This window comes from Lipophrys pholis, assembly GCF_963383615.2.
Source record: "Lipophrys pholis genome assembly, chromosome: 12".
Taxonomy (NCBI): domain Eukaryota; kingdom Metazoa; phylum Chordata; class Actinopteri; order Blenniiformes; family Blenniidae; genus Lipophrys; species Lipophrys pholis.
Window position 1 is genome coordinate 20,013,787 of NC_137641.1, and position 69,406 is coordinate 20,083,192.

Below are 69,406 nucleotides of genomic sequence, written 5' to 3' on the forward strand. Positions count from 1 at the left end.
TCCATAAAAAAAAAAGATATACCATAGAGTATCCTCACAGTGCCCTACATGAGCTCAACACATTCTTTCAAGATGTGGCAGGATAACAATAAAACGGTACCAAGCAGTCAGTTTGTGCAGTCAGCAGTGTACCTTTGATATGATCTGTCAAGCATCTGCTGAAAGTAAGGCCTTATGAAGTGCACCACCAAGCCAGCATTCGTTTTGTAGGATTTTTTTGCAGTGCTGACTGAGTGAGTGAGAGAGACAGCTGAGAAGGCTACAAAGTTTGATCTGTGTCATCATTAACCACCTGCTGCTGTTATGGGCGGCTCTTTTCTTCAACAGCAAAAAGCCTGCAGGAGGATTTTTGCTATTGTAACAGTTTTTTTAAGCACTTCAGCCGGCTTGAGGGGAACATTTGTAATCCATTGTAATCCACATTTTCACACTTAAGGCAGGCTCAGGGGAACTCTTATTTCCTGCAAATGTACAAGCAAGCTGTGGATTGGTGGGAAACACTTATAGACGGGAATGCATAAGTGCTGGCATTATTGTATGTCTTGTCAGTGCTCACAATCCCCTGAGTAGCTGTCTTTACTTTATTTGTTCTCTTTAATGACAGAAACAGTTGTTGAGCCGTCTTTTTTAGAGGATAAAACGATTAGATCCACTAGTTATATTACTTTTGGATTGTTGTTGGATTTACGAGCAGAGTCAAAGCCTGTGGTAAAAAATACTCATGTTAACTGAGTTTTTGTGTACACTGACATCACAGGGTGGCTAGAAATGAAAGGAAATCAGAAAAAACAGCTTGAGGTAGAGGATGAACGTAAAAGTATGCATTTCGTCCCTCTTTGGTAATTTCAGTCTCAATAATTGTGAAAGGACACTATGAATTCAGAAAACACAACATGAAGTACACAACAACCCCAAATAATGAACCTAACTGAGCATTCTTGTGTTTACAAAAGCATTAACAGGAGAAAAAAACTTCTATGAAGTCTCGAGTTCAGATGACTGTTTTCTTGTTGGAAAAAATTGGCTTCTGCACTGCAAAAACATTGCTTTCTTTGCTTTTACTAAGTTCATTCACTGCAGTTTTCGACAGACAGAAAAATCACACAAACAATAATAGAATGCATTTGCGTGTCAAAAAAAATAAAATCTCAGGAAAAAAAAACCCATTATTGGATCCGTCAGTCATTTTCATGCTGAGTCTAAAACAAACACACATGATTCAATGACTACTCAACCCTGTACTAGTGGGGATTACAGTGCCCGGTCCCAGTGGGTTGCTGGTTTGAAACCTCATTATATCGTGTCTGGTTGTGGATTTAATGTTGGGCCTGACATTGACTTGTCCACTGGACCGAAAGAAGACATCCGCTCACTCAACAGGAGGGACCTGGATAACAGTCCACCGAAACTCACTGTTCTCAAATACAGACGTCTTTTAGCAATGTGCCTAATTTACTACCTTAACACATCTTTACAAGCATGCACGCACTCTTTTCCATATGTCAAGATGTGTTGCTGCTTGTTATCTTCTCTGCTACGATTCACCAAAATGTGGAACTTATTAACTTATGTATCTGTCTTGGTTGCTTTATGTTTGTATTCATATATGGTAAGTGCTGCTCAAGATAGTCTGGTTGTTTTCATGCGTATGATATTGTAGCTGCCCAACAGGACAAGGGGAAAACTAAAGTCTTGCAATAGCCAACGACTGTAGGTGTGTCTTTTGAACATCCTGCTGCTTTGAGTAAAATCACCTCACATAACGTACTATACATTGTGTTAGTGTGGACCTCTTGTCTCTATTGCACTTAAGTCACCATCAGCAGGTTCTGTCCCGGGATGTTCTGTCAGGTCCAATGTTTAATGTTTGGCCGTTCCACCCAAATAGTGTTCACTTTCTGCTGTTGCACTTTGTTCACTGATTGCATTTACAAATTAAAACCTTCCTCTTAAGAATGTACTGCAATAATACTCTTTTGTAACTCTAATAATCATGTTATACTTTCTTTTATACAGACACATGCACACATGCACACACGCACGCACGCACGCACGCACAACAAAACAAGAGAGCAGACATGTAAACGTGGGTGTCAGTAACATGTGGACACGAAGAGTCAGAGTGATAACTGACAATCCTGCAGACATCTTTAGATGTTGACATGGATCATTTTAGGAAAAGCAAGGCTCATATTTCTAATCAGCTGCAACACTGTCTCCAAACACCCTATAATTGGATTAGTAAAAGCATTTTGTTTGGCCTGTGTGGAACCCATTAAAGCCGTCTAACAGCAGCTGTCAGTCCAGCAGGTAAGAGCCAGTCGGTCTTGCCAGATAACATAGCAGGAATGCATGACCCACATTCTTTCTTTGACCATCACTTTTATATATTATATATTGTCTCATGCATACTCATGCTTTTCACATCACCGGCATTTCATCAAATTGTTTTCTGCTGTCCAAGCATAAACATAAACCATGACAGAACTCCATTTCCCCAACGTGCAGATCTGTTCCACTGCTGACTCAACACAAGCAACGATGAGGTGGTAAATCTGTCACTGCGTCTGACGTTATAAACGTCTGTCTCACACATCTACCATGTCCAGCCACTGGCATGAAATCAAGAGGAGTCCCCTTGATGTTGGGAGGTGAAAAAACACTGCCAAGGTGTTTCGGCCCAGTAATTGCTGCTTGCACCTAAAGTTTTATTTCATTACTAACCTCTTGAAGCACATTTGAATACTTATCTGAATGTTATTTGTAAAGGTCTATTTAGCCAACAAGGAGGTTTAAGTGGTTTTAGCCTGTGAGCAAACCTTGTTTGTATTATATTTTCCCCATCAGATTCCAGTTTGTTAATCCTAATACTGTGGCGGCTTGTGGCTCAAATGGTGGATCAGTATGTCTTTCAGCTCCTCATATTGTCTCGTCCGTCACCAAGGAGCACCTTGTGTGTGTGCAAAGGGGTGACTGCGACTAAGATTTAAAAGCCCCTTTAAACGGCTTGAAGCAGCGATATGCGTTACATAAGATTTACATTTATGACTGGACAAATTAAAACCTCCCAAAATGGGCTCATTGTATGTGTACATAAGTTGATATTTTGTTAAAATCCTAAACTTGGAATTGATGTCGGCTCTCGGTGTGTAGAAAGAGGGAGCGTGGGGATGTTTGGGTGGGATGTGATATATGAAATACCTAATGATGTCATGACAACTTTTTGTCATGGTGATAAAGACAAGGGCTCAACTTGGAAAGAAAGAAAGAGAGCGAGAAAGAGAAAGAAAGAGAGAGAGAGAGAGAGAGAGAATCTATATAACAAATGCTTTATTTGTCTTTTTCAAATGAGACAGAAAATCGAGAGCTGAAATTAAACAATGTCTCTCTCTAGCATTTGATGGATTATGTATTATTTTCTCTGTGCTTTCCAAAAGTTTCTCGACTGTTGCAACACCACAGCACTCTTGAATTTCTCCGTTTGTCATTCCCTTGTAAAAGTCCAGCTGTGAAGACAAATTCCAAAGCTTCCAGGAAAAATGCTATCAGACAGCTTAAGCCCAAATAACATTGCTGATTAATCATTTACTAACAGGCTCTGACGTCGCTTCATCTGAGAGACATCCAAAGGCTAAGGCATTACTCACACCGCCTGGTGATTTTGGTCACACACCGACACACACTCATGAGGCGCGCAGAGCCATACGCATGCAGCAGAGGCAGGATTTACACAGGCACCAGCAGAGCAGCAAAAACAACAAAAAAAAAACAAAACACCACTGCGATCTTGTGCACATGTGCTTGCCACTCTCAGGCTCTTTTGGCCTGGTACCTGCCTGTAGATCACACACCAAGTTTAGTTTGTAACCCAACCCTCGCTCTGCAAAGGAACATTTGACAAGCAAAGCTCCAACAGGTGACAGAGACGGAGAGCACAGTGTGGACACAAAGCCAGTCTTAGGTGGAGTTTTTCTTTCTCTGTGAGAATTTAACCTTAGCGAGATAAACGGTAATTAATTTAACTGATCAGAAACACATGGTTTAACTCCTGAAAGGCTGTGAGGAGACTCCGAGGGCCAGATACACTAGATCTAACTCATTAGTGATTCATTGCCTCGTCGACGTCAGTAGATCAAAGCAATGCTACATCAGTAGATAGTGTTACCAAACTTACAGTAATGATGATTGCCTTTCACAACACGACTGAGAATTTGATATTGTGGTTTCGGTAATCCTTTGTGCTGCGACAACATTATTTTCCTGCTTGTGTCTCCCCCATTACAATAAACCAGAACACATGTACGTGGTGTCGTTTGTTTGCGCTTGTAATTAAAGACCCGTCACTTAGTGACACTTAGGTCTCCCCGGGCCAAGGAGAGAACTGTCTGTTCTGCGATAAAACTAAATGAATCAGTGTAATTATTGTCAGAGGGTTGCTGGGAAGCAGTACCTCCGACGCCAACACTATAAAGTCATGTCAGCATGGGCATTGCTTGAGTTTCAGAGGTAACTCTGTGTCCACGGAGAAACAAAAACACATCAAGTCAATGGTAATGAAGTGGTCTCGTTGCAGGTGTCAAAGAAATAGAAGAAAAAAATATTATGAAATCATGAGCACAGTAAGTATTGTGGATAGGACAGTCAGTGCGCCAAGAGAATCTGCTAATATGATTATCTGTGACAAATGTGTTGAACAGCAGTAAAAAGATGAAAAAAGACGCATAAGAGCAGTGGGCCATGTTGATTCAGCTAAGAATGATATTTTGTTGTTTTTTTTGGTTGGACAAAATCCCTTCATGCAAATGCTGTAAAACCATCTGTCCAACAGGAAAATAATCAGTTTCTGGTGAAATAACATGAACAGACTATGAATCACTGGAAAAATCCAAAAGTAGATTGAAAATCTGTATTGGGAATTTCAGCCAAGTCTTTGGACGGTTCCTCTGGAGTGTTCTGTTTTGTTTTTATGGATTTCACCATCACGTTCTTCTCTCTGGTGTTACTCCGCCTATTCCCCACCTGTCACCATGTGCCATTTTCTGCAGGGCATGACAGTTCAAACACCTGGAGTTACTTGAGCCCACGTTTTCGACCTCAGCGCGCTTTCAATTTATGACGAGCACCAAGTCGCAAAGGTTTTCGTATTTATCCACGGACATAAATCTCACCTTTCATTGTCAAACTGTAAATTATAAACTGTGGCTATATGCACTTTCATACGGTATGCATTGCTTGTGCGATTTTAAAGTAACTTTAAGCACACAGAATAGGGTTAGAAAGTTACACAGAAAGTTGTTTGCTTATATTTCTGTAATTGTTTTGGGTTACATTAGTGTTTTGTTTTTAGTGAAGGCAGTAATGTGCAGCACTTGTTTCTGTGGACACTTGTGGAGTTGAGTAAAAATGGATTGCTTCACTTGAACTGAACAACAGCAGCTGAAATCAGTAATTGTCACGTAAACATGGCAAGATATTCAAGACAGAAACTTCAGAACTATTAGTTTATATGAATTCCAAGTCTAATCATCAGGTGGGACGTTTGCTAATTACACGGGCTACAATTTGAAAAACCACAAAACCTTCTACCTCCTCTACTCCCCCAATCAAATATAGGCATGGTTTTCATCTTATCAATGGAGTCAGTGCTTCATCAGTTATCCACCCTAGTTGAAATCACAAATGGTATCCACCCTCCAAAAAATGAATAAACCAGAGAGTTGCACAAGTCGTTACGGCGTCTGCACAGCCAATAAAGATAAATCCCAAAAAAACAGGACGTCAATGCTTTTGGAATATGTCGAGTTCACGGTAACAGACACACCAAAAAAAGTAGCTCTGCTAGACTTGTTGTGAAGTTGTTGCGAGGTATTTGGGTGGACCGATTTGAGTTGTAACCAAAACTAAAGTCTCCTTGACGAGGTGGTCTTGGAGTGATTGCAGTCCCAGTCATACAGGCTGAACCTGGTGTGAAAGCAATCGCGTTTGACAGTGGATCAAACGCCCCGTGCTGAGAAGGCTCCCCATACTCCAATGAGCAAAGATGAATGAGAATGAGTGTGAGGAGAGGAGCTTCAGTCGCTCAATGATCAAACAATGATCATAATGCTCCCCATGTTGCCATGCTCCATCCTGTTAGACCCCTCACTGTTAATTTAATGTGCAGAGTATTTATTGGTGTCTTTGAGTGTTTTTTATTTGTCAGATGTCTAATTAGAGCAATAATAAAGTTCAATTATGTATGTTCTTACACCAAACTATCAGAAAGTGCAAACTCTTCCCACTCAATCCAATTGAGTGGTGTCTTTAGTTAAGACTTGCAGCACAACGTGGTTTTCATAAATTGGCCTGTAGGCGGCAATGAAAAGATGTATGCTGTTTTTTTGTTTTGTCTTGTCTTTTTATGTTTTTGGTTATGGAATTACTGTTTATGGATTTAAGCACATTTTGCCAGAAGAAGAAGAATGCTTATTTTCTTGACACACATCAGCTATCTGGAAGTCATTCTGCTTTCAGTACAGTTGCCAATAGTCACATTTTTCATCTGTTATCACTATAAAATAACATGGATAAACCAGCGTCATCATTAGAAATGACCCAGGTCAGGATTCAGCTTGTATCGTACTTTTGAGTCAAAAACTAAATTCAGTCAATATAAAACACAAATAATTTCATTTGCATTTTGAAACAGAATCAAGAAGTAATGACCTTCAACCATTATCGATGTAAATTGTTCATTCTTGAATTGGTTAACTTTCGCAACTTCAGCTGCTTTGGTTCCTTCACTGTAACTTTGAATCTTCACCCATAAAGTCTGAAACAGGTAATGGGTCAGTGTATATAATATAAGTAGTAGAAAACAGATTTTGGTGGACAAATATGGGGAGTGACAAAAACTCAATTACAGAAGAAAGAGTTGAGCTGCTCAATCTGAAACAGAATATTGGAAAATATGTGCAGAACCACGTGTGCCACATTATCCTTTAACCATATCAGACAAGACGTTGGCTGTTGCAAGACTTTAGTATGATCAGAACTTTGTGTGGGGAGGCCAACAGTAACGCACCCAGCACCCCACCCAACTGAATCAGCCTGGAGAAAACCACACCCCCAGCCCAGCATTCACCCTCCACTCCCCCACCTCTACCGCACCCTTGACCAGGAAGACCAGAGGCCCAGTCGGAAAACAGCCATCTCCCAGCCCCAAGTCAGCCTGCACCCCTACCGCTTGCCCCCACCCCACCTACCACCACTGACCCCCATATGCACACACGCCCACATTTGCACACATCTGCACACACCGTGTCACTCCCATTCTCCGTGGGAGAGGAGAGGAAGTCATTCTGCCACCCAGGCTATTGCAAGATTAACACAGTGACAATCGCTCCCACACACTCAGCTACATTCGATTGAGCCACCGGCTAAGTGAGCATGCCTTGGACTGAGAGGAAGACAAAACCCACACCAACACAGAACAACATGCAAACTTTTGAGAAAGTCAAAGTGTTATTTGACTGAATTTCTTCAAAATGTAACTTCTTTGCAGCTTTTCAAGAGCCCTTATTCAATAGATTTAAAAAAAAATAAAAATTATTATTTAATTTACCTTATTGATTCTATTTGTTTTTTTCTTGCATTTGGCCTTTTTAGTTTATTTTGTCATTGGTTCTGTTTGTTGAAGATGTCTTTCTGAAGTGGCTACTGAGTGACATACTTTGTCTTTGTTTTAAAAAACAAACAAACATGTTTGATATAGTTCCAGGAAAACACAAACAAAGTTCTTAAGATTAAGAAGGAAATAAGTAGAACAGGGAGGTTTGCATTTTACAACTATGACTTAGAATTTCAAAATTGTCTTCTATAAATTGTATTTTAAACTCACATTTCTGATCCAGAAATGTTGCCAATGTGCAAAGATCTTTTTTATTTTTTTCCCCTCAGTCCATATCAGAGTGATTCCTATGAGGAGCACCATCTCCTAAGTCTTTCCTTTCCTATGCGTGCACCCAACATCAGTTACAGTGTCTTATTTTCCTCCTCCTCCTCCTCTTCATCCTCTCTCGCTCCCATGCCCCTCAGTCCTGACACCGGTCTCTCTTTGAAGTCCTCTTTTAAGAGCACAATTAACCCCGTCCTCCAGACACTGCACTCACTTCTCACCTTTTTAATAAGGCACTCATAGACAAGTGTCAGGCCTTTTTTTTTTTTTTCTTTCATTCTCTGTCGTGGTCTCTCTCTCACACACACACACACACACACACACACACACACACACACACACACACACACACACACACACACACACACACACACACACACACACACACACACACACACACACACACACGTTCAGATCTGCAGGGTCCCTACAACACGCCTGTAAATACTTTGTCACTTGGCTGCAAACTTGAAGACCCCCTTCCTGTGTATATGCTGTGGTACTGTAAGTGTGTGTGTGTGTGTGTGTGTGCGTGTGTTTGTGTGTGTGCATGTGAGCGTGACAGCAAATGAAAGAGAGACCGAGGTGGTTTCTGCTGCTTTGACTCAGTGTTAATGTGGCTTCCGGTGCTTTGGTACAAAGTGAATCAGTGGTGACTGGGGGTGAAAGAATCCATTAAACCAGTAGACCACCTAATTGCCGCTCGGCATTGGGGGGCGCCGTATCTGCCCACTTCTGAAATGTCTTTATAAAAAATGTATACAGAAAAGTATGTGGATACCTAAACCTTCCTTTAAATCCATGTTCATTAATGTGCTGCAGTAACAACCTCCGCTTGTCTGTGGCGGCTTTGCACAACCTCAACATTTCATTTTGAAAAGGAACGGGTCGCACACACTCTCCTGTGATTTGCCCCCATACCACACCAACCCTTACATGCTCAGTGCTTCCTGCGCGGGCAGGATACAAGGCTGGGTAATTCGGTGCAGGTGAATCTGGCCTTTGTGACTCAGCCTGCAGTACAAGCTTGTTTCCTTAGCAATCTGGCATCAGAACACAGATGTGATGCACAGCACATCTTTCCACACCAGCTCAGCCGTGTCTGATCTGTAAGGGTTTTTCTGTAATTACTGAACTATTGAAAGCCTTATTTTTCAAAGCAGGAGTGTCAAACATGCAGCCAGCTGAAGAGCAGAGTGTAAAAATGGCCAAGTGAAGATCATGTTCTTATAGCACGGTGAGCAGACGTACAACCAGATGCAGCAAACGAAGCTAAGGTGGATTTTTGCTCACATGTTTACCTTGTGTCAGAAATGTGATCATTTTTAATAATAAAAATGCTCTTTTACATGTTTCAGTCTGTCGTCTGGACTTCTTTCAGAGAAACTCCCATTAACTCTAGAGTCAAACTTGAATTCAGTTTCAAATCATCTGGGTTGTTTTGTTTAACATGGCAACGCCTGTGGTCACAGTGTTCGCTGGTTGGTCTCATTTTCACCCCAAAAGTAAAGAGGAGAAGGATTTTGTCTCTTGCTCCTGTTGTGATGATTTCTTTTTTCCTAATTTTCCCATGTACGTATGTAGGCCAACAGACATTGGAGCATTGAGGAAATAAGTTGTTGATCCTTTTTTTCATAATCAGATATTCAGCATTATGGTCTTTAGATGATCACTCTAATAAACTGATAACTCCAGAAATCAGATGATAATCACATTAATCGAGCATATTTAAGTTAGCAGACTCATTCGAGCAAAGACAAATTTCAGTTTGCAATTTTAAAAAGAAACTTGAGATAGTTGCTGTTTCTTATAGATTATTTATTACATTTCGATTGGTTTGGGTTGCAGGAGATCAAACGTGTCTCTAAAGTAGTCTCATTTTACTTGTGTCGGATGTTGTTGCGCTTCTTCGTCTAGTTATAGTTTTTCTTTTTTTTTTTGCACTAAATGAATTAGATATTCTGTCAGTGGTTGCTTGTCGCAAATGAAACTGGAGACTGTTCACACCATAGAGCTGTCACTAAAGCGTGACCTTAACTGGTGCTTTTCTTCAGGTACAGATAAGCCTCTCCCCATTTGGTGAGTCACACACACTTAAAGCCTTTTTTCACTGGTACTCCATCAGTCGCACATTCATCCATCTTTAAATCCTCCTAATTCTCCGTCTTCTCCTCTTATTAGCGGGTGCTGTTTGAATGACTTGTCGTAATTATACTCTCGAGCTAATCCTTTACATATTACCACCTGCGATACTGGGTGGAAAATTTAACATATCTAATTGGGGCAAATGTGTCGTATTGGGTTAAAATACAACATTCATGGCGAGACCTTTCAGTAAGAGGACATTTGAAATGAAGCAAATGATGAACTCTGAAACTTTAGTTTGTGTTTGTAAGGTGTTTGATGGATGTTCGACTTTATGTCGAGTTGACAGCGACTATTCATTAATTCATTAATTAACTTTGGTAAGCATTTTCATTTATAACAGTGAACCGAATACAGAGGTGACCCCGAACAATTTTCCTCCAGATGCATTTTTTGGGACTGTTAGGAAACCAGAGACTATAGACAAAAAAAAAACAACCCACACACACAGGGAGAACATGCAAACCCAACACAGAGAGTCTCTCATCCAGGGATGTTCTGTAAGGCAGAAACACTAACCACCATGCTGCCAGCACCAAAGAAGCGACTGAGCAAAGTGAACATAGGCCAATAGTGTATTCCAAGTAAAGTCCACTGAAAGTTTACACAGCAGAGACTGCTGCTGTTTGCTTACTTTACCACATCAGCTCGAGGTCCTGCAAATACAGATGACGTCACATGCTGTATTATGATTGGCTGGCGAGATGCTGGAAATTATTTATTATGGTTGGCTGAGTGGAAAATCCCAAAACAAATAAAGGTATGTGTTTAGTTTAGATGTGTCTTATAAATGTTTTTACACTTACCAATATAAACAGCTAATCACCTGAAATATAATCGCCCTGTTTCCATTATGTAACCCCAAACTGCGAGAATTTTCTTTGGCGAATGCATCTGAAATATGAAAAGTGTTTATTCATTTATTTCTAAAGATGAAGGTGAAGAAGATGCGAATCCAATTATAATATGTGATATAAACTGTAATCATATACAACATTGAAAAAAGATGTCAACTCTGGAATGGCGGTGTGGAAGATACTCAGTGACATGACCAATTTTAAAGTGTTGTGCCGTCACCTACATTGCAACGCACTGGTTCCAGACAAGAAGGCACTAAAGTCCTTGTTCGCAACACTCAAGTGTTTCCACCCGTCCAGCGTGTGCAGAGGGGTCCAGAGTTCAGCAGCTTTCAGACGAGTGACATGAGGCTAATCCTCCCGCGTACTGAGTTAGATGGAGAGGATATTCCATATGCAAACACAGACGTGCTGTTTTCCTTTAATAACTTCCTCAGAAGCAACAGCAGCTCAGTGCTGAGCTATTTAAGACCAGCAATCCTTTGAGGAGGGAGGATTTTCCTTCACCCCCACCCTTCCACCCCCGTCCTCTCTCTTTCTGTCATTAATAATATGATATTGTCCCATCTGTCGGGGGAGCCAGCGTGGAGCACGTGTTTCCAGTTAGGCTCATCAGAACCTGATGTGGGGAGGCCGGAGCGAACGAAAGGGACCGAAACTGGGAAGCCTGTTCCTCGAGTAGGAATGGCAGCACAGGGCAGTGTAATTAAATCACAAGGTCCCCTTATTTTTGGTGCACAGGTATACACTTCAGTGGAAATTTACCAAGTCTGTTTGAAATATAAAGGACCTGTGGGAAAGATAGTGTGAGCTGAACAATAAGATTCAACAAAAAGGTTGGTTTTTTTGTTGTTGTTGTTATATATACATTAACATGATTTAATATCAACATATGGTACAAAACGGTTTTTTTCAGATTGTCCCTCTCAGATGTTTACTGGGGTACACACACAATATACAAATGATCACATAACAACATTGTCTTTTATGATTGGTTCAATCTGAATAATCAGGTGCCCTGCAGGGAAAAGTAAGTTGACAGCACCATTAACATATTTGTAAGATGCTTTAATGTAAAACATTAACAGGAAAATAGCCTGATCAAAGGCCTTGTTCTGCCCACTGCTATTACTCCACCTCCAGACTGTATTGGAGCAATCATTCTGTGCTAAATCAGATGCAGAAATAAACATCTCTAGGGTTTGAATCTGGAGCCAAAACTCTCTGAGATCAGGGATCTCCTCCAACTATCCCACATCTATTACTGAGCAAAACAACATGTTTGATGTATGAGGCAGCATATTAACTGTGAGCTGAATGTTACCAACATTTTCATGTCCCACATTCAAAAGCTGCTGTTTAAAGAGTTGCGGCGTCTTGATTCCCACGTAGTTCCTATTGGACATCAGCACAGGCAGACACATTATTACCAATTATAAGTTATATGAACATAACCATGACTTTTATGGCCGCTCCCCATCCACTGCCTACAGTATTTCAGTGGAGGACTTTGCCGCTCTCTGTGGTCTGCGGTCTTCCTGAGCCGTGAGTGTAACTGTAGCTCAGTGACCTGGGTTACCGCCGCAGCCAGTGCTATGATGTCAGGCAATATCATCAGCGTGCCCAGAGGTGGTGTAGTGGTTTTAGTGGAATACCACTCAATTTAAGAATTTACATCTGCTATCATCACAGCATAGCGTCGGATCTTTAATGGTAGTTGTTATTCCAAAATGAGAGACTAGAGAGCTGACGTATGTGATGTCATGTTTGAGTTCTGCCTCAAGTGACACTCAAAATAAGGCCAAAGTTTGTGAATTTAGAAGTAAAAAAAAAAGTCATAAATGCACACTTTCCCACAGGAAATAATCCAGGATGCTGCTGCTCCAAGTTGTCCAATTGATTCTCGATGAAGCTGCTCCCCGCTCAGAAATGCTTATGACTGTGAGGGATGCTAGTCAACAGTTATATACTGTATATGGATTCAGCAGTGCCGAGAATTGTATAGTTTAATGGTGTAATTCAGAAGAGCTGCCTGTGGTTTTCAGGATATTTCTCATAATAGAGATTGATTCCGACTCTGCCAGCCCTCTCGTGATTTCTCCTTGACAATGCTTCACAGGCTTTGACCTCAAGCCAATTGGAAATTACTCAAAAGAATCTTTGCATTAATTTAATCTGTAATCCATTAAAACTTTGTTCAAAGGCCATTGTGGGATGCCTTGTGGAAAGACGGCATGTAGATTTTGAATCAGTTTGATTCCATTTGGTTTGCTTCCGAGAGAAGCACATTGACTGTCCTCCATCAAAGGACAGCCAGAGGAATTAAAACCTTGTTTTTCAACATTCAAACAACCAAAAAAATGCATTTTGGAAAGAAAACTAAAACTCTAGTAAAACATGTAGTAATTTAGCAACACACTTAGAAAGGTTTTTGTTTTCTTTACTGTGTATACCATGTCTATAGTGTGTATTTGTGTGTGTGCGAGTGTGTTTGTGGGCCACAGTAGGCTGCAGGCAAGGTTACATCTTGCAGCAATTAAGCTGCATGCGTCTCTTACGCCCCTCCATTCGTCTGCTGCGGGGTCTTATTTCAAGGACAGCATTAGACAAGCTGAGAACATTTGATGGCTTGGTGGCTGAGGCTCAATGACTAACGCAACATGCTGGTCACATCAGTTAATTACCCAACAGTAAAATGTGGTCGTATTAGATTGGAACGTGAGCGTGTTAACAATGTCGACAAACCAGAGCGATGTGCAGCGGCAGGGAGGATGACAGAAGGAGAAAAAAAGAACAGAGCATGGAGTGAATGCGAAGACAGCTGCTGAGAAATAAGATCTGAGAACACAAAGATGAATCGTTAAACTAAAATCCTTATGAAACTCCCTTATAGTCTCTGCACCAAAAAGACAGGAACTGTATCTCTACCGAGTTTACTGACAACAACAAGACTGGGAAACATGGGAGTTGTTATCACCGCAGAGATTACTGACATACCGAAACCTTTAACTGTTGACAGAAGCCTGGGCGCTAAAAGCAAAGTGGCTCCAGTATTGTTGAAGCCCTGAACACAACTAAATGTCTCAACAGATTTACTTTCAACTGAACTCAAGAGGAGGAGGCTGAATAGTAGTGTTTTGGTTAGAGAATGTGCCCTCTTGAATGCTTGGGTGGAGCTTGCAAGATTTGCTCTGTCCAAAAAACATGAATTTGTGATTAATTGGTGTTTTTCAATAGCGTCTATAGGTATGGTTGGAGTGTGTGTGGTGGTGGTGGTGGTGGTGGTGGTGGGGGGGGGGGGTCTATCCTGCCTTCGATCAGTCAGCTAGTAAGTGGTTTAGAAAATAGATGAATTCTCCAGAGGTGGCATGAAGAAGCAGTGGTTAGCATTTTATCCTCACTGAAAGTTATCGATTTCACCCGGCTGTCAACTCATTTCACTGATCTTTCTGTGTAGAGTTTGCATATTCTCTTTTAACTGGATTGTAGGGGGAAGCCAAGCTGCATAAAAATAAACAAAGAAATGTGGTTCTATGTGGCCCTTGATTTTACTTTAGGGGCCACATAGAGCCCAAATAAATCTCAAAATTGAAGCGTGATAGCCTTGCAGAAAAGACAACTAATTGCTTTTTCTTAATTCTTTGTTTCAGTGGAATGAAATTAAAAAAAAAAAAAAACAACCCTGTAATGGACATGCTGAAATTTCTTTACAACAAAAAAGACAAATTCAAATGATATTTGGCACACATCTTTCTAATATGATCCCACAGTGGACATATAAGGAATATCAGGTACTTTTGTTGGATAAGTGCATATAATATCTTAGTAATTTTTGTACTCTTAATGTGTTAGATTGGATCCTCCAGTGGGCTGGCTTTGGCTCCTGGGCAGTAAATGATATCCTTCCTCTAAGTTGTATGTAGGTGTTAGTAAATGTGTTTGGGGGGTGTCCCAGATGTACTGTGCTTTTGGTTTGTGCTGGCTTGTAAAGGCTCCAGTCTTCCGGGTCCCTATTCTGGATAAAGCAGGTATAAAAGATGGATAAATAGACGATGCCAGCAGATAATCAAATCAGTCCTCTGTTGTTAAAAGAGTTGTTTTGTTATTATTTGACCTGCTGAAAATAATCCTCGTTTTGTTTTTACTTCGAAGTGGAGACGAGTTTGTATCCAGCGCAACGATATGGTATCATTTCTACAGTAGATTTATGAGGCCCGCAGGCTGATGTTAGTGTTTAATACATGTTCAGGTAGGGAGCCCATCATCTTCAGTCCTGAGTCTGGTGTTACAATAAATCTCCAGAGGAGTTGTGAAAAGGAAACTGTGTTCTGCATCTTTCGCCCGATTGTATAGCATTGGGCTAAAGATGCACATAATGTTAACATAATATGACAGTACATTGTTAATATCTTGTTTTAGCACGTCAGCTGCTGTCTGTGGGAAAGAGTTTGAATGTTGGGCAGTGATGCAAATCCCTTTGGGCTGCTCCCCCAATGTATTTATTTTTTTATTTTTTGGTTATTGTCATTACTCATGATTGTGTTTGTAAAATTTGCAATTAAAAACATAAATATCCAGGACATATTTAGGCAAAGGAATGAAAGCGGTCTCCTGAAACAGATCACTCTGAGGATGCAACTTGATTAAAAACCAAAGACATGTCAAGGGTTCAAACACCATGTGACAGATGTCCCATCTGTCCTCTCCGTAAAGCCGTGTGTGCAATAGAAAAAGGGTTGGCTGTTTTAAGAGGCAAACCCTCCAGCAGTAGTGGTATATTTAGTTAAATGGCAGCTATGCTAACGTTTTGCTTTTTACCATTATATGATATCATTTTTCAATACTTGGAATTCATAGGCAATAAAAAGCAAAGCTAAGAGGACTTGTTAGTTGCTTCAAATCTAATCTTCATCTTATTTTTCTGCATTGGTCATAAACATTAACTTGAGGTTTTGTTTGTAAACTTATTTTATAGCGCTAACTAGTCTCCATTCGACTGATTCCATTGATTCAGTTCTCAAAACTCTGTTTGAATAAAAGGCTTTTAAACTTTTTCATCGAAGTTCTTCAAAAATAGAAGAAAGTTATGCTGAGAAAAAGACATTTCACCTCAACTCCTCGATATTTTCTGGTGCAGGGCCTCTTCCTGAAGTTCTCTGGCTCCCCTCACCAAAGGGACGTCCTTCACTCACTTTGACACCGCTACTAAAATAAGCTCCTAAATGTTTTAGAGTTTTCGTAGCCATTCTTTAAAGAGAGCTTCACCTCTGCTGCCCTATACGCCTGCACTCGAGCCCAGAGTCTCACTTCATCCCAGTTGAAATGTTTGTATTTAAAATCACTTTTCCTGTGGTGTACAAAAAGGAACTCCCCATGTCAGGTTGTCTTCATGGATGCAGGTGCGACGACACAAACCCAATGGAGGCAGTAACAAAACAGAGAAACCAGACAGGAAGTTTACTGCAGGTCACACATGTGGCTTACAGTTGAGATTATTTGACCTCTGAAAAGATGTGTGATGGAGTTGAGGTGGTTTTTTATTTAGTTTTTTATCTTCCACCCAAAAACCAGAAATGCGCAAACAACATGCAGTTGTATTCCTCATGCTTTTTACCAGACTGGAGGAATCAGATTAATTGGATCCAACAGTGTAATTTAATCAATGCAAGATTTTTTTCCTTCATGCTACAAACACTATCCCCCTTTTGATCAATGAGTGGAACCAAGAAGCTGTGAGTTGTCGTCACGTATTTTCTAACGTGGCATAAGGTGATTAATCTTCACTTAGCCTGGCTGTTACTTGTGATGACATGCTTTGCCAATTTTCCCACAATGGTGAAATAATCTTTCTTCCCACTGGAGGAAAATGTTGTGAGTATCATAAAATTAGAGACACCAAGCGCTGCGGCACATGTGCTGCTGTGTGCGCACATCTTTTCATCTGCAGATGACAATCTGTGTGTTTCCCATGGTGGGTGGAAAAGAGGAACCACAGCCAAGGGATGTTCAGCTTTTATGATACTACATTTTATTTTGAGCCGTGCTAACCACAGTGTAATCTGTTGCAGTGCTCAGCTGCGGCACAAACATGTTGGAGGTTGGACAGCATGCGGAAGAACCTCAACATTTAGGCTTTGAGTTGAGCCGGAGACTTTATCAGCAGCTCGGTGCCACACCTGAGAAGCCCACACAATGTTGTTTCGTAGACGTTGGTGTCACCTGAACTGGTCCGCGTGCGGCTGTCTGCAGCCACAGTCAGAAAGATTCAGGAATACTTAAATGTGTACACACGACTGGCTGATAAAGTACCAACACTTGAATCAAACTCAGGCCAGCTGACAACCAGCACACTTCCATGACGCACATCAGCGAAATGGCCCGTAAACAATATTTACCAAGCACACAAGATTAGTCACAAACATGCAGAGTCCAAACAAACAGGAACCACACAGGCATAGAAATTCTTTTTTTTTTTTAGAAGAAGAAGAAGTTCCAAGACTTGTAACTGTCTGCTGCCATTTTTAATCACTAAAGAGCTACTGTTGTCAAGTAAACTAACTGGAGGACCGAGTTCTTCATTAGCAGCTTCCTCTCCCCGGCCCGCTCCCCCTCACGCTTCTGGCAGCTCATTCAAGCTTTTATGCTCCTTCAGTGAAGTGTCTCAGTGGCAGATTAGTCATCCCTCCTCTGATTCAACTTCTACACTTGTCCCTCTCTTTTCATCTGCTGCTCCTGCTTCTGCCGTGTCGTTTTTTTCCCCTCTTCACCACAGCTTCCTTCCATTTCATCTCCAAATGGTTTCCTCAGCTGCAGCCATTCTCTGCCAGGCTTTCTACCTTCTGTTACAAACCTATATACTTTGTTCAATACACTCTCTCAGTCACTGAAGAGTTCAGTGCAGAAAAAAATGTATTAACATGCACTTGTCATCACATTTGTCATCAACATTCTCTTACCTCATTTTGTTCCACAAAGGTCATTCCTGGGCCCCCTCACATTTTGCTGTCTTGTCATATTTCATGTGCTAAATCATTGACTTCTTAAATATCATTGTCACTGTTGACTTTTTACTGCACATGCTTCATTTTAATGTGTTTTCCAAGCACATACACAGACGTGTCAAACTAAAGAAACCATTCATTCATATACATTCACCATCGATGTCTGCTTTATTCAAATAATATGGGCGGGGGGGCTGGAGTCAATCCTGGCTAAGTACACAATCACACATGAACTCATATTGATTTGCAATGTAGTTTTGTGGTTACCCCTTCTCACTCAGTGGAGGTAAGCACAGTACAGTCAAACTGGAGTCATCAGAGCTTTTCCCTGTCGTACACAATCAATCTCCTGATGCGGCGCGACCATGTATTGGATATCAGCTCAAATAATAAATTAAATAGTCTATATATTTGTTAATATCAAATATTACAAAATGTGGATTATTGCGATCGGGTAAAGATGTGCTTCGCCGTCCGGTGTTTCTCTCCAGCGGTCTCTGCTCTCTTCTCTGCCTATTAAATGGCAGTTTTTAATTTCCACCACCGTCTATGCTTGCTCGTGTGTAATCGTTGGGTTTTTCTCTGTAAAGCTGCCATGAAATGACTGTGTTGTATTTGATGCAATCAAAATAAAGTGGAATTGTTTTAGTATTTTAAAAAAAACAAACAGATCCTTCAGGCTGACATTAGTTAAGCTTTGAAGAACCGAAACAAACTCCTACTGTACCCACATTTGTGGTCGTGTATCTGAGCTTCCTAAGGAACAGCAGTTATCGTAAACAGTTAACTCACTTTGATCGTCGTCAAATACTCAAAGACAAATGCAGAACTACCAAAACAGAATCCTGTTTAAAATATTGTCACGAGAGAAGGCTTCAGCTGAATTGAGTTGAGTTCTTCCTGACACTTACGGACTGCGGCCTGAGACTCCTGACAAATGCAGACCTTAACTGGATTAGGATCACACTGCTTCATGTTTCTCCTCTGACCCCCGAAGCTGGAGGGCAGAACGTGTGGGAAAGGAAGATCGACAGGAAGCTGTCGTGTAAAAGCAGAGGTGTGTGTGTGTGTGTGTTTGCCCAGTGGGCAGTGCACGGGGTTCAGGCAGGAAACGAAGTGGTTGTGCCACCGGTTAAAGGAAACAGAGCAGCAGATAAATTACTCGGTCTGGACTGGCAGGACTTCAGAGGACTCGAGCTGAGTGGACATCGAGGGAGGACAGAGTGTTGACATGGAGGACGGTGCGCCTCACCCAACAAACAACCAAGCTGTTTTATATTATTCGTCGCTTATTTCCAACGCAGAAGTCCAGTTCTTTTCGTTCCCGTCATTTTGGATGATTAAGAGGCAGGGGAAATGTAGAAACGTTTTTAACTGAAAATACAAAAATTTGACAAAGAAATGCTTCAGCTTTCCTTATTCTGTAACTGGAGGGATATAACAGCAGCTCCTCTTGATGAATCTGATTCTGGGTGTCAGGTGCTCAGTTTGATTGAGTTTACAGCATAGCTCCAGTAACTTTTATTCTAATCAAATGTCCTGTTTTAGGTTTTCTCCCGTCATTCATTTGGCTTCTTTTTGTCTTTTTGGGGGGGAGTTTGTACAACATGTCAGCATGGCTCCTTTTTCTAGGCGTGCGGTTAACAGAGACTGCCATCTAGTGGTTTATTATCTGCTGTCCAATCTGGCTGAGGTACAATTTTGGGTGATTTTGAAAGCTGGGGACAGACTCTGTTGAAACAGGAAACCATGAATAAAGCCAGAAGTATCTGTTTCACATCTTGGCAGACCTCCCAGAGTCACATGTTAAATGAAAAAGACTGTTGAGAGGTGAGCATCACACTGTGCTCTGCAGCGAGAAGACAACTGGTTTGATTCTAGACATGATATCTTTGTCCTGTGTGTGCTGGGGTTTTCTGTTCGATTCATTGACATTTCTAAACTGCCTGGAGGTGAGCAAGGGCTTTAACCACAGAGGCTCATGCTGCTTCGAGTATTTATAGTCCCTGTTGAGTATGAATAGGATGGGTTGAATACAGAGAAATATTTTCTCTCATGAAGCGATGTGAAGTCTTAAAAATAAAGCACGCTGGCATAAGTGATAGAATCGCAACTGTGCTGCTCTGTGTGTTTGCAGGTGACCAGTTTTTATTGTGTTACCAATTACACATAAACTGCATTTGGATCATAACATCCCGGTAGATTCTGTTTCGTTTTTTGGGGGTTTTGTTTTGTATAACGGCTAGAAGATAATCACGCTGAACTCATTTATTCATCTTCTTCATGATCCTGTGTGAAAATGATGATTTCTTGTTTAACAAGACAGAGCTGCTTGAAGGATGACAATTAAGAAATGTGGAAGAACACAGATCTTGAGCTCAACTCATCCTTTGTTTTTAATGACGGGAGCAGTAGATATAAATGCATGCAGTGCATTTATATATTAAGCACTGACTTGCTTGTTTTCAGTTATTTTTTTTACCTATTATGCCAAAGATGGGTAAATAAAAATCTGAGAGGGACACAATAAACAACTTGGACTATATACTGTATCTAAATATACACTAACAGGCATTGACCATGTTCATTAAAAATATAAAGCTACCACTTTTAATATACTAACAAATTAGTTGTATTGCATGTATGTTATTTATTCCCGATTACTCATAGTTCTCTGAGGGACAGGCAAATGTCCACATGTGGCCCTTTGTCTCTTTGTACCGCTTCTTTTCATCCTGAAGTTATTATTACATCATTGTGAATTCATACAGTCTGAATATGTCTTGATATCTTGTCCATCTTTGGTTAAAAAAAAACACTTTTCAGTCTCTCCAACATGCTTTGTCCTGTTTTGACATAATTGTACCTTTCTAATGTCTTAGAAATATTTAGGTTAATATTCCATGTTTTTGTTTCATCTGTTCATTCACATCAGTTTCACCTAATTGTTTATATTATCTTGTTTCATCATGTTCATTTATAGATATTTTTTAAATCACTTTAATTGTGCTTATTTTTTTATTAACTTTAAATTCCAATGTTTGGGGGCTCAAATGCCGTCACTAAAGGATCCAAGCACAGTTTGTAAAAACAAGGTCAGTGTGAACTTTAAAAAAAAAAAAAAAAATGTTAAGAGCCTGTAAATGTTTGCCGGCGAAGTTTCATCAGTGATGAGTTAAAGGAGAGCATCCTTCTGATGATCGTGTTGTGAAAACGTGTTCAACGGCGATGGAATTAAACTCTCGCAAATAAAAATGATCATTAATAATAACTTTTTCGTTTTTGTTGGTGTTGTCAGGATCCTTCACTTTCACTGCACATTGTCAGACAATGTGTCTCCGAGATGTTTTCCGGTGGAGTGTATTTATTTACTCAACCTATACTTTTATCTCTTTCAAGGTCAACTTCCACCACATCAGATACGAGCATTCGAGGTTTTTGACATCAATTTTTCTGACTTGAAAGAAAAGTGTGATTGAAAGGCAATAATAATAATAACTAATTCACAAAAAAATAAAGTAGCATGCCAAGAAAGAAACACAGCACCCAGAAATAGAAATATGAAATCCTTGAAGGTTTCACTGTCTAAATTAAATAGGGGAGAAATGGACATTTCTGATGTGTTATTATTTCATTAGATGCACCTGTAAGTTTTTTCAAAATAAAGGTGACCTGTGCTCCATGAACAGATGTTTCTCTTTCTCGATGACAGAGCAGGAAACAAAACGACGACACGGTGCTACAGTATCATGAAAATTTATTAAAGTTGGCAAACAAGCTTTTTTTTTTTTTCTTCTTTCTTTTTTCTCCTCACTACAAAAACCATAAAGAAACAACAGACAGAAAATCTGTTCCTTCGTTTTCCCTTTCCTGGTACAAAACATTTCAGTCAAGGCCGAGAGAGAGACAAAAGAAAATCACTGGATGATGTTCAGCCGCCTAAAACAAAGAAAGACATGCAAAGGCTTTAAACTCGGGGGCAAACAAATCTCAAATCAGGTGTAAGAAGAAATCAAAACCTTCCCGACTGAGAAATGAGGGTCAATCGCTCAAGTTGATTGAAACCACTCCAGCGTAAGTGCTGCGTGTGACTCCAACATGTCTCTGGGCGTACGGCTCTGAGTGCAGCGCTAAGGCAAAGGAGTGTGAACACAGTTAGAAAGCCCGGAGAAGACACGGTCAAAGAAGTGCATCTGAAAAGTGTTTCTGTACCCACAAAGGAGAATCATGAACAGACAGGACAACTCCAATCATGTGAATAAATTAATAAGAAGAGAGCCTGGTGAAAAATACTGTCTGATACAGGCACGCTTGCAGGAGAACTCGTCTTACAAAACTCTAAACGTTTGATTTCAGCTGTTACACATGAATTCTCTTCAAGTAGAAACAAAAGCCTGCAGGAGGAAATGTGGAGACTTACTATCCTAACGTTGAGCCCCACACTGCCGGACATCTGTAACAGCTGCAATGTTAAGCTTCATATACTACAGTAAACAATTTTAGTGAACTCCTTATGCATAAAATATGAATAACAACAAGAAAAGGAACTAAGTCAGGTGTTGCTATAACAAATAGTGTCGTTATCGTTACACTCCGGGGGGGGGGGGGGGGGGGGGGCGTCTCATTCACACGAAACACACACACATGCCATCAGACATACAGCGATCGAACCTCTTCAATAAAGAACGGCAACTTAAAAAAAACAAAAAAAACATGGTGCGGTGATATGATTCAGTAAAATATATATTTCCCACGTTTTTGCGTGAAAGGAAAAAATATCAAAATATTTTTTCTAGTGTTTCTTTAGAGAAGAGCGGGCCAGAAAATAATAAAAAATAAAAGACACTCATGCATCGAGAGGGCAAAACTTCAGATGCATCTCAAAATACTTTGAAACTTTAATTTATTTTACATTTTTCAGACATAAACTGAAATATTTCAAGCTTCTTTATTTTTTTTTAATAGTTTTAGTACAGTCAATACTTTTGTTAGTTCAGGGCCGCATACCGTCCAATTTGATTTTGAAAAGGTCGGACCAGTGAAACGGAAGCATAACTGGTCAATACTTTCAACGTTCCCTTTGTTTTAGTGCAACATTTTTGCATATCAATTTTTAACAACATGAAGAAAATTTCAACAAAGTTCGTGAAATGTCCAAAGAACGACGTCGTGTAATTGAGGCATTCTGCATACATAAATTAGAAATTTATACTTGTGCTAACTGGCTAGCATTCCGGTAGCTTCCATTGCTACGTCACTCACGTCTCAGTGATTTCTGCGACACCACAATAGTGAGAGTCATACATTTGATGCAGCAGTTAATGCTATTTAAAATATGTCAACTTTGTGTGGTTATCCCATGCACTGGAAAGGACATTGCGTGTTTATAACACCCCTTTTTATAAACGCCGAAAGTCAAAAATACGGTGCGCTTGAAACATTTTAGCTTTAATGTTTCACTGTTGAAGGAACTGAAATCAGTTGTGTTTTACTTTTGAGATGCACCTGCAGTTGAAATCTGATTAGAAGGAGCATAAAACACACAGAGAGGAGTTAAAGTAATACTACCACTGTTTGTATCATAAAACAGATACTATTAACAGCATCACTGACGATGATTTGATTTCACCAGGCGCACGTTGTAACAGGAACATCGTGTGAGTGTGATCGTTGGGTAGATTCGTCACGGAACACGTGAACGATCACACTTTTGCAGCTGCGTGTGATTTAAGGTTAACCTACAAATACTGAGAAACTTATCTGGCCGTGCCATTTGCGCTGAATACCTCTTCCTCCGTCTCATCACAAAGGCAGTGAGCACGCGACTGTAAACCAGTTTCTCGTTTTCGACCAATGGAGGCACCGCGTGTCGGGATTTTTCCGCAGTCGGTTTCCCACAAAGACGGTGGGGATGTCAGGAGGTGGTTCCCACCGGCTCTCAGCAGGCCTCCTTGGCTTGGCTTGGCACCTTGCACATCATCAGGATCTGCTTCAAGGCTTTCTGGACATCCTCATCCATCTGACCCTGAAGAGACACGAGCAAAAAAAATAGGTATGTAGTATTGACTAGTGGAGGCGCAAAAAGCTTTATTTCTCAGCTTTCTGGGAGTTTACATCATAATTAGAAAAGAAGATATGTGAGGAAGAAGACAAGTGGAATATCAATGATGGATTTACCTGAACCGCGTAGAGGAGATGCATCCTGTAGACTGACACGATCTCCTCATGCTGCTTCTTTGACTCCTTTTTAAAAGCAACATGAAACAAACGGTAAATAGACTTTTACTTTCGAGCGCATCTTCACTTCTTCAGCAGCACGATCAGGCCAAGACCTTTATCTTTTGTAGCACTTCTAAACTAGTTAACTTCCTTTGACCCACGTAGGAAATAGGACGTTAATGGATTTAAGATGTTATATTTGTAGCTCCACATAAAATGACCACAACAGTTATTAAAGTCAGAGTGCGCTCCTGAAGAGGTGGATAATTTGTTTGCATTGTTGTGAAATAGGCTGAAAAGCTCTTACAGCCAACTGGAACTGCAGTTGTTTGATTTGCTGCTGCATCGTCTCCAGCTGCTGGGTCTGCTGCTGCCTCTTCGAAGGAGAACATGTGTAGGAAAGCTGTGACAGGCTGTTTAGGGCGTCTCTTAGTTTCCCCACCTCACGAGACAAGTCATCTATCTGAAAGACAAAACATGGGAGGAAACTTTAAAAACATATATATATATAAATAACTATTAATGTGAAATTAAGTATGTATCAGACATGCGGTGCAGAAGTGACTCTACATCCCTATTCTTACTGACCCTTTTGTTCTTCTCTCGCTCTGAGGCGACGTGATTCTCCACCAAGTGTTTAAGCTGAGAAACGGCATCCTGGGACTCGGCCAGTCTGGAGGTCAGCGTCTGGTTCTCCTTCTCCCTCGACATCAGCAGCTCCTGCAGGGCTTCCCGCTCTGCACGGTTATCCCGGGCCTGATTCACAGAAAGGAGGTGCAGGACAGTTCAACATTTGAAAGTGTTCAGTTGAATCTTTCTCTGTGGATATCCTGCTCCGTCTTCCCCCACCTTTTGCCAAGCGTCAGCAGCTTCCAGAGCCATCTCATCCTGCTTCCTGAGGGCCCCCTGGAGCAGCTGCGTCAGGTGGGTCACCTCGCCCTCCAGCTGCTCCCGCATGGCCTCGTGCTCCTGACGTGAGACAGAGTCCTCCGTGGCGGCGTCTTTTTCTGCTGTCAGCCTGTGAAAGTGACATGGAGAGCATTGAAACGGCACTAAAGAAGCATTTTATTCTCAGATATATTTCTATGAAGCCAACAAATATGGAAATCACAAACAAAAGCTGAAAAAGCCACAGTCCCCACATTCAAAATCGTTTTGTTTTTTTCATGACTCTCCCCTGTTTCTGGGTTCACCTTTTCTGAAGCGCCTCCACATGCATGGTCTTCTGGTGCAGCTCCGCCCTCAAGGCTTCTGCCTCGCTTTCCAGCTCTTTGATGGCGTTCCCCAGAGACGACATGACCTGTGTGTGGTCGGCGAGGGCCACGGAGCTCTGGGCCTGGGCCTCGGCCTCCTGCCGCAGTAGTGCAATCTCCTCTTGTGTGGCTGCAAACTTCTCCTCGGTGGCTGTGAGCAGCGCCTGCAGCTCCTCCACCTTACCGTTCAGCAGCTGGACCTGTTGGTCTGCCGACGGCGACGAGGCCGCGCTGCTCTCGGCCAGCTGTTTCTGTGCCGCGCTCAGCTGACTCTTGGTGTCACTGAAGGAGTGCGAGAGCTCCAGCAGGCGGCGCTGCAGCCCAGAAATCACTTCGTTCAGCTCAGCCTTCATCTCCTCAAAGTCTTTGGCTGCCGCTTCGACAGGCACTGTCCCCCGCAGAGCCTCCTGAACAACCACGAGGATGGAAATACAGCATGAATGACAGATGTGGAGGATGAATTCATCCTGATTGAGAAATAGTTCCTTTTAAGGTTCAGGAGTTCCATGTTTCAATCGCTTTTAAATTAAATCAATGATTTCAACCTCTGGTCCTGATGAGTCCAGCATGATGTTAATGTTTCCTGACTCTAAATGAATGACACTAAACAATCAAAGTCTCATATTTTCACAGGTGAACACTGCAGACTTTATGTTTTACGTCTGCAAAACAAAGTCATATCCCTGACCTTACTTACTGATGCATTAGCTGTGGTTATCAGCTGTTTTAGACTTTGCCACATTTTTCTTTTGCTTCAGCACGACTTTAAAAATATCCACCTCGGGCCACATCTATATTAATGATCAGTACACCTATTCACTTATGAATTCTTTAATGTATCTTATCAATATGTTCACTTGCTTGATAAATACCACCCGTGTTTACTGACTAATAATGAAGGTATGAAACTCGAAGTACCTGGAGCACCCTGACTTCCACTTGTGCCTCCTTGTACAGCTCTTCAACCTGTGCTATCCTCTGCTCCTTGTCCTGAACAGTCTGCCGCTCCCCGTCCGTCCTCCTCAGCGCCTCCTCCAGCTGTCTGATTCGTTGACCTGCTCTCTCGTGCTCGGATCCCGTCTGTGCGAGCTGCGCCTTCAGCTGCTTCACTTCGTGTTCGATTGACGGACGCCTCTGGACTCCCTGTCTCTCTGTCGGGTCGCCTTCTCCCTTCTGAGCTCTCAGGACCTCGACCTCCTCCACAGCCTGGTGGTACCTCTCCTGAGTGTCTGTCAGCTTGGCCTGCAGCTCTGCCAGACTTCCCATCAACTCTTCCTCTCTGGCTTTCTCTCTGACGCCCTCGTCTTCCTCCTGCCCTGTGATTCGCTCGGGTTTCAGCTGAGCCTGGAGCGAGCGGTTCTCCTTCCTGGTTTCAAGCAGTTTGATCTGAACGCTCTCGAGCGCCTGTCTCAACAGTCTGATCTCCTCTTTGCTGCCCCCTCTCCCCCCTTCACCCTCCACCTCCTCCACTCTGTCAGTTTGGTGCCCCCCCTCCACGTGGGTGGAGGCAGGGACATGTGGAAGTGGCTCAAACTCATCCTGGGTGGAGTGGAAGGAGGAGTTGGAGGCCATGCTGTCGGGACGACTGCTGTCCTTCAGGTCCTCATTTCCATGGAAGGACGGATGTTTCTGTGAGTAGAGCATGAAGAATGAGCAGTTGGAGAGAGAATGGAGTAACAATAAACATTCAAATTCCAATTTGCTCAATAATACTGCCAATCATAAAAAAGACCAACTTATCCTGCTTCAGACAAAATTGAGAGCTTCAACTTTTGTGTCTTTAAGTTCTCTTGAAAGCTCATTTTCGTCTCATTAAGAAGCTTCTTACACGCCGGCATCTACCACCAAGCAGCAACAAGTCCTTGTAATTTGACACCAGTCTCATAAGCATTTTACCTGCTGTGCTTTGAGCAGGGACCCAGGTTCAGAAACACGTAACTAATCCAAGATGACTTGCACATGTAAAACCACAATTTTGAAGTGCTTGTGTTTGTTTAATTTGAAAACTTCCCATCATAAAGTAATATATCTGACAGGATACATGAAAACCACCATGAAACACTTATATTAATGCATACTGTTGTAAGGCTACAAAGTAATAAACATAATAACTTGGGTAACGTGGAGTGTTTTTAAAGAGGCTTATAATTAAAACTGCCATATTAAAACTTATAAGTATAAGTCTTAAACAAATAAGTCATTTGCTGTATGAAAAACAAAGTGGTTATTGAGTTTACATCATGTTGGAGCGAGTTTATGAAAATATGACAAAGCCGGATCACATGTTTATTGACTTGATATAAATCTTGTTCTCTCTTTGTATATTAAATAATACTGTACCAATAAACCTTCAGAAATGAGCATTCACTTGTGATTTGATAATGTTTTGGATCACTTTTGACTTTCTTTGTTTTTATTGTTGAATGAGTGAAATATGAACCTTCATATTTATTTTTGAAGGAACGGTAATTACAAACAGTGGAAACAAAGTGGAGCTACTTTTCAACTGTTTCTCTTTCAGTTTTCATTCTCAAGTTTCATGATGTACATAGTATTCAAATGTATTGCCACTGCCAGAACTATGTGCTCGAAAAGACGTCTAATATATAGACATTTCTACTGTAGTTAAAAATGTTTGTTTCTGACAGGAATGTGACCTAAATACACAGCGTGCAGCAGGTACGTTCAACTCCATTCAGTCATTTGTTCATTGTTCCACCGCGGAGCAGGAGTGAAAGGATTACATACCTTTAGTTTGGTAGCGAGCTGCTGGTTCTCCAGAGTGAGAGCAGTAACCTTGGCTTGTAGTGCAGAAAGCAGAGCTGCAGATGCTGTAAAACTCTGCTCGCTCTGTCAACGCACACAAAGACACACATAGATTCCCATGCCACAAAGAAGCATGAACGAAACACTGAAGACCACTCGGAAAAAGCAACACGAGTCGTGACATGTCTTAAGCTGAGGTTAGACCTCCTTCAAGAATGCTGATGGTGGAAAAGCAGCCCAGTTGTTTGTTTGAGTGCAGCTCTAACTAAGAACGGGACTTTTAGCAGGTGGTGGTGGTGAGGATTTCATGTTTACCTCTGATACTGAAAAAGAGTTTGAATTGAATCAAACATTGAAAGAAAAAAAAAAAAGAAGAAGAAATGAACATCTAGGTGTGTCTATCCACAATGCATCTAGCTCAGAAAAGAGGTATTCTCAAAATCAAATCTGTAGTTTATTATTCAGTACAGTTTATTTTCTCAACAACTAAGAATATATACCCTACTGTATAAATGTTTGTATGCCGCTCCAAAATGATCTTTGAGCTGGTCAGGACACTTGGTTCAAACTTTCCTCATGTTGTACTGTCAATAAGCCACCGTAGTGCCATTATTCGTTATTCACCTTTGTGTCCAGCTCAGGACCCGTCACCGTCTCCATCGTCTGCTTCAGGTCCTCGATTGTCTCCAGCAGCATGTTTCTCTCCTCGTGGAGTTTCTCCACCTCCTCTCTCAGCACGATTCCTCTGGTCTCATCCTCCTTGGAAATGAAAGGCGGAGAAAGAGGTGAGTGGTGGCGGGGAACAGGAAAGAAACAGCAGGTGGTGGGGGAGGCGGGCTCATACAGGATTAAGGCAGATATTACCTTGGGATGTGAAAAGATGATCTTTTAAGTTATTATGATGTCTGGTGACTTTGTATTACCTTATAGTTGAATCTTCTGGGAGTGTCACTTTTGTTGGATACAGGTGTGCCGGTAGATGTAACAACTGAAGGAGAGGACGGTCCCGAGCTCTAAGGGGGGGATTAAATTGTGGTTTTGGAATTAATAGTAGACATGAACTGGAATTCTAAATCATTTTGTTTATATTTTCCTGGCGCACAAAACCAGACTAATCAAAAGGTTCATAGTGTGTGTTTACCAAATTGTACTATTTCAAAACCTGCATGAATAAGGACGGCTTTTTTACAAAACTGTAATTACACATAACAGGTAAATAAGCCTGATATCCCATGAGGAAAAACTATGAAAGAATTCCACAAGTAAATACAGAACCACCCACAGACTGTAAAGCTCCTCGTTTAAAAAAAAAAAAATACACACATGCATTCATATTAATATAAAGAGTGGCACACCGAAACAAGCCGACAGACACATGCGTTTACCTGCAGTGGGCTAATAGGAGGTGGAGGTGCTTTTCGTTTTTTGGGTGTTGTGATCCGTTCATCACTTAGCTTAGCTACTTGATCATGCTGAGGTGGCAGCAGAGGAGGCAGAGAGGGAAGGCGTAACCAAAGGAGAGAAAGAAAGAAAAGGTGAGATTCAGTGCTGGTTAGTTTAAAAAAAAAAAAAAAAGGCTCAATCAATGAGTGCTACAGTAAGGATTGAGGTTTGTTTTCCATAACTGGAAACCAAAGGATATCTCTGAAGCTCGGAAAATGTATTTCAACATATAAGGGAACCTATTTGTGGCTGCAGTCCATGTTAGTCTGTTAGGTTTTTATTTGTTGTCTTGAGCTATTTTCACAATTAAATTATTTGACGAACTAACTTCATCTATTTTTAGTCAGAATTATAATTTAGAATGAATTAGTTGTATAATTTAAGTTCTATGTAGAATTAGAAATGATGAAATTGCAAAAAAAAGAAAAGAGGAGGAACTAGCAGCTTACCTGTGGACTTTTAGGGGATTTAGGATCTGGAAAAGAAAGCACACAAAAAACATCAATACTTTGTGCAAGCTTCTTCTCAATTAAATATAACTCCAAAGCTTACAAGACAAATTCAAAGCAAACTCCAAAGCGGGTAACATTTTGAATATAAATTGCAGTGAAGTGAGTGTGACTGCAGATGGCAGTGTTGACCTTTTTTCTTTTTTTCTTTTTTTTTTCTTTCGAAATCAGAGCTTTACAAGTCAGTCTCACGGAGGTCGTTACACACAAACGTTTGTGTCTTTGCGTTTATTTTGTTGTTGAGAACTTGACCAAAAAATCAAAAGATTATAGAGACCCAGCTCACATCTGAAGGGGATGTTGAATCTCACAGATATAGTCATTAACTGTTGTGCGGTTACATTTGAGGACATTACTACGGTTGGGAACACGGTGATTGAGACGTGATTTATCTATGGTGCGATGTTCTCTAAAAACATCACACATCATTCTACATAACTGCTCTATTACTACAATTAATATAGTGATTGTAATATTGTACATATACACACGGATGTATGCATGAGGTCTTATCATTTATTCTAAGCGTTTTGTGTGTTTTTCCTCTCACCTATGGCCAGATATTTATTCAGAGTTGTCACGAGGGCTGTTTTGGCCTCAGTGTTGCTTGACAGCTTCGCATAATGTAACACATCATGGCCGTTTGAATCCACAGCTGCCAGGTCGGCCCCCCGCTGAGCCATGATGTCTGCAACAGACACTGCGCTGGACTCTGCTGCAAGCATCAAGGCCGTCCTGCAGAGCACAAACATCCAGGTAGGTGTGCAAAGAAAGTACATGCCGATCGCCGAGTCGCGTTCATGAGTGCAGCATTTACCTGCCGCTGTTGTCAGAAGTGTTGATTTCAGCACCACAGTCCAACAAAATGCTGCACACGTCGGCATGGCCGTGTTTGGCTGACAACAGCAGAGACGTGAAACCGTCCTTTGGGACAAAATATAATAAAACATATTAGACACAACTTCGATCAGAACACAGTACTTATGTCCGCACACACCTATGTAACTTATCGTGTCTGACTACAGAATGTGGACTTTGACACGGAGAACGATGACTATCTGTGTGGTGAGAGAAATCTCAGATGTGTGTGAAAAAACGCTGAAAGGCTCTGAAACTGATTTCCCAGCAGTCGAACAACAAGGGCAACATTTGTCCACTTTCCACAGCGCTCTATGCTTTACAGTGAGAGAAATACCAGCGAGGGAAAAAAATCCCCAAAAGTGACACAACAGCAATATTTCACCAACCACATCACATCAGGAGTGATGGACCCTGACCCAAAGCATGACCCTTCACCTAACCTCTGCCTCCTATTACCTCAATCCATCCCCAACAGCTGATTGGCTGGGACTGTTGAGGGTGATGTGGAGCCGCTGCCCCGAGCACTCAGGACAACTAATGTCCAATGAGCCCAGGAAATATCAAAACTCACTGACTCACAGACTTTCTATTCCCCTCTGGTTTTTGTAACAGACTTTCTCACATCATGTAAACTGTTACCAGTGAAAGAAGAAGTGTAGAAAAAAATAAAAAACATAGTAGCCGTGTCCAACCAAAGAAAAAAAGGGGTGGGGAAAAAAAAGTGTGTCAGCATAGTTGTGTGTTTTATATTACAAGGCTGCTGCTTCCACACCGCAGAGAACAAAACTATGTTCTGGTTCCCTCTGAGCCCCGCTGAAGACTTTACCAGCTCTGTGTCTGCTCGGCCTTTCTGTTTCTCTGGAACCTGAAAGACAATATAATTTGGTTGTGGTCTGGCTAATCCATTCAGCGTGTGTGGATGTATGCGGGGGTACAGGTGTATTACTGCTCATTCCTTCGCATGTTACGTGACTTATGTTTCTGACTTGCTCGCCGCTGTTTTCAAAAGCTTGATTGCCCAAATTTGGGCAACAGTGAAAAAGCCTGGGCCGGTCTGGAGTGGAGAAGGAATGATGACAATCTGGGTGAAAACAGACAAGCAAACCCCCGATTTGAAATGGAAATGCACTCAGTAATGTTGTCATCCATTTACTGTGATCATTTTAGGTACTGGAAATAAATGACAATACGTCTGTAAGCCAGATATATAAAGCATAGCGAAACGTGATCAGTCCTAAGGCAGTGGAGCTCATGATTTAATATGTCCCTGCTTCAATATACCTTAATGCAATGGATAATATGAATGCCAATGCCGTTCTTTTTCATGTGATGCAGCATGTGGACATTGTAAATATTTAGCATTGCCGCCCTTTAATCAGCTTTCATTCATCACTATATATATATATCATAGGTCAGGTCAGTTCATGTGATGCATATTATTTGAGAAGCTTAACAAGACAAGCGAGTATACAAAGTTTTTTTGCTTTTTTCATGGAAAGTAAAATCACAAACAAGGTTTTGCAAAGTGAAGCTCCAATTTACAGGAACTTGAAACTACAAGTCTGCATTTGTTGAGGCAGATGTTTTTTTTTTGTTGTTTTTTTCCGATCTCATTGCAACTCCTAACAAGATCCTCACTTCCATGCTGGGAATAATTGCTGCAAACTCCATCATTGTGCCACTAAACAATAAAGCACTGGTGAAACTAATTAGAGCGCACACCAAGCTTCTTGCTTGTATACCGACAACGGACGCTGAAGTGTACCAGCCCAGGACTGACTCACGTTTTAATTTGTACCATATTGTGTTGAATATAAGCAGTACTTTCACCACGCAGGACTTTCAGGGGGGTAAGTCATCAGAGGACAACCTACATGGTCTGCTTTAATGATCCCCTTTGGATAATACTATTCAAAGTTTACCTTAGCCACCCAAACAAGGAGCGTGGGGCTGCTGCAGTACAGCACACTAGTGGTAGACATTTCTGCCTCATAGCCAGACGGTACTGGGTCAGACCAAGTTCCTTTCTCACACAGTATAAAATCATGCACTTGAGGTTGATTGGTGAATATAAAATTGTGCATTTTGTGATTGTTTGTTTCTCTGTGTTTGTGCTGTGATGAATTGGCAACCTGTCCAGGATGTATCCTGCCATCACTCGATAACAGCTGAGATTGGCTCCAGTCCAGAAAAAGTTTTTTGTTTTTTTAAAGCATGTATGACAGTTTTTTACATTTTGAAACTTGGGTTTGCACTCTGATCACAACTCTTCAGGCTGTCAGTTCAAAACTTCTCCTGTAAACTACACGATTATCCGACAGCCCCTTTTAAAGTATTCAGATCTGTTAGGTAAAAGTATCAACACTACAATGTAATATTTCTTTCAGAGTACAAATCCCGCATTGAAAATGTTACTTAAGTAGCTTTGGGATCAAGGCTCTATGTCGTGCATAACCTCCTGTTAATAAAAAAATCTCTGTTGTTTCATAACCTTGAAATGAGTCCTTCGAATCTACGAAGGGAGCCGGTCCAGGACTGTTTTGCACCTCCACGTTTGAACAGAGCTCAAAAACTGGCTCTCAGCACAGGTTTTTTTTTTGTGTGTATTTTTTAACAGGTTTGAGGAAGAATGTTTATCAGTTGGTAGTCACATCCAATCTGTATCTATTTTAGATAAAGAAACTGTAATATGACTCAATATTTGTCCTTAGTGAAATACTGCTTCAGTATGAAAGACTGTAAGCATGTAACATCACTTGTCAAATAAGTGTTACAGAATAAAAATTTAATTTCTGCCTGAAAAGATACATTTATTCAAGGAAGCGTATGAATCACAGAGCCAAGTTCATGAATTGAGTCAAGGCTGAGCTTTTTTATGTTGTGGAGGAATTTGCAGTATTTTATTCCAAAAGAACACGCAAGATTTCATAGAATATCTCGCCACACTCTCTGAGCAAAACTGAAATATCTGTTTAATTTTATATACATTCCTATGGTGGACAAGTGTGAAACCAGGGAGATGCTCCTCTATTTTATTACAGATCCTGCCATATATTTATTTTGTGCGCGCTCAACGCTAACAAACTGGAATGAGCTCCTCTGCATAAGAGCAGAAACAGGAATATGATCCAGATGACTTTGCGGTTCACAGTCTGTACATCCACTTAGAGGGAAAAAGTAGTGCAAACCACACACAGGCACGGACATGGTTACAGATGGAAAAGTAAATGCTGTTCAGTGAAGGCAAAATGAAACTGTGTCTCGCATTCAACAGGATTACTGTATTAATGTGATTATCATCTATCATAAGCAAAAAAAATTAAATACGCAACTGCAAAAAACCCCAGATTAGTTCACACTTCTGACAGATTCCTGGAAGCACATAGTTATTTCTTTTGATAATTTCCCAGTAGATGCTGAATCCTAAGATGTTTTCATGTGACTGCGAGAAGATTTCACAGTGTAAAGAATATCACTGTTTTCATTCAGCCCTGGGGCAGAGAACAACTGTCTCTCTTGTGAGCGATGCAAGGACGGTTATTCCTGACAATCAATCCTGACTGTTCATGTTCAACATGAGCTCATTTTAATATCCAGAACAAACAACCTGTAAACATTTTAACTCTCATGGCCTTATGAGAGGATTTATTCTGATTGGATTGCTGTAGAATTGTTCAAAAATGTGCAGTGAGAGAACTTCTGCCCCTTTTTTTCCAAGAACCAGTTTTTCGACATTTCTGTGTGTTTTTGTTGATTTTCAGGACATAATTTTATAAATGTATGAAAAAGTCGATGGTATTCCTGAGGTTTATTGTAACTAGCATATGGGAGCAACACTCTTATTTCCCTGCTTTTCTGTCATCTCAATGGTCTCAACTTCAAAAAAGGGAGGAGAATGGAAGTAGAAATAACACTTTACACACTCGGGTGACGGTGCATCCTCACCAAGTATGTTTATATTGGCAGTTGGAGAAGAAATTTAATGAGCAACATCTAAGTTTCTTTTCTCTCACTTGCTTTCTGACATGTTAAGAAGGCACACAACTTTATACGTGCACATCCCAGCTGGGTAAAAAAAACAACCCACAGGCATGTGTCACTGCAATGGAGACCACATGTCTGCGGTTAGAGAGCAGCGTTCCCACAGTACGCCGGCCTTCTACCACACGCACACAGTGCCTAGCATTAATCAATCTTAAAGCGAAGGACAAACAGGAGGACGTATCAATTAACAAGGATCTTTCAGCAGTTGATCTTAAAGAAGATCTGAGTGAAACTAATCCTCAAACCAACTCTCCAAAGTTGTGTCAGAAAACATGACAGCAAGTGATACGAATGAGACCCAGTTGAGTCTTTCTTCTGTCTCAGAGCCTCGTCGTTTCTCACGCCAGAAAAAATAAGTCTGCGGAGGACAAAGTGGAAGTGCTAATGAAAGCATACATACTGCATCTTTCAGATTAATGGGGCTTTTGAGTTCACACAGCAGTTGGACAATCTGGACGTTCCCACTGGCAGCTGAAAGTGAAATAAAACAAAAGACAGACAGTGAAGACAATAATCATGTTTGATTGGTCTGAAGTGGACTGAAATCATTCTTAATCACTCACGTAATACCAAATATGGATTATGGCTTTACCCTAATAAAATTGGAGCTTAACCCTAATCTCAGAAGCTATTTTCCCACGCCCCTCGCACAGCAGACTAACCTGCAGTCGGAGCATTTTTTGTTGAATTAACTCTGAGGACATTGACACTCACCAGCATGATGCAGAGCAGTCTTTCCTGAGCTGTCGAGGGCATCAATGGGACATTTACTCTGGATGATTAAAAAGAGTAAAAGTCTTATTATTTTTGCACAAGAGAAAATATTCATTTATCTGTTGATAGAGGTATAATACACAAATCTGACAACAACTAATTCTGTGCTCAAACAAGGCAGCCTTCGGAGCATGTGTGAGCAGGTAGCCCAGTTGCTGAGCTGCTGCACACTGTCATGGAAGAGTTAAGTCAGCAGATGTGAGCGGAAGAGTGATTGTGTGTGCGTAAGGGTGTGAGAGGGATGCTGGCATTGCTAAGATCTGCTGATCCCACATACCAGCAGCAGACGGATGAAATGAAGCAGTGAAACTGTCTGGTTTCACAAATATTTATGGAATGAGACACTTCAGGCTGTAGGTTTTATGTGGTTCATCTTTCATGTAATTGTTTTTCACACCACATCTGACTGAAGTCCTGTTGGCCTTCTTGCATTTTGGACTTTATATATTTCACCTTACATTTAAATATTTAGTAGCAGCTTTGAGGTCTTACCTGAATGAGTTTTCTGCAGCATTCAAGGTGATTGTTTTTGGCAGCCAGATGTAAAGGATTAAAACCTGAACATAAAACCAAAACAACAGAAGTTAAAGTCACTTTGTGGTGCAGTTGCAGTAAAAAATTGGACCAAAAATGTTTAATTTCTGGGAAGATAAGACTTTTATATTTACAGTGTTTATAGATGGAAAACTTTCCATTTATACATAAAAAAAAAAAAAAAAAAATTCCTGGTATAACAACAGTACCTACCTGCACCGTCAGTGACTGATAGATCAGCTCCATGAGCCAAGATGACTGACAGGCATTCAGTCTGACCTCGAGTAGCCGCGACATGAAGACTGAACACACACAGAAAGCAAAGAGCAAAACAAAAATGCAAACTTTAATCACTTGGAAACAAAGACATGTTGGCTTGAATGATTTGCATTCAGCTTTTACATGTGAGGCAATGAAAGGAAAGAAAATATATGTGTGTGTATATATAAATATATATATATATATATATATATATATATATATATCAAAACAATACTTCTCTTTAATAGCTCAATATGACAAAAGATCCCTATTTGGATTTATGAGTTTTAGTTGTTAAACATTAAAAGTGTCTAGGTTTTTTTTCTTTTTTTTTTTAAAGGACTTTATGTCTCTCTTAAGCTAAGCTAATGGTTTATAACATGTTATTCACAGTTATGGTAATTGGACCATCCAGGTAATAACAAAAAAGCTGTAGTATATTGCTAAATTTCAAAATGCATGTGCAGTGTTCAGAGTTTAAACCTGTTCACTGAACATTGCTATTTGTGTAACTGCTTAGCGAGCAGAAATGTCATAAATCAATATCAACCTAAACACCAACAATGCTTTCTGTCTGGGTTGTGCATTTGTGCATATGTATGCAGAGGGCAATCAATACAGCCTCTTTCCACCTCAGTGAGCAGAGGGAAAACAAAACAAAACAAAAAAACCTACACATACCCAGCCTTCCTTTCCCCAACCCACAACTTTGCCCACATGCCTTTCAATCAGGTTTTATCACCATAGAGATACTGTAGACTCCTCCTTTGTGATTCCTGAAAAGGTTGGAGCATTGCGATTCCAAACCATCACGATTCAGCATGATTTACAAAGGCTGCCAGTATGCATCTGTATGTGTTTCTGCGTTCGTGCCGCACACAAGAGGAAAAGGTCAAGGATGTGAATTAGAGGGGGAATAAAGAGCCTGTGTGTTTGTTTCAGCATGTGGGAATTTGCATATGTGTTTTCATGTTCCTGGCTCTGTGTGAACCGCTCAAAGCATTGAGGCCAGCGGGTGTTGTGTTTCAGAAAAAGAAAAGAAAAGAGGTCAAATATTAACACTCAGCCTCTACGTTATCAACAATCTCAAACTGGCGAGGCAGCCGGCTCTGCCGCCTCTGCAGAAATGTAGTGGTTCTCCAAACACTGAGTGCCAGGGAGGCCGAGTGAAAGGCTGCAAAATGTCAACCTTTCAAGAAACTAAGAAAAAAGAAACAGGCGTATTTTTAGAACGGCCATTCATTTTTAACATCGTGCAGTGGAGTGTGAGAGCCATTCCTTTGCTCAGCTTCGAGATAAGACTTTAGAATTTGAGCATATTTAAAGTAAACAAATTTTTTTTTAAACCCATCTATCTTGGATTCCACTTTATCCCACTCAGGGTGGCGGGGCCTGAAGCCGAACCTATCCGACACCCTGAACAGGTCTCCAGTCCATCTCACGCAAAGTTCATTAAGAAAGGCCGACAAACTCCAACTTGAACCGAGGCCAAGAACCTTTTCGTTATGGTGCAGGAGCGCTAACATGTGTGAATAGTCAGCATTTATTCTAAGGCCTTCACCTCTTTAATACACTGTTTGTTTTTAATTTCTACTCAGATCATACAATCATAATATTCGGCTCTGCTCAGTCTATTCAGTGAACGTAGTGTCCAAATGATGGGATTTTCTTATGTTGTTCAATCTTTTAATAAATATACAGTTAAAGCGAGTGCCACCAAGCTGTGCACCACATTTGTACCCACACTAGTTTTCTTTCTTTTGTTGTTGACACTGTTCATAATACTTACGCAGATCTGCCCTCACTGTCCAGCTTTACAGCATTGGCGCCTTTCTTCGCGAGAAGGGACGCCACTTTGTCCGCCTCGCCGTGCTCCACCGCAGCAAGCAGCCGCTCGTCATTTTTATTCCACTCATTGGTCTGAAAATGAGAAATTAAGGAAGGGGATAAGAGAATGGGGGGCAAGGAGATTAGTACAATAATAAAGACATTAAGAGATGCTACTGATGAATTTGAATGAGGGCATGAATGAATGATACACTTGTTTTGATGTTTTCCAAACTATACAATATATCTGTGTTCTCGCCAATCGAATGTCTCTGAACATAATTTATGAGTTAAATAAACAACCAAACATATAAGTAAGTCTTAACTAATTGAAGAGACCCTTTTTGCTTCGTTGTGGCCCACACAATGCATAAACCATGTGCGTTGCAGAGACACGGTCACACGTGAGCAGCATCAAACATGGACAGGTTCACTGACACATTCATACACAAACCAAATACCACAACGTGTGGATCACTGATAGTTTTCAGACAGTGAGAAGTCAGCAGTTGGAAAGCTTCGAGTATGATCTCATCTCAAGACTATAAAGCAATCTGACGAAGGAGCAGGTTGTACATGTTGCGTTAATTTGATAGCAAAGTTAAGCAGAGAAGTGAACTCATGCCAACAATGTTGGCAGCAGCAGATCATCAGTCGTCGCTCCCTGCACACCCCTGAGCATATTAGGATGCAGTACAGTATTAGATTTGACCTGATAGCCCACTGACCTACACGTGATACCGAGGTGAACCCACTGACTCCATAAATACTTGCGGTGGCAAAATGTACCCTATTTTAAGAGAGCAATAAGCCAGCATAGCGATACGTGGTGTAAATAGCCTCAGTGGCAAACACCCAAATGCAACCACTGCAATACGTTTTGCACAGCTGCTGGAAAAACCCGGGGCTATAAAAATCTTCTGTCACTGGAAGAGCTTGGATGACCTGCAGCGTAATGTGCAGGCTCCTTAACATGAACCGGCGAGGACATGAGAGAGCTGTCACTGTAGTATCAAAAATTAAACAAAGTCATGATAGATAACAAAATGATTATTTTGTCTTTGAGAAAGAGCTTTGGAAATTTCAATCTTGTCAAGTTGCAAACCATTGCCCACACATGTGCGACATATATATGTGTGACTCCTGATCCTGGCTTCAAAGGAGGAGGTGTAAGATGAGAAAGCCCCCTGACAGCCTGGAAGTAACAGATTGGTTATGAAAACGTTTGGCTGACCACCGACGGAAAATCTGCGAAATAGATATACGAGTCCTCCAGGAGCTCTGCCAAGTGTATGATGGGCATACATCACCTCAAATCCAAAAAAACATCTCATGTCAATTCGGAGTTTTATATAATCTTTTTTTAAAGAAGTGCAGAGAAAACTTTCTTATAGAACACATGTTTAATGGTAACATTTGAGCAGGTTTCATTTATTCTTGATAAACTTAAATTTCCCTCAGATCATTGGGTTCAACTTTCTCCAGCCACGTCTTCAAAAGCAAAAATAACCTGAAGAGACAAATAAGAGCGAAATCTCTTCACGTGATCACAGCAGTTAGAAAGTGCACGTGTCTGTCACTGTGATTGGTGTGCAGTGAAACATGACACAGTATGAGATAGCTGGAGTTATAAAGGACACATCCCAAATGGTGTACTGGTTAGGATTACTTGCTTTCCCAGTTCTGGGCTGGTTTTGCCTCCCGGGTCTGCCTGTATGGAAAATCTCGTGGTCTTCATACAGACGGTCATGTGTTGTTCAATCAGCCTGCAGGGCACTGGGGTAATCAAATACTAAAAATAAATACACTCAGTAGAGTCTGAGAACCTTAATGAGGGATAACTGAAGAAAATATGACCATATGCACTTAATTATCAAAATAGTTTGTTTACTTTATACAAACTTTCAAATGAAACCGAGGCTGCACTTGTTTAACAGTGACCAGCACTCCCCTTATCTTGTTATGTGGATATCAGGAAGGGCAGAGCCTGCTGCTGTAATTGAGTGCCTCTGTGATCCGGAAACATCAGCCAAACAAACCCACGTCTACAAAGGACAGATTGAAAAATAGAAGCAGTCAGAGCCTTACATGGTGGAGGAAACATACTACTTAATACAGGTGATTCCGTCCGCTATCTCACCCTGTCCAAGTGTCCAAGTGTCCTTGAGTGAGGAGACACTGAGTGCCAGATTGCTCCCATTAGAGGTCAAACACCTCGCTGGGCAGCTGCTGCCTCTGGTGTGTGAGCCAGCGAATATGACTGATCAGGTAACACCTATTGAGACTGTTGAAGTGGACAAATTTCCTATTGACAGTGACCTCGTCAGACCTGATATCAAACCCTAAAGCTAAACAACACATTATATACAAAAAGCCTCACCGCTGATTAGGAATTAATCCACTTATACTTTATTAAGTGCAATTAAGAGAAGCTCACTCTGCATCACCACCTAATAAGTGCTACAAAAAAGATTATCTAGCTGAACTTGGCATACATCTGCCCAATTTGCAAAACTGCCTTTCATAAATTGGCAGGTTGCGTTTGTAGCTCATTTCATGACCTCGTAAAATGCTTTTACTCACATTTAGATCATTAGCAGCGTCACAGATGAGATGTAACAGCCACTGTCGGCCGACAGCCAACTATCAAACATATTTTAGCAGAATTCTCAATCCTGTTGTGTGATCCATGACCCTGCAGTTCAGGACGATGCCGATGTTGTATTGTTCTGCACAAGTAAGGTTTGCATTTCAAAGGAATTCTGTAGAAAGCAGGAAGTAACAACTTTTGGCAGACCTCTATCTGGCCCCGTTATTTGTTCCATGCAAGATGTTGAAAATTGACAAAAGACACTGACACACCAAGAATGATTTTCACAAACTTTGTTTTGTCGTGGACACTTCTTGCTTTTAGCTTAACTTATATGTGTTCATTATTCAAGTTTTGATTAAATAGCCATTGCTTTTTGATCTCTTCCTATTATATTGCTGGGAAAAAAAAGGGGGGGGGGGGGGGGGGGGTTAGTGTAGTCTCACAGTGAACAAAAAGAACAAAGATATGTACAGCGGCTTGGTTCACTGCTATAAGCAATATTAGGCAGAAAAACTAGTACAACTGGACTACCAGTACTGTATATACTCACTTCAAAGGAGATTTGTTCATGCTGTTAATGGTATTTGTTTGCTTCGTCTCAAGAACATTCAGTGCAAAGAAAAGCGTCAAGCTGAACTCTTCCACCAGTTTAAATATACAACTCTTCAAATGCCTTTGCCTTTTTTTTTTGACCTTAGTGAACATTAGTTCCCCCAACAAGCAGAAATACACCATTTGCCATTTTTATTTATTACTTTGCCTTTTATCATCACCCATAGGGGTCTTTACATTTCATATATTGGCCGTGTTTAGTTTCACTGAAGCAGGATTTTCTCTCTGACCATTACTGTGCTTCAGGGCACAGAGAAAGAACTAATTCAACAACAGACAATAACTGTTTGACAGTTGAATCTGCAAGCTGTGGAGTATGCAGTTGACATTTGCAGCGAGAACCCTTTGTGGTCTCACTAATAGGAACTGCATGTACATGGTATGTACGGACACCGACCAAAATAAATACCCTCCACTAGCACTCACGGGAAACATGACAGGGGGGAAACATTCATGTTCTCCGCGGTATGATCGTGCCTAATGGCCTTTGTGATTTTAATAGGCTGAACAAAAAAGATGAAGGGTAGTCACGGCAGAGCAGCATGACACCCATAGCTTCAGACTACATTGTACTGGACAGGTTTAAGTGGAGCGGAAGGCACTGCTCCAGTTTCGGCCGCGCACAGAGCGAATGTCATCGCAGGAAGGCTGATGAAAAAATCATGTGCTGGCAGAGCTAAATCAGCGCGGGCCTCTGCTGCAACAAAACGTGACTGTGCAAAGTGTGTTTGGAAGTTTTCTCCAACAGAGGTGAAGAACAAAGTAGTGAAATACAGAGAGGGTTTAAACCATCAAAACCGACAAAAATACATATATTTATGAAATTAAAGCTGATTACAATGTGTTGCAGTATTCACTTTGAAGAATTAATCTTCATTTTAATTGACTAGTCCTTGAAAGTATTGCGGTTCAGGGATTATTTTTTTTCTTCTTTCCACTGTTGAAGCAAGATATGTCAAAGAACTTGAATCTTCCAAACCAATAATATGCAGGCCTTTTCTTTGGTAATGATTCTATTGTATGTCCATTATAGACAAAATCCTAACTGGATCCTCCTCGAACCAAACATTTTATATTTATAATAAACATTCCAGTGACTTAAAATATGTGTGTGAGTCCATTTAAATGCTTGGATGTGGAGATCATTTATTTTATGAGCGATATCATATTATCAGTGGGGGGGCGGGACATAATGATCTCAGTCCAGTTTGAGTCCTTGTTATCTGAATAAATATTCAGCCTCATTAAAACAATGAGTCACCAGAAGCTGTTTTCAGGCAAAGACAATCAACTTTTTATAGCTTCTCAGCGGAGGGTTCGTTTTCTGTGACTGCACTGAAAGACTTTGGTCTTTGGGCTGTTAAACAACACGAATTGTTTTGCTGCATTCTGATTATTTAAAAGATGTGAGTTTTTTTCTTTTTAAGCTGCAAACACCAGAGCATCAGTCAGATAGTTTTTAGACATAATCTGAGTCCAGATCTGCACCTCGAAACGCCAAAGTTTTCTCTAACACCAAATCCTCCGAGCCAAATGGTGTACGATCACTGTCATCCTGTGTGTCCTTCCAGGAAGGGAGAAGGGTTCTCTCTTCCTCTGACGCTTTCAGTCCAGTTTCCTCTGACTCTGTCTGTCCTGCCTCCCCTGCAGCTTTTGCCTCCGTCCTTTGGTGCTTCGGCTGTGGTCACAGTGTTTACAGTGGGATCAGGGTGTGTGTTCGCCTGCTGTCTTTAGCCTGACACTCATTAAGACACACAAAGGGTGTGCTGATAACACTAAGTGTTTCCTGTTTGTGCAGGCCTGAGGCCGACCACAAGGACAAGGACAAGGACAAGAGAGCAAACTTATGAAAAGAATAGAAAGAAAAGTAAAAGGAAATACACTTGAGTAGCTTGTAGGAGATTCTTTTACTACTTTTGTCCAAGTCAGATACCCATGTACTGCTGGTGTCAGGTTCTCGGTTCATGAAGGCTAAAAACGTAATAAACCTCTGCAGCGTTCATCATCAAATAATTATTCCAGTGTCATGATAAATTGCTAAGAAAACAGAAGTCTGTCTTGTGTGTGACTGTTTATTAACCCTGTGATCTTTAGATAAACATCTGTGCTTTCCTCTGTCTCTGAGCCCTCCTCAGTTCTCCGAAGGAAAAACAAACAGTCAGGAAATGGTGATTCCTACATCACGTTCTGTATGTTTGTAGAGTTTAACGGCAAAGAGCAGATGGAGTTTATCAGACAAACATTTACCTTGGGGAATTTTTAGTAGTCTCATCTAAAAAATAACATTTTGGTTGATTTACAGATTAAAAAGGCATTTGTTCTCCTTTGATTTTCCGCGTACCGCTGTTTACTGAGGTTTCTAAGGTATATAAATCTTTAAACCAAACAGGAAGCAGGAGACTACTGGATGTTTCCATACAACTGGCTTCAATCCACTCTTACTATGGCTATGATAAGCAGCAACAGTAAAACCTTGTGACTCTGATTCAGCAGACCTGAATGCTTTGTGGATACAGGTGGAACAGGAAAATAAAATGCATGTTAAGCTGAGCTTTTACCAGGATGTCAAATTTATATCCATAGCAAATTACAGGAAAATCCAAGTATTACTTTTCCAGATGCCTTGTCATGGATTATAGTGCTGTGAGGGGGAACTTTGACCGAACAGTGACACTAAAGTCCCCCAAAATAACACCATGCACATGTAGAAAACATCCCACACATTTCATGGTGATCTGGGCAGTAATTGTCAGGAAATCTTGCTCTGGACTGAAGTGTTTGAAAGACAACCAGACCCACTCGGCTGAGCTGCTAGCAGGTCAGGAAAAACAAAAGCAGTCTGTCGAGAAGAGAAAACATATGGGGAATAACTGGGAGAAAGACGGAGTGAATGAGGAAGGAAGATTTGTAAGATATCTTCAAGAGGGACAGAATCACTTTAAGGAAAAACTATGGAAAAGAATCACAGGGGGCAGGTATCTTATGTAGAAAAACATTGATGCTCTGCTTAAACATTACAGTGAAAATAACATGGAAAACAGACCCAGTCTAACCAACATGAAACCAGTGGCCCTCAAAATGAGGCCCCCTTTAGACAACGTTTCAAGAGAAAATGCATAGTTCTTTTGTTTTCGGACCAAAGCGGTTCGCATTTCCACAGCAACATTTTGAAAACGGTGTCCGTTTACACGAAAACAGCAACTATCAAGTCCCAGGAGAATATGGACTGGGAGTCATGCCTCTCTGGAGGCCACCATTGTTCTTATTGTCCATCTACACCGGCATGCGCAGTAGCAGGGTTTTCAAAAGTTGTGTTTCCGGAGACAGCGTGTTTTCGAATAGTTCCACCACAAGAGCTGTTTTCAAAAAGTTACATTTGCTTTAATCAATATCAGACCGTGTCAGATATTTAGAGCGATCGAAGCTGCTGCTGTGACCTGCTGCCTGTTTGTTTCATTTACGTGGAATGTGTTTTGTTAGAAAATGAAAGACCACAACACTAGATGCTAACGTAAAATGCTTGTAAATGCTGGTAGATGCATACTAAGTACTTACTTCAAGCTCCCTTTGCAAAATTAGCATTCTAAGTTGGTATTTCTTTCCAAGCCACGACCACATCTATATACTGCTCCTGCTCCTTTTTTAGGATTTCATTCCAAACACATAAATGCTACAATGGGGAGGGCTCCATTCATGTTTATGTTTAGAAAGCGTTATTGCTGCGTGACCACGTATTGCTGTATGACCATGCAGGCTTGCGCAATCATGTTGCCTCACGTCGTCGTACAGTCTGCACACAGCAAACTTCATGCCGCGGCTTAGTTTATGTCGTACAGTGTGGTGGACTGCGACTTGTAAGATTGTGAAAATTGCACAGTCTGCAAGAGCTCTAAAAGCACTCTGCAGTTTTAACAACTGCTCTCGGTTCCATAAAGTGTCTTTCTTTGAAATGAAAATCACAGTTTGACAACCTCAGAGCAGGCAAAACCTCTGACGACCCCTCCCCAAGGCAGTTCCTGAAACCCAGGCAGTGAATCACTGCTCTTTGGGATTGCATGCGGAGACAAACACAAGTGAAAATAGGTTGTATGAGACAAAAAGATGCAGCATGAACAAGATTGTCCTCCACAGGGGCATAACCTCTACACAAGTCAAAAGGCTGTTCTTCGTTTGGGACAGAGGGCAGTACAGGAAGTTCAGCAGAGGCTGGAAGAGTGAACGCTGCACAGAATAAAGTACAGGAAACAGTAAAGAAAAGACTTAGATTGACACATCTACAATATCTGCGCCCTTTGATCAGTAGTGGCTGCTCACTTCAAACCGCTTATCTGCAACAAAGCAGATGCTCAAATGTCCGCAAACAATGCATCCTTTCTCTAGGGCCACAGCTGAAACCGCTTACTGCCATGTGGAGTACACACACACACACACACACACACACACACACACACACACACACACACACACACACACACACACACACACACACAGAGTACGGACGTTTACTGGACTCTGAAACCAGGAATAAAGAGTGAGTATACAGAACTGTTAAACAAAGACCAGATGGCTGCACTCATAATGAAAGATACTGCCACGTATTTCGCAATATTGCCCAACGTGAGTTGCATGTTTAGGTAATGCAGCCAATTAACGGAGAACACTTTGCTAGTTTAGCAGTCTTGTTTAACAATTCACTCCAATTGTGAGTACTTAGCCCAACCTCAGTGAAAATATCTCCCCCTAAAACCAGTGAATCTTAATGTTACAGTCACCATTTTACACAACTCAACATCACTTCACATCAGTTTGTCTGAAGAATGGAGTAACTAGTTACCAAATACAGCCACTCACAGTATCTTAAATCACTCACTGCTTTTTAAATGGACCTTTATGTAGGGGCTCTAGTGCAGTAAGCATACCCTACTATACATGGCACTCAAAATATCCCACAATGCACCATTGGTCCGTAACGCATATACTTATATAGCAGCCAGCATTGCACTGACAGGCAAGTCACAACAATATTGATGGAAATACTAGTGCTTGGATGAAAATGAGCGAATAGAGGAAAAAAATAAGGCTGTTTACAATTTGCCAGTGAGCTCATTTTGACCCCATGGAGCAAATATGGAGTGCAAATGTTTTAGAAACCCCTCTAGGTTTCATTGTTCCATCTGTATCTGCTGCCTACATTACCGGCATCTAACAGCTAAAGCGAAGATAAACAAATGGGCCACATGTCGCCAGACGTCTTAGCCTAGCATACAATGTTAGCTGGCTCGCTGCAAACGCAGTGTTGTGTCAATATGTGGATGGATGACGATTTGCAAGTGGCTGTTCGCTATTGTCCTGTCACCGTCAATGTTTTGGAAATGTGAATTTCCAAACTGGTAACTTTTCAACTTCCGTGCTCCATGAACACACCATACGATAGAGCTCGAATAAATTGTGCAAAAAATCAAGACGTTTCCCCCTCTGCTGTGAACAGTCCACACTCAAGTGATCTCTCATTAAATCAAGTCGACCAGCAATGTTCTAGAGTTTCTGTATTCAGACTTTGATGTGTGGAAGTGGTGGAGGTTCCCTTTATAAAGAGTAGTGAGAGAGCGGTTAAATGGCACTCTTATTAACATCCGGTGTCTGCCAAGAGAGCTTTGTCAGCACGACTTCGCCAAGAACAGGGACTGCCAAGGAGAATTTTTGTGTCTTGGATGCACCGATAACGAATTCTTTTCAAATGTATGTCATGAATATGTTGACCTAAAAACCGGCAGTGTTTTGCATAGTGCTCATTAAAATTATTTTTAGCCTTTCAGCATGTGTATTACTGATACCAAAATGTATTCCACATTCATTTAACATTTACTATTCCAATAAAAAATGGAACAGATAAGTATCAGTAAGCTCCTCTTGCCAAACACTTCAGAGGAAAAAAACAACAACTGCTAAATAGATTAATAAGGAGAGATCTTGTTATTGTTTCGAGTGTTTCTCTCAGGACATCCACAAAGGCACACATACACTCATCTTCTCTTCAGTTTAACACTGGAAACACAAGCACAAGTATTTAGCCGATCTCTTTAATTACCTTTTTTTTTTTTTTTTACAGCTCTACATTTGCTCCTCGTGCAACTAGCAAGTATATTCACAGCAATAATATGAGGCCACTTTAACTGTCAAATAGATCTCCCTGCACCTAGTAACTCATTCAAATAGGCCTCCTGGAGTTCAATGTGTAAGAGCTATAGTGTTTACAGACATAGTGGTACTATACTGTAATATCCCAAGTGTATCAGAGGATGTAGCTTCCTCAAAATACCGAAGAAAGAGCCACAGGTTAGTCTTTCTACTGGAACAATTTTAATACAGGATGATTCAATCATAGCTCTGAAGCTAAAGTGAAGCAGATGTCCGGCACGGGACCTTTATGGGCCCCAAGAAGATCTCCAGTAAAAATAGCTCTCATACAACACTTCCTCCTGACACAAATAGCCTTTCCTGCCCTATAAATAAACAGAGCTGCACTTGGAAAGAAACCAGCCTCATTATGCTTGTCCGCCGCTCATAAAGTCAGTAGGGTAGGAAAAAAATATGCAGAATCACATACTGAGGTTAACAGAAGACAGGCAGTTCATACATATGCAATGTAAAAAAAAAAAAAAGTCAGGTTGAACCACTTTCTTCAACTCTCACATTGCATGTGCTCGTCTCGAGCCAAGCATTAATTTTTAGTTGAATGCCGGACCTATTAATGTTTCTCACATATGAAATAATACTGTTGGGATCCAAAGCCAATGAAATAGACTACTCTTTTGATGCTCGTTATATTTGTCGTTTATATTTAGAGTTTGTCTCATTACCCTTGCAATGACGTCAATTTCTGATATGTGTGCTCCACTTTTTTCCTTATATACAATTTCTTATTAAAATTGAAAGTTGAAAACAATTATTCTGGGAAAAAGCAATCCCTGACCCTGAGGTTTGTCCTCCAGCATTGGATCACCTTTCACTCAGTACTGCCCTGGAGTTAAAATTTGGTTTGGAAAACAGAAAAAAGAAAAAAAACAAAAAAACTCAAATGATCATTTTGCTCCAAGCACAATATTTTAGGTTTCAGACTTTAAACAGGAAACTGTGTTTGTCCTGATGAACTGCTCCAAACGTGCATCCATAAACCTGTCTGTCACTTTCATCATTTAAATCATTAGAAGACACATCTCACAAACATCTGCGAGTGAAAACAGTTCTCGGAAGTGTGCAGCAAATCAACCAGTGCGTTGCCAAAAGTCATGTTTTTTTGTTTTGTTTTTTCAGGTGAACTGAGTCTAACCCTTCCTCCATCCATCCATCTCCAAGCATGAATATTGTTCCAGTTTCCAGAGGCGGCCAAACTAAACAACCCGTCTGAACCAAACTGGGGACATTTACGGTCAAATGGAGTTTCTTTAACATCGACAGGCTTTCCTCTTCTATACTTGTCTTACCCTCATCAGCCCTACTCATTGTGTGTCTTTTCTCCACCCTCTCCCCTCTCGCTTCATCTTATCTGGTTGGGTTTTACTGCAGCAGACATTATCATCAGTGATTAGTTGTGTCTCACTGCATTACTTCACCTCCATGTAGCTCAGAGAAACGCCAACCAACATGTCAGTCTTGTGAGTCATGTTCTGCTGGATGTACGTCTTTCTAAGCAGCTCACACACACACAAAAAAATCCTGATTTTATGTGATTACACAAACAGTCCCCTTGCACCCCAGCTGATGTCTTCACACCCACGTCAGACAACAAACTAGCCCATGCACAAAACACACGCCCACACATGAATGAGCATGCAAACACATGCAGAGTCCAGGATGGTATCCGCCTCCCCTCAGCAGACGAAAGAGTTTTGTATGATCGCTGACAGGCAGGTTTCCTGGCGGTGCATCTCTAGTTCATGTACACAGGCAGATAAGGAATAAAGGGATCCCATGGGCAGCTCCCGCTTTAATTGGATCCACGTTTAAACGGGCCCTAAGCCATTTTCCTCTGACTTTCCTTGGGATTAATTTAACCAAGGTAAAGTCTGTGTTTTTTAAGATTCTCGCAGAGCGAAGCTTTAACGAGCACAGTGGCTGCTGCAATTACTGGTGGACTGACACTGACGATTAAAGTAGTAAAATAGGTGGACAGGACATGGAACATGCAAGATACAGCATGAGGTCCGATAGAGTGAAGTAGCTTTCTGAGCTGGCATTACTTTTATGTATTTCAACATCTATACCGACAGTTATTGAATATTCCCTCAGCGAGCACCACATAATGTAGGAAAATGTTGTATAGCCCAAGTGTGAATAGGGTCATAGTTGTCCCTCAGGCTGCTGCACTATCTCCTGCTGACAATTGACAACACCCTTCCTCCACCTCCTCCCCCGGATTAATCCCTGGCTGTCCCTAAGGTTTTACTCTCACTCCCAGTACTAATACCATTTCACTTCACCCAGCCAGAACAAACCACTACATGCCAAACCAAGTGAGACCGGGCCAAATAAAACACATCCAAAAGGAGCTCTGGTTCAGGCTCCTGAACCTTTAGGCTCCGTTTCACCTAAAAACCTAAAAGTCCCTGCAACTGAAGAGCTGCTGCATTAGAATAATTCGTATTTCACTAAAACATTTAGTTTATTCACCAATGGAAAAAGGAGGGCGTAGTATGTTTTTCTAATGGCTATATTTTCCTTGCTCTACAGCACCAAGAATGCTGGGAAGAGATTATGGTTGAACATCTTCTGACCACAAAGCACACAAGGAGTTTTTTTTTTAGAAATGTTTTCAGATGATCAGCATGTGATTCCCTCCGCAGTGCTGCTCCAGTTAACACAGCAGACGCATTTTATTACCCCTGATAAGGAGGACGCCATTCTTTAAACACTAACACAACTGAAGTCAGACACATTAATATCCATTTTGAATGTAGCAAATGGTAAGTGTAGAGTTTAGACTCCAGTGTCATGCAGCACGGAGGAAGTGAAGCTATGAAACAGCTGTGTGGAGTGAGAGGAGACGGCATAATCCACACATCAATTAGACAGGCTGGATGATAAGAGGAGGGTGTGTGTATGTGTCTGCTCACATCCTGCAGTGTGTGTGTGTGTGTGTGTGGGGGGGGGGGGGGGGGGGGGGGGGGGGGGGGGGGATTTGTGTAATCCTGCTTAGTCTAGCAGCAGGGGTAACAGGTTTAAACTGTACGACAGTATGACAGGCCGGTTGGTTGTGTGTTTAAAGCCAGGACTATTGTCAACAAAAGAATAACTATGCTTTTAGTATGTGCGTGCAGGGTTTGTAAATAGTGATCTCGGGAGATGGCAATAAGCATTGCGAGTTAGATAATAGTCAAACAATCTAATTGATTCAGAGAGGCTCTGCTCAAACAGCAGGGACAGAATTGTTAATTTAGACTTAATGGGTTGACACGTTACACAAAATGTGTTGGCAGCATCAAGAACTGAAAATGCTGCACAGTGTTGGAAGCTGGAACACGATGTTTGTTCAGATTAGTGCTCTCGTCCCAACTCGCTGTCACAGTTTCTGCTATTTTCAACTGTATCTCAAGCTAAAACTCTTGAAAGGATTTTACATACCGATTGCAGCCCTGCACGGTTCACATGGGTTATTTCTCCAACTCGACATATTGTAATGACCCAGGCTTTCTGTGATGCTTCCAAATGGCACATATTTTGAATTCAGGGGTGTTGTAGCAGGAAGAAATTGGAAGCTTGTTGGACTGGGACTGGAGCAACTGTGGTTTAGTTTGTTGAGCGACTCCAACACAAGAGTTTGCCCCATTGGTGTGTGAATGAGTGTGTGTGTGCGAGTACGTGGCTGTGACTGTTCATGTTAAGTCCATGGAAATGGCTAAAGTGACAAAATGCACTTTATAAGTGAGGTCCATTTACCAGTTAGTGTGGCCTTCAAGGATAAGGTTGATCTCAGGCATTCACATGTATAGGTTAAAGTGACTGTAGTCCATCCAATCAATCTGACTGCTGAGTCAAGACCATTATATAAGCAGGTAGCAGCAACACTATTTCTAACAGCTGAGTGTTCAGACACTCTCGGCAAGTGTCGATGCGGCTCGTGGCCAAAGCCAGATTACACCGTCTGCTTGTCTTAAAATGCAGTTTTCTCCCTCCGCGCACTCATATGGCCACACGCCCATGGTCACACTCTCTCACACATTAACCTCTGCTTAAACCATTTCACTGAACAGGAATAATCAAACTGCTCCTAAAACAAATGCCAATAACATACTGAGGCAGAGATGAGCAAAAACAAGTCTTTCCTACTGGAAGTTTTGCAAATTTACATAGTCATAAATGGCCGCGCACTCTTGAACGAATTTCTCTAAATCACTTTGACCTTGTATAACTACACGCCTGCTCAGAGATTATGATAATGCATTGTTGCAGTTAGTGCCTGTTACTCACGGATAAGAATGCCATTTTTGGAAAATGTAATATGATGAAAGTCCATCAAGCACGCATCCTTGATGATGTCGGAAGCAGGACAAAAAATAAATAAAATCATTTCATTTTTATCACTGTTGCATAATCTGCGAGAAAACCACACATTCATTCGTTAGCCTTTTGTGCAGCATTTACCCCGTTGAATATTAAACTTGGAAATGCCTGAGCACCTTCAGTGTGGGAAGTGTTTTCACACCGTGCTGCATTTACAGCGCAGCATTCGAGAAAGCTGATCTGCTTAACCCAGTGACACATTCTGCTGAGTGTCCCTGGCTGTGCAGCGCCGAGATCGTTTGCACGATGTTTCTACATGCGTTTTTCAACAATCAAACGGGCTCTTAGTCTAGAGAAAGAATACACTTGGTTGACGGGAATGTATTTTCATCTAACCCAATGACTGCAATGGAATTAGTTTATTAGTGATACACCAATACCATTTTTTAAACTTTATATTGGGTCGCTTGTCGATATAGAGCCATCACTAAAACATACAAAAACTGTTTGATTAGCTATTCCTCCGAGATGTTGCTGTCAGTTGATATAAAGCTATGGGTCCGGGGTGTGATGCATTCGAGCACTATTATGAGTACGAGTATGTACACGCAGGATCAGGCCGATACTCTGGACTGGTATCTGTGAAACAGTATAATTATTGTAGTCAAACCATTGTGGAGCCTGATACGTTTTGATTTCATTGAAATAAGCCTGTAATAACAGGTTTTTTTTTGTATTTCAGTGCATACTGATGACAGAATTTGACCTTTGCAGATAGTTCCTCGGTAATCTATAACAACATGGCATCATGACTGACTTAACTGATGACACATCGTCTCGGGTCTTAACCACTTAATGGAAATACAACAAACATAACCTCCGCTACAATCTTGACCTTGCAGTTTACACTTGGGTAAAGTTGAAGTTGGTGGGGGCGACTCCTACAGGAGGGCTAGGACTCCATACTGGCCTGCTGCAGTTTTAGGCATAGTTCACATGTGTGGAGCAGTTTCCTGGCCTGTGTCAAAGTTTAAAAACAAAAATTCTCAAGACTTTGTGTTCACACTTTCATTTTTACACCCCAACTAAACGACGTAAACAAGACAGATGTTGGACAGCTGCTGTGATGTATGTTCTACAACATAACACCCACAGTAATGTTGTGTGCCGAGCTAAACGCAACACAATGCATGCTGGATTACTGTGGTGGGATTTTTACAAGCTAAGAACGCACCCACAGTCTATAAAATGTATAAAAGAGTTAAAACTAGGGCAGTAAATCCCCCTTTATGTACATCAATTACGATAAGCTGCGAGGATACGGAGCTTCTGACGTCTGTCACGTGCTACGGCTGGTGCATTTACAGCCATTTGGGCATGCTGCGTTCATACCATCAAAGTGTATCGAGTACCAAGTGTACAAGCAAACTGACCTACTTTTTAAGCAGACTTGGTTTTTGATGCACTCCAGGGTTTGGATGGCAGGATTCACACTTCCACAAATGGCCCGCACTGGCGCCGCATTCGCATCAGAATTCATTTTAACCCGACCAAATGTAGCGCATGTGAACTCTCCCAGAGTTGTGTGTATCACAAGGTGAGGCTCCGGCAAGCTAATGAAGTTAAAGTGGATTGGGAGTGTATTTACTATCGATGTTGTACAAAGTTTTCTTTTCAAATCAGACGAATAGCAAGCTGTGCATATTGTGTGTTTCAAATCTTCCTCTCTGTAGGTTTGCGCCCCACTTCGGCATTATGACGTCAAGTGTGTTTTGGAAACGTCTTTGAAATGCCTTGTTGTTATTTATACAGATCAGACCAGAAATAACGCAGACATAATGTACGTTTTCAAATGCAGTGTACTTTTGCTTTATGTTGTTCGTCATGGCAGTTTACTATGACGTTCACAGAAGTTGGCTATTAGTGTAGTCGTAAAATAAATCAGAGCTTTTTCTCTGATGAATCTTAAGGTTTTATTTCACATTAAGTATCCTGTCCATTATTCTGTTCTACCCTATAGCTGATCATCACTGAAAATCACATGTTCAAGGTTTCATAATCGAGGAGCTGTTTCACGCCTTGTATCACATTACAGTAATAACCATCATCATCTCCTCTCTACCCACTTTGCTTTTTTTCTTTCTTTTTTTTTTGTTTTACATTGGCCTTATTTAGACTTCATGCTGTCGAGGTGTTTTATTAAAGGTTCGGCTGACTGACTCATTCAGTTGACTGAGCTCAGAGAAACTCCTTAAAGCCAAGACGTCACACTGAACCGCTGAAATGTCTTTACTTCATCCAGCAGTTATCTACAAAGTCATTCCGTTTCTGTTGTTTTGGGGTTATTTTAAATGAAGTTTAAGGGGGGAACATTCCTGGGTAATCTGTCACTGACACACACAGAGCTCGAAATAGAACTTAAGAGATTATTTTCTTTCTATTGGAACTTTCCGGGTTTCTATATAAAGCAGTGGAATGACTATTTGCTCGGATAAACATGTTAGCCTGTGAAGATTTCTTTTGCTGCAGTTGTCTTAATTGTACACATTTATTGTAATCACCAACTCTGGACTGTACACTGATTACTGAATGAGCTCATCAGGAACGGACCTTAAATCTCTGCGGGCTCTGAAAGTGAGACAAAATGACCCCAGAGATGCCTAATCAGCAAATAAACCACCATAAAAACCTGGTAACCCCTCGCCTCACTTGGTTGGTTAGTGTGAATGTGTTTCATCAGGGAGCAGAGTCGGCCTTCCAGGAGCGGAATATGAAATGCAGGGAGGGGAGATTATAGAAACTGCAACTTCACATTCGTCCCCTTTCCTGGTCCCATACCTCTGAACCTGGCCTACATATACGTGAAATTTGTCGAACGCCAATCCATCACAGACTCTCCCGCCATCAAAGAAATCTGCTCAACCAGTTAGTTTGCGAGTGTTGGTGGTATACACGACAGAAAATGATTCAAAAGAGGCACAAAAACACAACTACATAACCAAAAAGTCGCACAAAATTAGGATAATAACGCCTTGTTACTTCAGTTCCAACCAGAGATCGTCTATCAATGCTTGATTGTAACTGATACAGTACAACAGGACAGTCGTTTCCTGTTCCAGTCGCCATCAGTGTGCACATATGAAAATGAGGATTTATTACATAAAATGAGACAAAGTGCGACATTGTGGGTGGGAGGTGTGCAAAGGCATGCATGCATGCATGATGGCAAAAGGCATCAGTTGTGTTTCTAAGCAACATTCACATCCACTGCTCTCCCCTTTCTTCTCTCCTGCCGCCTACGACTGGATATTTTAGTGAAGACGAGCTCTCCAGTCCTAAAGCATCTCAAACCTCGTGCAGCCTTTCCTTACACGGTGCAGGTTCTGACACGAGAACGCCTGATAAAGGTGAGGCTAAAACCCTCCACTTTCACTCACCATGAAGGAACTATTTGACCTTGCAGGCCAAAGCTGGATTCAACATTTTCTCGAACAATGAACGCTGTTGTACTCCTTCACATAGCTGACTGAATTTGGAATACTTTGCTAATATTAAGCAGGGAAGCGCCACGTAAAACTGAACATTGATCAAAATCAAATGCATGCTTTTTCTGTTCCTATTCATCTTCTCTTAAACAAAATTCTTCCTGAGTCACTTTAAATACCCGTTTAATTATTTTTCCCCTAACTGTTCTACAGGTGGGTCTCCACTAGCAGACATCGAGCTCACTGCATGGTCATCTCTGCGGTAGGTATAGTTGAACCAAGGCAGAGCTCCTCTCCACCTATTTCTTCCTCGCCGGCACAATTTCTCAGTCTCAGCAGTTCATACCATTGAGCCAGAGCCCTCTATCCCGCTCCGCCACGCACTCTTAATCTCAGGAAAACTCTATGGAAGCCAAACGTCTCATTAGGAGAATCCTTTAAATATTTTGCCAACTTCTTTACTTCTGCCACACCCTCAATCTCCCGACGCTCGCCCCATTCATCCAGCAAACCCTCCAGACTTTTCCTGTCTGGAGTTTTTTGGCTCTGTGTCATTACGGTCACCGTGACAACAGATGAGTCAGACACAGTGGAGACGCCTCACTTCCTGTGAGCGTAGAGCATCTCAGACTGTGACCAAATGAATGACTGAAGTAACGTGAAGAAATGCCTCCCTGAAGACTGATTCATAGTCAAGCAGGATCAAATCCTCATCTGGAGCAAATGCAGAGCCAGAGTATCTGTGGATATCTGCGGTCTTTGTGGGATTATTCCCCTCAGGGAAAAAAAAAAGCTTTCCATAGTGATTCAATAAGAAGAGTGTACAGTCACTGCGTTGCCTCGCTGAGTAAAACTCTTTGTCATGTACATAACACCGCCCACAATAGTTCACCAAACTTAGGTCCTGAAATGTTCATGTGAGAAAATATAGTTTACACAAATACCAAAACATCAAGCGAGCATGTGCTGCAAAAAACCCGAGGAATAATCCAAGACATACATGTACACACAAAGACACATCTGTATGTCAGCACATATTTTCATAGTCATAACCATATGTTACGGTACTTACATCGGTTTTTCTAAACTTGGCTTTAAGGCTCTTCATGTTCAGCCCGATCCATGCAGTCACTCACTCAATCACTCAGTCAAGGCTGCGAAGAGAGAAAAAAAAAAAACCCGACAACACATGTTTAAACTTAGCGTCAGTGATGTGAACTCCCGTTTTAAATGTCCTTCAGTGTTTCTGAGGATCGAACTTGTGGACTCCTGTATTACTTTGATATGTAACACAGTGACTAAGCTGTATAGCCTCAGTAAATTTAATAAGTCCATTATAAAAAGAGCAAACTGAAATATGAGGCTTATTAAAGCCACATTCCTGTAGAAAAATGGAACAAAACAAGAGCCTGGAATGCAAGTTGTAACAGATATTGAATATAGTAACTTTCACTTATAGCAGGTTTTGGGAGTAGATTTCACCACATGCAATTCTAATCTAAACCTGTTGCAGAAAATGGCTTCTGGCTTGTATTGTTTCCTGCAAGGATGTTATAAATCACTGTTAAACCCTTGGGGATGTCTGGCGACTGTATTTTTGCGCCCTGACTGCCTGGAGCGGTTTCCACTTTTTCATGCCTGGAATGACCTCGTCGATGATTTTAACCCCAAAATATCCTTCGGAGCATTCCAGCCCAACTTGGACTGTTTACTTACTGCATTATCATTGTTTCCAGGGGTCATCTATGTCTGCCTGTGTTTCTGCTGAGATCCCAAACTGATTACGGGCAGTCTGGTCTGAAGGAATAACATTTGGAAAATGTGTGCATTCATCAGGGCCCCGCAGCTACAGAGTATAGGTGCTACTACTAATCTGAAAAACAAGCTGCACTAAGTGATAATGTTTCAACTTAAATATGGGACTTTCATTTGGAGTATTGTTTATGTTTTATTCTCCTAAATATTATGTGCTATTTATTATTATTCTCGCTCCGAGATTACCCTGTTTAGCTGCCTTTTGAATCATTTTCGTGTAAAAAGAAGAAACAAATGATGTGAAGAGGTTCAAATGAAACACTGAAGAATGGTCACATTTTATATTGCCTTGTCGTTTGCGATTGCTTTCATCACTTGACGTGTTTGTCGTAATATGAGCCCTCCTTCATTCAGTTTTACTTTTTTGGTTAACGCACCAACAACAGACAGCTCAGCAAAAACCATACTCCTGCACAATCTACATGGATAATTCTTTGAACCAGCAAAAAGAGAGGTGTGGGGATGGATCCACACTCAGTCACATATAATAATTACAAATGTTGGAAAAGCAGAGTTATGCGGTCCATACTTTGATGAACGGGTTAATGAATGTTGGCATGTCAAGTATTCAAGAAGACATTCCATATTGCAGTTTTCTTTGGAAGGAGGTTAATCACTGATCCATTATAAGGAAATGTGGATTCTCACTGCATACTCAAGGATACAACAGTCTGTGAGAGCTCGTACTGACAAATGCATCTTGACATGGATTCTCAAGAAACAAAGTCATATTTAGATCTTTATGTGAGAAGACACTCCCGTACCAGAAGAGATGGGCTGTAGGTGTTTTTTTTTTCATTATGAACAGTAGTGTCTGGACTCCCAACAACATTCAATCCATTCGGATTAAACGAGATTCCACATTTGTAAAGCAAGTGTGAACATGATTAGACTGAATATAACCTAGTGACATAACCAAATCCTGACCAAGAGTGAAGAGATACATTTCTGTTAACTGTTGGAGGAGCTGCATCTACAATGAAGGGAAGCAAACACATCTAACCTCATTGTCAGTAAGCCTTTCTGTTGTGAGAATTAAGTGAACGAACTATTCATGATTCAGTAAAGTACATTTGTATTTGCATCCGTGCACACTAGTTAAATGAACAAGTGAGATTCCTGCATGGATGTTGTGGTTGAAGTTGCAGCTCGTTCACCGTCCTGCATCAATGTACAACAAACACTTCGGTTGTCAGATTAAATGCTCTGTTAACTGAGCACACAGAAGCTTTCCCTCGTCATAATTCAACACTTCACTTTGCGAGGCTTTTAAAACCCTGGGAAATGCCGAAGCATCCCTCCAACTCCTAACATGAAGTTTAACGTGAAACGAGCGGACACACTTACCTCTGTTGTGTGTTGGACTGGCTGGAAAGCTGGACACAGAAAACAGACAATCGCTTTTTTTTTTTTTTTTGGTTTTGAAGACAAACCAGACGAGCGGCTGAATAAGTGAGGAAGCAGCGAGTGGTGGTGGAAGTCAGTCGACCGGGAGGATGCATAAAGGAGAGGGAAAACTGCCCGACTGCACACGGCGGCTCTGCTCGGCTCGGCCCGCATACATTAAAAGTTGAGCCGCTCGTCTCTCGCTCGGGACTCGAGGAGGAGCTCGGGAAACCTCGGGAGAACTCGGGAGGACTCGGGAAGACTCCGCTCCGCTCAACGGCCGCTGGCGGGTTTAGGAAAGTGACGTCACTCTGCCAGTGTGCTCTCGAGATTGCGGCGAGCGAGCCCGCTTGTGTTCCCCATTGTGCCCCATTCCTGGAGCGAGGGGGCAGGCGCACCCCCCCCCCCCCCCCCCCCCCCCAAACATCACCCCCACAGCCACAGGAGAGCAGAACTATCACGCTGCTCCGCCAGGAAAGCCAAACAAAGGAATCTATTTACTTGGTGATACGTTTTCTCCAGCTGGAGGTTTAAATGTTATTTTTCGCTGAGTATTGATCTGTCCCAGGGAGTTTAAAAGTCTCCCACAACACTTGTGTTTTGTGAAGAAATCATAATGAAATGAAATAAGAGGAATGTAGAGCTAAACTGATTTTGATAAAGCATAGATTTGGGGAATTCATAATAGTTTACAACAGCAATGCATATTCAAGTCTTGCTTCTATTGTTTCTTTGAGTTTTGGTTTAGTATGTGTGTGTGGGCACATCTACCTGGTTTGGTTGTTTATGCCTGCCCCAACATGTTATTTCCTGCTTTTTGATTTTGTTGTAATACTTGTCTGTGGCAATAATGTCAGCCATTCAACAAACAAAAAAAGGACTGCTTGGTATGAGACAATGCATGTGCACTATGAAAGTTGGTCCAGAGTTAAAGGGGATTCAACCTTTGAGGAGTGACTAATCCTCCCCCATTTTTTAAAAAATCCCTCAGTGAGATAATATTCCATGTTGATGTACATTGTTCCTGAAAGTTGCATAAATCTTATTCATGCTGTTTTCTTCTATTTAGTTCACAGTTTCCTGTGCTAGTGGCTTTTACACATTGCAGTAGTGTTGAACTGGATCTTCATAAGATGTCTTTGCCCAACCCATTAAAAGCAAATATTACAAACCTGTCCATGGTTAGTAATGACAGGATCAGTAACACCACAGTCAGAAAGTTCTGGGAAATGTCGGTTAAATCCTTGCTCCTACTGCTATAATGGAAACAATGATTTGGTGTAGTAATTGTGTTTTGCTTTTTTGTTTTTTTATATTTGTAGAATGCCTCTTTATCACAGTGCTTGCTGTTTGTGTACACACAGCATGTCTCACCTCTTGAGTTGTGAAACATTGTTAGTCAAACATGTCATCTTGACGTTATGGGCTAACTAATTTCATGCAGGTCAGAACCTGTCTGAGCTGTAAAGACTGTCCTGCTGATACAGGGAGGATGAGGTGACGCTTTGGAATAGATACCAATACATCTCTCTTACCAAAACCATGTAAAGCATGCTTCCAAGTTTTAAACGACCAAATCATTTTGAATAAGTTGCTGACTAAATCCTCTAATTTCACAATATATTTTCAATCAAGCTATAAGTCCAAATTTAGGGAGAAATGTATTAATGGGTGAGTATAAACATTAGTTAAATATTATAAATACTGGTTTATATGGTAATCTGTGTACACACATGCAAAACAAATCCATTAAGAGATATTGATATAATAACATGATTACTTGTTTCTGAATTTAGTTTGTTTAGCAAAGGTGTGTCTACTTTTGTATCAAATGTTGACTCACCGAGCATTATAATTTCACTTTATAGGCAACAAAGAATGAAGGAAGTGGCGCCTCATTAGCTGCCAAGACAGTGACATCTAGTGGACAAGCTCTGCACAGCATGTTGGTGCTCTGTACATGGAATATTGTTATATTAAAGACACATGTCGTCTTTATAAAGAGCGTTTTTAACCGCCATACACAACAAACCGTGTTAAGAAACATGTAGACTGTTTATATTACAAGAGCTTCAGTTTGCACCTCTCAGGTAAGATATGAATGACAGACATGGCATTTACAGGCGCACCCCTCGACCACACAATCTTCTGTCTTGTTTATGTGTTTAGCTGATAAGTCACAAAAGTCCAGTTTATAGTTGGTGAAAATATTTGAATTTCTCAATGATCAGATGTTTCTCTTTGGACCAAGATTATCGCAATGAAAAACATTTTTTTTTAACCTTTTTAGTATTGTTTAAGTGTAAAATATCTGAAGCATCACAAAACATTTTCAATAATATTCTGTTATATCCAGATGCCCCTGTATGAGGAGAGAAAAACTTTGCACAGATCTTCAAAATCAAGTATCCCAAACTATTGACTGACCTTTTCCAGAATGCACCCTCTGTGAAATATTATTTCAGCCATCATCTGACCAGCACAGAAGACTCTTTGCTAAAGGCTTTTCTGCACAATTTCTGGAGGGTGCAGGTTTTCACCAACTCCCCTTCAGATCGCCCCTATATACTGATATTAATGCCGTTTCTTTAGTAAAAATGTAAATAACTTTTACTGTTGCATCTGATTGCAATCAGCTGTTTTCTTATTTATCTTATTACTAACGACAATGCAGTCAATGCACTTATTTGTATTTATTTCGCTTTGCAAAGTCATCCAGCAGGCCGAACTGGACCGTCTCAGGGGCCAGTTTTGGCCTGCGGGCCGCATGTCTGACACTCCTCATAGGGAGTGGTGGTGCGGGAATTCGGACGAAGCCACCGAATATTTCCGAATGGCGCCGATTTTTGTCTCCTCGACCGAAGAGTGTTCATACACAAGATGAATCCCTCCACTGCAATTTGGCTTCGACAATCCTCTGGTATGGGCGGGGTGACGTGTGTAATGCGATTTGCTCGTAAACTATTCCAGTCCAATATTGTCCCGAATAACACGTCTTTAATAAAAATGGCTAAAGAAAAAGTCTTTTGATGTATGAGTCACGGATGCTTGCTTCAGGAAGTCCGCGACTTTCTATAAGGCGGACGTGATAGCGACGGTGACCCATCTCAAACCGGAAGTGTGTCTTTGCTCCGCTGAGCAAGCTCCTGGGCCATGAAAACAACAACAACAACAGCTCAGTGTCTGTGAGGAGCTGCTGTCAGAGGAATCGCTCCTGTATTCCATTGCCGTTTCATCATGCTGCTCAAATCATGCTGCGTTTACAGCCTGGGGGTGTTTTCTATCCTCTTGTTGATCCTCGGGATCTCCTTGGTGTTGTCCACCGTGTTTCCACATTTCATACAGGCTGTGGTCAAAAAGGTAAACGTTGACGTTTTGGTGGCTGCTAATGCTATTAGCATGCTCAGTTTATTTTGTATTCGTGAAACGTACTATCTGAATGCTTCAAGTGTATTCACGAAGTTCAATGTTTTACTGTAGGAAGCTTGTCTGTTACTAACCTGTTGTGATGTTGACAGCAGCGACATTTTGTAGAAAGCTCTGTATTTTCACGTGTGTTTATGTTTGTTGACTTTAGCCAACACACAGCATTTGCACATTGTAGCTTTTAAATCAACAATGAAATGAGTGTCGTTTTACCCGTGGTTTTGTTCTAAACGTGTTTAAACATAATTTCCCCTCATTAAACTACTTTCGATTTTGTGTCACGTCACGTTACAGCAGTGAACAGTGACTTTCTGATGCAGGTTCATGCAGTGACTCCATTCAGTCATGTGATCTGAAGCAGCTTATCATCACCACATGGTTCCTCTGAATTCACTCATTTTTAACCCACTGCCCTTTGTCCCCTATAGGAAGTAGTACTGAAAAACGGTACAGATGCCTTTGAGGCTTGGCGGGACCCACCAGCACCTATCTACATGCAGTTTTACTTCTTCAATGTGACAAACCCTCTGGAGGTGCTGGATGGTGAAAGGCCGGCTGTGCTGGAGATCGGACCCTATACATATAGGTGAGGACAGGAGCGAGGCTACATATTTGCACATCTCATAAACGTCACGTAGCAGTAAAGTGAACAGATAAGTTAAGGTGTTAAGACAAGCTGAATAATGTGAAAGTGAAAAAGCACCAACATTATGTGCTACGAAGACGTGCAAACTGTCATTAATATGACCCAAGGAAGAGGACCTGGAACTGATCTCTGTTCTAAGGGTAGATGTATGATACAAACGCCAGTTCATCAGAGGACAAACTCGGTGAAACCAACAGTCTCACATATACACATTCTCATCTATTTAAAAAGCATTAATTAACTGCATTTACTTGGTTTTGGACTGTTGAAGGAACCTGGAGGAAAGCCCAAACATGTAAAATCCCCCACTGATGTTTTATTATTACTGTCCAGTGTGTCTCACTTTGCTCTGATGAACTTTGCTACTTATAGTACAAAAATACTCGGTCATTGGAGCCTGGAGTGAAAATGTTGTTGTTGTTTTTGTCTTAGTAATTGCATCAGTGTATCTGCAACCAACTGAAAGATAACATTTATTAGCCATGTGAAAGGAGAAAAATGTCCTCTGAGAAAACTTGCCCTGTAAATCTGACATTATTTGCCATGGGAAGTAAATCTGACATCCTAATTTTGTGTGTCGCAAGGTGGTCATGTCACATGTCGGTTTGATCCCGAGTCATTTGTCAACATTGCGTGTCTATGTGTAAAAGGGAAGTGGGTGTCATGTCCGATCATGTGCTGAAACTGACTGTTAGTATCCACACAGAGAGTACCGGCCCATGGAGGAAGTGAACTTCCAAGATAATGGCACTAAGGTGGCAGCCGTCAACACTAAGACCTACATCTTCCAACCTAACATGTCCCGAGGTCCAGAGAGTGACCTCATCAGGACCGTTAACGTCCCGGCCATGGTGGGTTAAAAAAAAAAAAAAAAGTTTTGAAAACACAGTAACACGAAAAAAAGGTTTTTATCAACATTATGCAGAAAAATATCAGAAGATTTAGATTTTCATTTCCAGCAATATGCATTGTTAACTTGATCTTACGGACGGTAATGAAGCTGGTTTGATGAATAAATGACACCATGAAGCTGAATCAGCCTGTTTATTGTTGTGAAAAAACAAATGTCTTTGTATAGTTTTTATTGTTTTATGTTTTAATATGTAAATCCTTTGTTTCCTGTTGACTTTAAGAATGATTTGTTTAACTATGAGTTAAATTGCTTAACATTTCTCTGTATAAGTAGATTATCTTTTTGCTTTGTGTATTTTTTATGGTACAAGTATGCATTTTGCACCGTTGGCTATTTGTAATTGACATTGTTGCCTGTCCTGCTCCTTCTAGACGGTGATGGAGAGATTCAAAGACAATACTATACTGGCCAATCTGATCTCTGCCTACATGAGATCCAGCGGAGAAGGGCTGTTTACCACCCGCACAGTGGGAGAGCTGCTGTGGGGATATGAAGACGTGCTTCTGAAAGCCCTAAAAGTTTTTAGACCCGAGCTGGATGACGTGTTCGGACTCTTTTATAAGGTCTCATTTAAGCATCTAATAATCCATTTGTTCCTTGACCTTCATGATGGTACTTCATAGTTCAAAGATGGCACAGAGGATGTTCTATCAAGTGAATAAATACAATATAAAATCCACAGATGTAAAAGGTGCTTGAAGAGGACATGTTTGTTACTGCGATTCTCATCTTTTCTTCTTTGTTTTCAACCAGAGCAATGCTTCAAATGACGGACAATATGTGTTCTCCACTGGTGCACAGAGCTACGAAGACTTTGCTCGAGTGGAAATGTGGAATGGTGAAAGGTCAGTAAATATCATCTCACAAAATGAATCCAGTCAGTGAGAGCAACATGTAATGTCATATATACATAACGAGATAGAATCAGTTTTTAAAACGGGGGCTCAATTGAATAGGGTTTCGTACGTACACACAAAACCTCTAATGATATTCTTTTGTTTCCGCCTGCAGCTCTTTGAATTGGTGGACATCTGACCAGTGTAATATGATTAATGGAACAAATGGAGCGTCTTTCCATCCCATCATCTCCAAGAATGAGTTGCTCTACATGTTCTCCTCTGATCTGTGCAGGTGAGCCGACCTGACTGCTGTTTGACAGACAACGGAGGACGAGACTGAGCAATGCTCGGCTCATGTCCCCATTTGCCAGAGGATTATTCCACATTCCTGGTATTACTCCTCTGGCTTGTGCTTGCTAGTGAAAAGTTTCCCCCGGTTCATTCTTCTAAAACCTCCCCTTGACTATAACCAGGTCTGCAAATTGGATTAATGAAGCCGGTTTATCCTGGCTGGAGATAGCCTCTTAACGGAGGTCACTGTTAACTCACAGCTTCAGTTGTGGCTCTTTAAAGAGCAAATGCCGGCTTTCTTGGTCTATTTAAATACTCAAGTCATAAAAAGAAGCATGTACAGGTCAACTCCCTGCTGACTGAGGCTGTGAAAAGGCTTGAGAGCCATGTTTTATGGGGTACTTAAATGGCCGAATAGTCTGCAACGCGTCTTTTTGTAAAACCAGCAGATTTTCAGGAAATCAGCTTACAACAGAGCTCGTGTACAAAATGAATACAAACCGCCCCTGTTTGTAATTCTTTCCGCCTGCGAGAACTGTTTTTGCGTCCAAAGATTTAGCGGGCATGTGACTCTGTTTCTAAGGTCTCTGTATGCCGAGTACGAGGACGACGTGACGGTGAAGGGGATCCCGGGGTATCGATTCACTCCCCCCAGCAAGGTGTTTGCCAATCATACCGTGAACCCAGCCAACGCAGGCTTTTGTGTGCCAGCCGGTAATTGCCTGGGCTCGGGTCTGCTGAACGTCAGCACGTGTAAACAAGGTGGGGGCTGCACTGAGCAGCGGCTCTTTTCAAACCAAATAGGAACAATGATTCATTGTGTCACACATGCAAATGTTCTTCACAGAGCTGCTTTATGCTTCTACCGCCCATTTTCTCGAGTCTCTTGTTGGAAGGTTCACATAAAGTTACTCTCCTTGTATGTAATCGTTTTCATGTGTAGGAGCTCCCATCATAATGTCTTCGCCACACTTCTATCAGGCTGATGAGAAGGTTGTTCAGGACGTATTTGGGATGAATCCTGACAAGGAGCAACACCAGACCATGATTGATGTCCATCCAGTAAGACTCATCCACTCCCACACTTACACCTTCATCATAGATTTTTTATTTTGTTTTAGGAATAGCGACATTATTGATCGTGGTGAAGACCTGCGCTGGACTACTTTGCCACCAGATGGTGACATTATGTCAGCAGTGTGACTGGCAGGTTGTAGTTCTCCATAAACGAGGCGTCTCTTGTCAACAGTGGTTAAACATTAAAGCACAGGATCATGGTACGGAGCTGTCCCGAAAGATAAGTCCTTATCATGAATACTCCTGTAATAACTTCATGGGTTGGTGGTAAAGCTGATAAACCGACAGTGAAAACACATCCTAAAGAACACAGTGTGTCTCTAAACATCTGGAATTAGTCGACAATTGATCCATTTAAATAATTTCAAATGGTGTTTCAATAAACTAGTTGTTGCATTATGATTTAAAAAAAAAAAAAAAAAGCAGCAAGAAGTACGGATTCTCTGTTAGATCGAGATAAACCATTTGTAGGATTTTGTTTTTGGCAAATCAAAGATGAGAGAAGGTGTCCGCAACTTTTATTACAGCTAATCTGGTGAAGCTCAACTGAAAAGATTTGTGAACCGTCTCGATCTCGACTGCGGAGAAATCTGTGCCACTCCCAGGATACCAATGAAAGTTACTGATTTGACTTGTTGTTTGTTGCCTTGTAATTTCAAATGCTTTTTATATGGACTTGTATCAGTGAGCTTAAGAAATCTACCAACTGACTGGTGAATGTTACACTTCACTCTCATGAACTACATTTAGAAAGCCATCCGCAGGACTCCGGGACGAGAGCAACAATATTTCATTGTTGTCATTATCCTAAAAAAAGCTGCAGTGGATTGTGTCATCAACTGACTTCTATAAATGCCTATTCTACATCGTGAATGTTTCACTGCTTGTAACTATCGCACATAGCGTCATTATATTTAGCATTTAACACACTTGATCTTCAAACACGTAATTTGGGGACAGCTTAACGTTTAAAGGCGTCTTTGAAGCCAGTAGCTGCTGTTTATCCTCCTCCCTGCACCACAGCCGTCTCTCTGCCACTGGATGGGAAATAACAAGCCCGATCAAAGTCCTGTGACTTCTGCTGTAACCGCCGGATTACGATCTAACGTCACCTCCCACCGTGCCAACGCCACCGCAGAGATCTGACAGTGCATTTCTCTCCGCGTTTACGACAAAAAACAAAGTAAAACTAAATCAACTAAAAAAATTGCAATAGGAACTTGAGTGAACTTCAAATAGAAATGAAGGCACGAGTTCATTGGGAAAGGAGCCTCTCTTGTCGTTGTCTGTCTCCTGGTGTAATTCTAAACTGACTCATTGCTGCTGAGATAAAGGCTTTAGAGGTGTTCCTCCGGTTGCAGTGACCTTGTGATGACCCCAGCTGTACGACTGAAGTTGCAGCATGAATTTCTCATGTCTGATTCTAATGCAGAACTGTTCAGCGTCTCAACAACTAAGAATGTGAGCACCGTGCTGTATTTGTATGTGAGATGGTTTGTCTTCCCACAGGCCTCCAAAATTAATGACCAAAAATCTTAAAAGCATGTGATTGTGGGGCTGAGAGTGAAATAACAAAATAAGGAGGGTGTGCCTTCGCTCTGTTTTGCAGCTCACAGGAATCATCCTGCAAGCAGCCAAACGGCTCCAGATTAATGTGTACGTGGAGAAACTCCCCACTTTCAGGTAATCAACCCCCCTCACTTCCTTCTTGTGTGACTCTGCACTTGAGTTTTCGGAAACCTGGCAGTCACTACGTCGGCGTCATTTGCAGCTTTGACCTGAGTATGACCGATCATGTCTGGAAAGAATTGCCGGGAAGATATCTGTAAAGCAAGTCTGCCAGCATCATCATTATGAGTGGACTTTTGGACACCTGTTTGTGCATTTATGCGCCTTCTGAAACAGTCAGACTTCAGACTGTGACTAATGAGGGTTTTTTTTTATACATTTTTTTTCAAACATCTGCAAATGCTTATTTAATTCCTAATGCTTAATTGTTTTATGATTTATCAATAGCTGGCGAGATAACTTATATAAAATAATTCATACCTGATAAAGGTTTTTTTCTTTCTCATACTAATTATTTTCCAGTGATTTGTTAAACCGCTTCACTTGCACAGCGTCTTCTTTTATAGACAGTCAAAGGAAAGCACATATTCGGTTAAGGTGCCACGTGACTTTAACTTGAAGTTAAATTTCTGCATTTAACCCATCCAATCGGTAGTTAAAGGTAACTACAAGCACTGGTAACAGTGCAGTACTCGGGGAGCAGCTGGGGGTGAAGGCCTTACTCGGGGATCACGTCTGCGATGGGATTCAACACAGGCGGCACCACCAGTGTAGAGTGTAGTTGTGACGGGGAAAACCGTAAAGCCACCAGAAATGTAGGGGGGGGCTCCACCAATAGAAAGCTCCGACGTAAAGAGTAACACAGCCTCCTGTGGTGAAATCTACCTGTGTCCCGATAGAGGTCGTCTTATCATGTGATTGTGTATCATGTCATATTGAAACAGGAAATGAAAAACTACTTGACACACTGAATTTAAGTGAGACATTATGAGTCATCTAATATGCAGAAACATGATTGTCCGATTGGTTTTTTTGTTGTTTTTTCCTTTCAGTCAAACAGGAAATGTGAAGACGGTGATCTTCCCTGTGGTTCATCTTAACGAGGTACAAGAACACACACACCCACCAAGCACCCATTCACACGCATCGGTCACCACCAGTGATTTTTAAAATGATTCAACGCCACAGTCTATTGGTGAAGACGTTCCCTGTCCCAGTTCACTCTTACTATGTCTGCCATCGATGTATTAAGCCGGGTTGTACCTCCACTTCACTGTTAAATTCCTTCATTTAAACAGCAGCTCAGTCGCATTCATTTCTTTCTATCCCTTTAAATTTCTGCTGATTTTTGTTTGTTGTTCCAGTCTGTCTTTTTGTTATTTATAATCTGTTTTTTTTAATACTATCATGAGACTGAAAGACTATAACACCTTAATGGAGGAAAGCTTTAATGCTTTTATTTAAAAGTGTGATTTAAGCATGTTTTGCTACTTTTGTTAAAACAAACCTATTGTTCAGTGTTACCGTAGTACTGAACAATAACAACAATCTCCTGTTTCACGAAATATTTTAGTTACAAGTCGTGAAATATGGTCACATGTATTCTGAATTAAAGGTACGCTTCTAGCTCAAACTGACCCTTTGCTTGTATTAACGTTCCAAAACTCCTTACAGGGTAAAATTTCCATTTGAACGTTCTGACATTCTTCTTCGTTTGTTTTGTTTGCGTCTCTAAAACAATTGTTCCTCTGGGCCCCTCCAGAGTGTTCTCATCGACGACGCCTCGACTAAGAAGCTGCATTCGGTGGTTGTGATGAAAGACGT

General features: G+C 41.2%; 2 protein-coding genes across 7 annotated transcripts in view; one reads left to right on the forward strand and one right to left on the reverse strand.

The window, feature by feature from the left end:
- Nucleotides 1-21,673: 21,673 nt before the first annotated feature.
- rai14 (retinoic acid induced 14) lies at nt 21,674-59,179 on the reverse strand. Of its 4 annotated transcripts, none has more exons than XR_013935842.1 (22): nt 58,783-59,179; nt 56,693-56,774; nt 38,393-38,523; nt 36,556-36,644; nt 36,301-36,365; nt 35,749-35,806; nt 35,435-35,505; nt 30,947-31,053; nt 30,680-30,864; nt 30,070-30,095; nt 29,563-29,649; nt 29,101-29,190; nt 28,802-28,936; nt 28,160-28,261; nt 26,330-27,040; nt 25,352-25,818; nt 25,008-25,176; nt 24,747-24,914; nt 24,466-24,621; nt 24,117-24,182; nt 23,726-23,964; nt 21,674-22,069 (listed from the first exon to the last, which is right to left on the reverse strand). XR_013935842.1 is itself a non-coding variant. In XM_080476597.1 (21 exons), exons 2-21 carry the CDS (start codon nt 56,726-56,728, stop codon nt 23,878-23,880), a joined length of 3,006 nt encoding a protein of 1,001 aa, XP_080332723.1. In that variant the 5' UTR covers nt 56,729-56,774; nt 58,783-59,179; the 3' UTR covers nt 21,681-23,877. The 4 variants fall into 4 exon arrangements, 2 of the variants coding, with proteins under 2 accessions (XP_080332723.1, XP_080332724.1); XR_013935843.1 differs by having other exon boundaries at nt 21,682-21,878; XM_080476597.1 differs by having other exon boundaries at nt 21,681-23,964.
- A 2,729-nt stretch (nt 59,180-61,908) lies between these two features.
- scarb2c (scavenger receptor class B, member 2c) overlaps nt 61,909-69,406 on the forward strand; it is a 10,109-nt gene continuing 2,611 nt past the window's right edge. Inside the window, exons 1-11 of one of the 3 annotated variants that reach the window (XR_013935865.1) lie at nt 61,909-62,181; nt 62,676-62,833; nt 63,600-63,744; nt 64,178-64,369; nt 64,560-64,651; nt 64,818-64,937; nt 65,520-65,698; nt 66,058-66,213; nt 67,623-67,696; nt 68,635-68,686; nt 69,345-69,406. The exon at nt 69,345-69,406 is cut by the window's right edge and continues 91 nt beyond it. Coding sequence is in view for 2 of the 3 variants with exons in the window: in XM_080477374.1 (XP_080333500.1) it covers nt 62,059-62,181; nt 62,676-62,833; nt 63,600-63,744; nt 64,178-64,369; nt 64,560-64,651; nt 64,818-64,937; nt 65,520-65,698; nt 65,880-65,998; nt 67,623-67,696; nt 68,635-68,686; nt 69,345-69,406 (1,316 nt within the window). In the remaining variant the exon portion in view is untranslated. Of the gene's footprint in view, nt 62,182-62,675; nt 62,834-63,599; nt 63,745-64,177; nt 64,370-64,559; nt 64,652-64,817; nt 64,938-65,519; nt 65,699-65,879; nt 65,999-66,057; nt 67,187-67,622; nt 67,697-68,634; nt 68,687-69,344 lie in introns of those variants that run through there. The other 2 variants (XM_080477374.1, XM_080477375.1) reach the window with 2 other exon arrangements.

Excerpts from the sequence above, each read along its gene's own strand:
- rai14 (XM_080476597.1), bottom strand. The coding sequence starts at position 56,728 with ATGAAGAGCCTTAAAGCCAAGTTTAGAAAAACCGAT. Across the intron at positions 35,506-35,748 it reads GACTGCTCTGCATCATGCTG|CTGCCAGTGGGAACGTCCAG; the intron begins GTGAGTGTCAAT and ends TTTCACTTTCAG. Across the intron at positions 23,965-24,116 it reads ATCTCCTCTACGCGGTTCAG|GGTCAGATGGATGAGGATGT; the intron begins GTAAATCCATCA and ends GTGTCTCTTCAG.